The sequence below is a fragment of the Pseudonaja textilis genome, chromosome 11 (assembly GCF_049901715.1).
Source record: "Pseudonaja textilis isolate UNSWEBS1 chromosome 11, rPseTex1.2, whole genome shotgun sequence".
Classification (NCBI taxonomy): domain Eukaryota; kingdom Metazoa; phylum Chordata; class Lepidosauria; order Squamata; family Elapidae; genus Pseudonaja; species Pseudonaja textilis.
The window spans coordinates 19,080,696-19,141,643 of record NC_142000.1 but is presented as its reverse complement, the minus strand read 5'-3'; the positions used below and the strand labels follow the sequence as shown (position 1 = coordinate 19,141,643).

Here is a 60,948-nt window from a genome sequence, read left to right as displayed (position 1 = left end):
TGTATGTATGTGTGTGTGTGTATATATGTAGATGTACACACACACACACACACAGAGAGAGAGAGAGAGAGAGAGAGAGAGAGACTGATGATCCAGCTTTCGAAGGTGAGCTAAACCCTATGTTCCATGTATAACTTTTTTTTTCCAACAACAACAAAAAAAAAATAGGGAATTCTTTCCACCTTTGGGACATTTCAGAATTGTGCTCAGATCTTAAGAAAGCCACCACAATAAACGAAGGGATAAATTGTCACCCATTGTAGTTAATTGCCTTGAACGATATCTCATTGCTTTTTTTTTTTTTTTTTTTTGAGGACAGGATGGGTTAAAATAATTTTTGCTTTTAGTTCAAAGTTTGGAATATTCTATCTTCCATTTCTGTTAGGTTATCAGTCACCTTCCCTTTTTTTCTGGAGTTCCTCGTCACCTAGAAATAGAGTGGCCAGCCTTGGAAACCCTGTTTCACTTAGAAGCTTTGAGGTTGCCACATTTAGTGCCTGGGAATTTAGGAGGGGGGATTTCATAGAGAGGTGGAAGGTTAGACTCAATAACATTCTTTCTCAGAAAGTCAAGGACATGTGGCCCTGCACCTGGAGAGGAGGGTCTGAGAATGTCTCCAGTTGGGATGGTGTTTGATTGGACCATGTGATGGACTGGTGGACTTCAGGGGATGAATCTTTGAATTTCTTTTGGGAAGGGAAACCCCAGAACTCTCCGATTCAGGTTTTCCCAGATGTGCCAATATGACAACTCTAATAAAATGGAATTTTGAGAAGATGCTTGTCTCGGAGGTGGAATTTGTTAGTTGGAACGCTATCCAGAGTGGTCATTACAAAAACAGATTTCCTCAAATACAAGGCAAATTTTTTAAAAAGGAAAACAACAGCACAGTGATAAACAGCTAACTGTCTTCTCTCCCCTTTGAGATTAGAAAAGCAACTCAGGATGTCCATTCAGGTCTGAATTTATTTCTGTCCAGCTGTGCTGGTAAGACGACCACGATACCACTTTTTTTTTTTTCATTCTATAATATTTAGCTTATATTCTAGCTTCCTTTTTTTCCCCCTGATTTGCATCTTGTTTTTATACTGAAATGCTTTTGTCCGTTCGGTTCAAAGTCTGTTCGGTTCAAAGGGTTCTGATCAAATTTACAAATAAATAATAACCACATCCAGGATCATCCTTGGCAAAGTTCTCAATCAGGGCAGAGTAACATCTACGGCAAATGGGATTGACTGGGGAAATCTTGTCCATCTCTGGACAAAGCCAACTTTTCATGGATTACTTGAGGACCAGGCTCTCTCCTGGATGCACCAATTAATTTGGACCAAGTTCATTAGCAGCTCTTCTTGAATAAGAAGAAGCTCAAGTCAGCCGTCCCAGAAATTCCACCCAGATGAGATATGTTCCCCGCAAGGCCATGGAGACGATTTTATTCCTCTTTGCATTCTCTATGTGTAATGAAGTGTGCAAATGAGATACTCTACATCTGAATTCTATTTGCATAACGTGTGTGTGTGTGTGTGTGTTTAACTCAGTTGGCATCCATCTGAGTTTCTCATTTCTTCTCATCTCATGAGTTTCAGAAAAAAAAGGATGAAGGGTGGAGGAAGCAACAGGTGGAAACAATTTGGAAGGAAGCAGCCACATGTTTGCTCATGGAGAAACAATGTACTCCGATAACCCCATAAATCTCTAAATTTCCATCTAATCGTGAAGTTCTTCTTACTCCCTGCTTCCCCCAAAGACAGAAGATCTACATCCGGATGTGGGGAGCTAGATTGATAAGGTCCCTTCCCGGAAGATAATGTTCCCAGCAAAGAGAAAAAACTTCTGTTTTCCTATCTTAAAAAAATAACAAAATGGAACAATATAGTGACGTCTTTAAGTCTCCAGGACTGATTTGGCTCCGCGCGTTGGATGAGACATGTCTGACTTTTCAGAATGGGATGAAAACCCAACCACCATATTCAGTATCAGCCTAGTTTTGAGAGTAGGCTATTTCACTCAAGGTTTGGCCAAGTGATCCTTGATAGTGATTAAGAGGGACTGTGGGCTATTTGTTGTGGGAATTAATTCCAGTAACCCTGTGGTTTTGAAGAGAGCCTGTTATTTTTTAAGTTCAATGAAAGATTTGGTTCTAGACTCTGAAAGCGGAAATCCTTAAGTTTACTTACTTCCAATAATTGTTTTAATGTCTGCTGGTAATACTTCCTTTCTCAGACAGATTGATTGCTTAATTGATTGATGATTAATGTATATCCCGTCGTTATTGTTTTTACAAATAAAAATAACTCAAGGCAGTAAACATATCCAACATACCTTCATCCTTTAATTTGCTCCACAGCAACCCTGGAACGTAGGTTGGGCTGAGAGAGAGGGATTGGCTGAAGGTCACCTAGTGGCTTTCATGCCTAAGGTGGGACTACAATTCACAGTCGCCTGGTGATTGGTCCAAAATCACACAGTTGGCTTTCATGCCTAAGGCAGGACTAGAATTCACAATCTCCTGGTGGTTGGCCCAAAATCACACAGTTGGCCTTCATGCCTAAGGTGAGACTACAATTCACAGTCTCCTGGTGGTTGGCCCAAAATCACACAGTTGGCTTTCATGCCTAAGGCAGGGACTCACAATCTCCCACTTTCTAGCCTGGTGTCTCAACCACAAGATCAAACTGCTAAGGTCAGACTATAGAAAATCAACGAGACAGGTCTACCAAAATCTACTTTGGAATATTTTCTCTTGGAGATGCACCAAAGTCTATGATCTTCTGGAACATGTTCATTCAGGCTGACTTTGATTTCAGAATTAGCCCGAGCTGAAATAAGATGAGTTTTGTCTGAGAGGAACAAAATCAAAGGAAGATGAAGTCTGCTGTTTTTGTTTTTTTGTCAGAATAGAGAAATTCTGCTTACGATAGCATGATATAATACCCTTAGCTCTAAACCATTGCTCAGCTACAGTGACCACCATCAATCCATTGCTACTTTTGCAAAGTTCCCAGCGCTAATAGTGAAAACGTCAAAGAACAAAGCTTCAAACTAAACCTCTAATTGCTCTCAAGCCTAATATTTAAGTGTGCAACTTAAGAAGGAAGGAAGTCTTGATTAGCTGTAGATGAAAAGTCAATTATTTCAGAACATGTAAGATGGAATTTATGTCTTCTCTAATGAACTGCTCTTATAGCCTTAAATCTTTAAAACGGAGGATGGTAGAACTCAAACCCAACTGATTTAGTTTTCCGGGCTATTTTTCTTCTTCTATGTTGATATAGTTAAGAGGTTTTTTTTTTTTTTTTAATGGAATTGGGCTTCCTTTCTACTGTTGAGAGGGGGGGAAATTAGTGTCAAGTGTAGTTCTAAAGTTAATTTCATGGAAATGCCCTGATTGTTTCATTAACAACCCCAGGCAACAGCAGCTCACAACCCAGAAAACCAGATTGGAGTAGACATTTCTACAATGTCTCAATGGCTGATCATCTCATGTTAGTTATTGCTAGCTTTCTGGTGGTTTATATTTTTGGAAACCAATGATACTTGCCAAAATATTGGTTATTATTCTTATTTTTCTGCATAGCTTATGTATGGTAGCTATAGTTAGATTCGCACTCTAAGTCTGGTGGAAACATAATACAGATAGCCCCCAGCTTAGGATCATAATTGAACCCCAACATTTTGGTTGCTAAGCGACACGTTGGTTAAGTGAATTTTCCACCATTTTACAGTCTTTCCTGCCAAGTTTGTTAAGTGAATCACCACAGTTGTTAAGTTAGCAACATGGTGGCTAAGTGAATATGGCTTTCCCATTGACTTTGCTTGTGACGAGTGGTTCAATGGCCTAGAGGTGGAGTTCTCACCTCACAATCAGGAGCCTGTGAGTTCGATTCTAAGTAGAGGCAGATATTTCTCTTTCTGGGCACAATGAGAATATGAACAAAACTCTGCACTGGCAACAGGAGGGGCATCCGGCCAGTAAACACTCTGCTAGCTCCATTCACTTGCCCGGACTCTACCCCACAAGGGATTATGTGGTCGTTGAAATAAAATGATGATTGACTTTGCTTGTTAGAAGGTTGCAGAAGGGGATCACTTGACTGCCAGATATTACAACCGTCATAAATATGAACGGGTCAAATTGTTCTCCAAAGCACCCGAAGGCAAGACAAGAAACTAGTGGATGGAGACTAATCAAAGAGAGAAGCAACCTGGAATTAAGGAGAAACATCCTAACAGTGAGGACAATTAACCAGAGGAACAACTGGACTCCAGAAATCATGGGTTCTCCATCACTGGAGGTTTTTAAGAAGAGACTGGACAGTCACTTGTCTGAGATTGTATAAGTTCTCCTGCTTGAGCAGGGGGCTGGACTGGAAGACCTCCAAGGTCCCTTCCAGCTCTATTCTATTCTAATTCTAATTCAGTTCTCAAGTATCTGAATTTTGATCATGTGACCATGGGGATGCTGCAAAGATTGTAAGCATGAAAAATGGACGTACATCACTTTTTCGGTGCCATTGTAACTTTGAATGGTCACTATTTTTAAGCCGAGGACCATGTATATTGAAGTCCTAATCAAAGACCTCAGTATGATTCAGGGGACATCTAAGAAGGTAGGCCATTCCAAGCATTATGTAGAGCTCTATAAAAGTCTCATCCCTGCCACACAACATAAATTTTCTTCTGAGAACCAAATCCCATGTCTCAAACATAATTTTGGAGCAAGCAATCCCTGTAGGACCAAACAAGCTTGAGAAAGTTAGAAAAATCTATCCACTTCTCTTCCCTGTTTGCATCTCAAAATCTGCTCTGTAATAAAGACCTTCCAACAGATTTTAATCATTGGGTTTAATGAATGCATGGAGGGTTGCTTTCTGTTTTTTTTTTTTTTTTACAAGAGCAAGCTGGCTGAACCTATTAGTTTATTTTGATTATTAAATACAGAAGGCGTCTGCTCACCGCGCCTCCAGTCTTTTTCATATTAGTTCCAAAATCAGTCCTAGCTCTGATTTTCTTTTTCTTTTTAATCAAAACAGTATTCAGAATATGATTCCAAAAGATTATATGTTGAGAGATTTGTGATACATATCTTGCTGGGATGACAGATTGCAGGGAAATTGGACATAGCCGGATAATCTGTAGCAAGGCCTGTTTGACCTTTAATAAGAAGAGAAGAGGAGGAAAGGGAACAAAAGCACATCTTAAAAGACCCCTGATTGGTCATCTTAGTTGTTGATTCACCAGACCTCACTGGTTGTAATGTGAAGGGTGACCTTTAATCGATACTTCTTGAATTTTGTAAGGAACATCAGAAGTGTTGGGAATTCTACCAAGAACAATGACCGGAAATGGTTGGCGTGTTGGCTAAAGATTTGGGTGGGCTGGGAGTTAAGTGTATGTAGACTTCCCATGTTCTCGTGTAAGTAGGAGGGACACGGTGGCTCATTGGGTAAGATGCTGAGCTTGTCGATCAGAAAAGTTGACCGTTCGGCAGTTCGAATCTCTAGTGCCGTGTAATGGAGTGAGCTCCTGTTACTTGTCCCAGCTTCTGCCAACCTAGCAGTTCGAAAGCATGTAAAAAATGCAAGTAGAAAAATAGGGACCACTTTGGTGGGAAGGTAACGGCGTTCTGTGCACCTTCAGCATTTAGTCATGCTGGTCATATGAGCACGGAGACATTTTTGGACAGTGCTGGCTCTTTGGCTTTGTAATGGAGATGAGCACCTAGCACATATGTGCTATAGGAACCTTTACCTTTAGGCTTCCCATGTTTACATGTAAGTAGGAGGTGCCATTTCTAGTTGCTTCCATAACTGAGGTTCAGTTTCCTCTTCTAGACATCAAACCTCAAAAGATCAAAGCCATTGATCCATAGTCCACGTTTCTTCAAGATAGTGTCAACCCTGAAGCCATTTTTCCCCTGGCACTTTCTGGGCTGCCACAACGGAGATGAGTCCAGCTGTGGGAACAGGAGGTGGGAGGTAGAGATTAGCTGGGGGACTGTAGCCAAAATAAATGTCAGCCTTAGAAGCCATATTTTACTTGAAAGCTTTGAGGCTGCCACATTTAGTGCCTGGGAATTTGGGAGGGGGGATTTCTTAGTGAGTAGAAGATTAGACTCAACAACATTCTTTCTCAGAAAGTCAAGGACAAGTTACCCTTCACCTGGAGAGGAGGGTCTGGAGGAATGGCTCCAGTGGGACAACGTTTGATTGGGCCATGTGATGGACTGATGGGTACAGGGGGTGGGTCTTTGAATTTCTCTTGGGGAAGAGAAAACCTGGAACTTTCGGATTCGGGTTTTCCCAGATGTGCCAGTATGACAACTCTAATAAATTCATACTTGGAGGAAGTTTGTTTCTAAGCGCTGAATGAATATGGGGAGTTTCATTGGAACACTGACAATAAAATTCTTTCCTCTGAGAACCAAGGACATTTCCACCAGATGCAAGGAGGTGGGATCTGGGATGAACTGGCACCTGATGGATTGCATGGACAGAGGTGTTAGGTGTGTTAACTGGAACCCTGAGAGGTAGCCTGCCTGTGTGCATTCTCTTTATCCTTAGGACAACAATGACCAAAACTGCTGATGTGTTTTGTATTACATTAGCTGATGGTAATCTTGGGCTTTCAATAGCTGGACCCACTGGTATTTGTTTCTAGATTTCACGGCACGAAAGACATGATGGATTCATGTGGTTGAATATCAAGGTATACCTGGTGTACGTACCTCTTGAGAAAGAATGGGAGGGAGGAAAAATCAAGAGGTCTGACTTCCAAAAGCCTCTGAATGGGGCTAATACTCTAATACAAGCACTAATCCTTTAAATCTGACTTGAAAAAAATGTTTATCTTTCTATGGCTTAATTTCTGTGCCTGCGTACTGCAGGTCAGTCTTCAGCTTGGGTTGTTTCTCTTTTGATTTCCTGCCCTCTCCCAAAAGAAGGATGTCAGAAAGGAGATGCGTAAGGATGAATAGATTGTGTCTAGGTACCTGAATGACAATGTATGAAGTTGGATAGAGTTAGACCTAAATTAAGAATGAAGGGTTTGTATATATGTACACAAATATCATTGAACAGTCCCTAGCTTGAAGTGTTTGCATGAACAATCATTCTTTAAATATTACTCTGTTCTGGAATGGAAGGGCAGTTCACAAACGCCTGTAGATAAACTTCCAAATGTACCACTGTCAACTCAAGAAAGTTTTCAATGCCATGGTTGTGTTCTAACTTCAGACATTATCAAAACCATGCCACTGAGGATTGATAGTCCATCATGTCTCTTTTCTTTGCCAAGGTCCAAGAGAAACTCAGCAAACCCACAGAACATAAATATTTCTGCTTGTTGTTTTACTTATCTGGTAAATGCATTAAAATGTAGATGTATCTACGTGTGTTCCAGGATGCACTTTCAAAACAGCTGACAACTATATGGAAAAAAAATTACAGCCACCATTGAAATAATCTATAAAACAGACATTATTCGGGGAGTCAGGGTCCAATTTCAATTACAGATAGTCCTTGAGTTACAATTTATTTAATGACCATTCAAAGAATATTATAAAAGACAAAGGAAACTCTTGAATGGAGGTTGGCTGTTTGGATTAACTCACCCTCAGGTGTATCACTTTTAATTTTTGCTGAATTACATGTAGCTCTCTTTTGGCAAATTGGATCAAGGATTCTGTCCGAAAAGTGCTTTTTCAAAAGGCAACTGGACTTTCCTTGTTTTTCCTTGAAGACATTTCACTTCTCACCCAAGAAGCATCTCCAGTTCTTCCTTCAGAGCTGAAGAAGCTTCTTGGACGAGAAGCGAAACACCTTCAAGGAAAAACAAAGAAAGTCCAGTTGCCTTTTGAAAAAGCACCTTAAAAAAGCACCATGACCTGGATATACTTAGAATCTCCATAAATAGTGAGGACTCTGGTACAAAGGTTAGTACTCAAAATATCCTCATTCCCATTTCAAATAATGCAGCCATGTTTGATCAGCCATTTCAACCTCTCTCCATACAAAATGTGTCTTGTGGAAAAGCTTCGTTCACAGGGCTATAAATTATCCTGGATGTGGAAATCGAATGCACACACACTTAAGAATCTTCCTTTAATATTTGGATGCCGCTAACCTGAAGGTGTAGACTTTTAACCGCTCTCCAATCCTGGTATTTCTTCCACTATTCCACTTTTTCCTCTCCTGCTCCTTTCCTGATCCATGTATCAGTCTCTACTCAATAACCAAGATCCATCCTGCTGATTTATGAAAGCAGGATCCATTGGATAATATTGATCACAAATGACACATGGGCACAATGTTGACCTCGGTGAACTTGGGGGAAAGTTAGTTGTGGGTTGATCTGCAGATGACCTCTTAATTAGCACAGTGATTAAATTATGGGCCTTGCTTGCAATGAGTCCAGGAACAAAGGCTTCATTCTTCTCTGGGTTTAAGCTCTGTTTATTTGTCTGCCCAAAGAGTGCTTGGTGACACTTTTAATTAAGGAGAAAGAATGCCGAGTGATAGACTCCTTTCTGTCTCAACTTTGTCAGAGGCAATAATGCCCTTTTAACTAAACTGGGATGATGACCTACTAAGAATGTCCTACTTTATCCCTTCCTCGCCTTAAAGGAAATGTTGTTGCTCTGTTAACTAGCCAAGCAGATACTCACAGAACAAACTTTCATGCCAATTGGGAAGAGTTATCCATAGAGAATGCACTGAGACTGGTTGAATAAGAGATCCAGTCCAGAAAGTGTAAGGTTGTGAGACTGTCATGCCACGATTCCCAATCTACTTGAGAGCAACTTTACTCACCACCATTTGTCTTTAGACCCTTTCTAGAGTCTAGACCTTTATTGGAGCAGGTTGATGACTTTGGAGCTGTCCATGGTATCCAAGTCAGTCTTATGTCTTTTTTTTTTTAACTCTGGCCTCAACGTTATAAGGTTTAGAAGGATGTAAAACTCCAAAAAGAGCACCAAACTATTGAAATCAATTAAGTGGAATCCAGATTTGTGATGGGCGGCTAACCATGGGTTGCTCCAGTCCTTGGATAAATTCTGGAAGTCTCTATCATGGCTAGGGAGGAAAAAAGAAGAATGGACAGATGGATGGACAGATAGAAAGGCAGACAGATAGATGGATGGACAGTGGGACAGCCAGAGAGACAAACAGAGGAACTTAACTTAGCAGAATGTGTGAACCCAGCCACAATAAGAAAGCCTGTTTTCTGACGCAAGTTCAATATACAAGCTGGATTTACCTGACACAATAACTATGAGTGTACAATAAATATGATAGAGCCATGTGAACAGATAGTAGGAAAATATATCAATAGGGAAATTTCCCAAAACTGGATTTTAAAATATTATATAAGAAACAAACTAAGAGAATTCAATCAGTATTGACACAGTAATGAATCTCAATGAGTACTGTTTGTCTCCCTTCCTCCCTCCTCACTTTCTCTCTCACACATACACACATTCTCTCTTCCTGTCTCTTAAATTTCATATTTTTCTTTGACAGCATTCGATGGTTGGATTTTTAATTCGAGAGTTTTAAAAAATACTTCCTGTGATATCTTTGTACAAGGCAATAGTAAGCAAATGTGCAGGTTGAACTAGAAAAGGACTTTCTTGAAGAAGCATGACACACAACACACTTAATTTAAAGATGGGGGAAAATAAGTATTCCTCCCCCCCCAAAAAAAGTCTGAAGACCTGATGGAAGGATGTTAACTCCCACACATCCTGTACATATTTGGGATATGAAAAAGAAGAAAAAAGAAAGAAAGAGGTTGATTCAATAACCACATTGTTAGTTTCCATTATACAGAGAACAACACAGATCTACAATAGAAGCCAAAGTCTCTCCAAAATCCAAAATACATCGGCAGAAGTTTACCAGAGAGTCATAGTTCAATTAATGTAGTTTGATGACAAACTTAGTGCATGAGAGATGCTCATATAACATAGCAAAAATGTCCCAATGTATGTTTTCTGATCGGCCTTGTGATAGTAAAAGTTGTGTTTCATAAGATTATCTCTTCCCTTCCTCTGACATGAGAAGCTGTAACAGTCATTCATGCTCTGAAGAGCACCGAGAAAGAGAAAAACAAAGAGAGGATTCACATTGGAGATAATGGGTGTCTTCCCTGGAATCCTGATGATTCCATAACTTCTTGAGAACTTCAAGTAACCTGGTGGTTTTCAATAACCTGAAAGAGAGAATTTCAGAATCTCATTAGCCAAAGTAAAAGCCTGGTAAAGTGTCTCTGATAAAGTATCCCCCATCTGGATCATTTAGTAAAGAAACTATCAGGACCAATCTACTGGTAGACAACAGACGGTCTTCTTAAATGTATTGATAGGAAGGCAGACAGAGCTGAATTTGGATTTTGAACAAATGTGATGTTCAAATACCAGGTTGTTACTGGTATGACTTCCACTACATTAATTTTTGCATGACAATTACAGACAATGCCAGTTGATTGAAATTTGGCTTCATTTTGTTTTTTCGTGTTAAAATACAAGGAACAATGTGAAGCATTCTGTTAGATTATCCGAAATGTCTCTTCTTAAATTTCAGTTGCTTCTCTGGTCATTTATGAATTAAGCAAAACCACTACAGAAGAATAGACTAAACAAAAAAAAAATGTAGACTTTGCCTGGGTACTGGATTAGACTGTTATAAATGTTCCTATCGCTTGCTAATGTCCATTTTTAGACCCTTGAATGTTCTTTTAAAGAAAAAACACTTTGTTGAAAGAAATAACAGATTGAATCCCGTCATTTGCTTTTTGATTCCTGTACTCTTTTCTTGGTTAAGTTGACTTGGTTTCTCTTTCCTGTTTTTTTCATGATTTCATGAAATCTTCCCCAAACCCTCAATTTTAGGATGAGAATGAGCCCACTAATAGCATTTTCTGACCAAAATAAAGACAGAGGGAAAGCACAAATTACAAACATATTTCCCTTTATTAAAATAGCAACTCATAACAAAACAGCTCCACAGCATATGGGATGCTGGATGCTCCAGACTTGGATGAAGAATTCGTTCAGACTCCAAATGTTGCTGCCAACACAGACAGTGATCAAGGATGTTGGGAACTGGTTCAACCTCTGGTACTTCACAAGTCATTTCTCCATACAACACAACAGCATAATGACTCACTTTTTTCACCTCTTCAGCACTGGCCTGAAAGCTGTTCGGAGTTTCTCTTTATGTTGGCTGAGACAAACATCAGTCAAGTCTAGAGAACTTTGAGCAGCCCGTATGCTTCTCCGAAATCCTGTCATAAGAGAGAAACGAAAACTTCTTTCACCTTTGGATGAAAATGGCTCACACAAAAAAATCCTAGGCTATGCTCAAAGCCGCTTTGGCTTACAGAGCCCATCCTTGAACAGAAGAACCTCGAATTCACACAAATATGTAGTAATTAGATTAATTAGAGACGCGGTGGCTCAGCGGCTAAGACGCTGAGCTTGTCGATCAGAAAGGTCGGCAATTTGAGGGTTCGAATCCCTAGAGCTGCGTCATGGAGTGAGCTCCCGTTCCTTGTCCCAGCTTCTGCCAACCTAGCAGAAGCTAGGTTGAAAGCATGTTAAAAAAAAACGAAACTAGAAAAATAGGGACCCCTTTGGTGGGAAGGGAACAGTGTTCCATGAGCCTTTAGCATTTAGTCCTACCAGTCACATGGAACCTTCCCACCAAAGGGGTCCCTATTTTTTTACTTGCAGATAATTCCAAGCAGAGGGAAGCTTTGAGACAAGGCAAAGAAGATTGGTCAGTTTCTATCCATTTCTCTATAAGGCAATTTTCTGCTAGCAGTGAAGGTCTGATGAGACCTTTGGAACCAACTCATCTCAGTTTTGTCTGAGTGAATATTTCCCTTGTTGCATTCTACTATTAAAACCAGCCATAATGAAACATAAGTAATTATTTTTATGAACTTCCTCTTGGATAGCCCAAAGGTGTTCTTTCAAGAGGCAGCTGGGCTTTCTGGTTTTTCTTTAAAGCTTCTCATCTGAGAAGCTTCTTCAGCTCTTAAAGTTGAAGGAGCTTGTTGGATGAGAAGCGAAATGTCTTTAAAAAAACCAAGAAAGTCCAGTTGCCTCTTGAAAAAGCACCTTTAGGACAACCATGACCTGAATGATGGAGCATCACCATAGACATTTGTTCTTGGATATACTTCCTACTGCATCTCTAAACAATTTCCTCAAGAAGATCGCATCTGTATATTGACTTGGTCATTCCATCACTCTAGAAACAGAGACCAAGTCTTTGGCCAAGACTCTCAACGAAGATCCACCATCGTATACCAGTATGATTGACTTCCCAGCCAAACAAGGTGATTCAGGATGGAATGCAAAAAATAAATAAATAAACAGTGCATTTTTAAAAACGTACTTCAAAAATGGTGTCATGGTAGGAACAACTCAATGGAAGAATAAAAATAACAACAGAGATATCAGTACAATGTTGAATTAATTCCAATAAATTATACCCTATTACTCCAAGGTTTCTTTTAAAGTCTTAAAAGACTTTAAAAAAACCAAATACTTATTTGTTTTTGGTTTCATTGCCTTTTAGATAAATATACAAAAGATTTCTGAATAAGTATTTAAGCATTTTTTGCTACTTTTTTTTTTTTTTCTGGGCAAGATACAATAATATTACTGTTAATATTACAACAACAGCAAGTTGTTATCTTTTTTTAAAAAAATAAATAAAAGGCACATCAGTTGCTTGCCCGATTTAAGAGGTGACATAATTGATTTGCTAATTATAAGCTGAAGCTTGTTCTTCCCACATCTGTCAACAGATTTAGTCAGATTTAACTTCGTGCAAGCCATCACATTACTCATGTACATTAGCCAATTTCACTGGAATTGTGGGTAAAGATAACACATTTCTGGATTAGACCCTAAGTGGGAGGTTTCTTCTCACCCATGATATTCCTCTATGCCAGGAATCTTCAAACTTGACAGCTTTGTGGACTTCAACTCCCAGAATTCTTCCTCCAGTCATATTAGATTAGGAATTCTGGGAGTTGAAGTCCACAAGTCTTGAACTTGCCAAGTTTGAAGACCTTTGCTCTATGCAATTCCAAAGTTCACCTACAAAGCTTAAATCCTTGAGCCCCACTTTCCAACTAAGCAGGATGGCCTATTTCCTTCATGCTGCCAAAATTGAGAAGAGAATGCTAAACCCATAACTACTTCAGAGAATAGCTACATATGTGCTCCTGAGTTTAAGCATCTGTATTTAAAGACAGTCTGAAAATAAAACAAGATGTAAAGGCCAACCTTCTGTTCCTGTTGCGTGCTGACATGTCTCCCCTAGCACAGGGTATGAAGCATAATTTAGTGCAATGGACTGTAGGTTAAAGGTTGAACTCTTAAAGATCTTAGCTGGAGGTGGCAGCTCTTCCAAGGCCTTGTCATGAATGGGTTGTGTTCTCACAAGTTTGCTCAGTGGCCTCGCTTCGCTGCAATGTCCATCAGTCCCTGAGCACCTTCCCCTGAGCACCAAACAATCGGGACTCTCTGTCCTTTGAGTAGGATAGCTGGTGGACCCCACAACCATGTTGGCTCCTGCTGTATGAGCTAGGGACCAGATGCGTGGCTTTTCTATAGTTTCATAGAGTTGGCCTTGAGTTGCAAGACTTCCTGCTACGTTATTCTCCTTGTGGCCAAGAAAGTCCCCTATAATTGGTGAATGTTGCTTGGCGCATGAAAAAGCATGAAAATGACTAGATGAGCTCCCAGTACAGCTGTTCTTCTCAGACTCAGTCAATGCCCTGCCAATTAGGGGACCATCCTGATGCAGGTGCTTCAGCTCATCTCCAACCTTCATGTCTAGTTCCTCCTCATCCAAGTCTTCCAGATCACTCAGCTGCAGCTCCTTCTCTTCTTTGCAGATTTTGGGGTCTATGGTTCGAAATAAAAGGAATAAAGAACAGAAAAGAGTCATCTTAAAGAGTTCATTAAGAGCAAGCCAAGTTGGTTTTATGTAGAGATGTCAGTAATTTGTTTTATTGGGAACTACCTCAAAATAATCTAAATGAAGTTGACATATTATCCTAAGTACTAATGTAGCTCAGGTACAACATCCCACCAAGAGGACAGGATAGGTTTTTACCCATAGAGGTGGGAAACTGAGTCACAATACTTAAAAACAAAGGCTTACAATCATATGAAGGTGACCGCAATTCAGGGTTGAAGGTAGATACCAGAGTGAAGGGCAAGCAGAGAAATAAGAGATTTTCTTTAAAAATAACCCAGGATGGGAGTTCTAAGTCAAGGCTGGGAACATGTGCCTTCCAGATGTTGGACAGCAAAGTCCATCATCCTTAAGGGGCTGTTCTGGCAAGGCCTGATGGGAGTTGAAATACACACAATTTAGGATATTCCACATTGCTTAACTATGAATTAACATAAGGACATCTGAATGTGGGAAAAGTCACAACTTCAGAGCTCTTGGAAAATTGTTGACCGCAGCCATTCTTCTCTAGAACTTACAAAGCCATCTCCTTGGCTAGTGTAGAGTATAAAGGGCTGTACCTAAAGGACTTTAGGATGAGGCATCTCTTATATTATGTAATGAAAGATTATCTCCCATTTCTAAAAACGATACTGCCTTTCCATTCTTACCATGGTCTTCATTATCACTGCCACAGTCTTCCCCGTTCCTTTTACTTCCCTCCCTCTGCTCATCTCCTGTTTTAGTTTTAGGAGACCAGGTCATCTTATTCTCCTTCTTGAGTCGCCGCCGGGCATTGGCGAACCAGGTGGAGACCTGGGTGAGGGTCATTTTAGTGATGATGGCCAGCATGATCTTCTCACCCTTAGTTGGGTAAGGATTTTTTCGATGTTCATATAACCATGCCTTGAGGGTGCTGGTCGTTTCTCGGGTGGCATTCTTGCGTCTGGATGAGTTGCTAAAGTCCACTGTTCCATACCTATCAGGTAGAAGAAAATGAGCTGAGATGACTTCTTCCAAGGCCAAAGCCACAAAGCTTCACAGACTATCCATAGAAACAAGGAAACTGTCAGGGGTGGGTTTCTACCTCTGCAGAACTGGTAGAGCAGCAGACATAGAACTGGTTCTATGACTGCTGATGTTTTTGCCCCCAGCCCAGGCTCTTACCTGATCTTTATTTCCTGATTTTTCAACTTTAGCCGCCAAACAAGGCACAGCTGTAGTTTAAAAAGCAGGAGAAGAGGGCTGTTTCAAAGGCTGCTACTCTGCACCCAGCGTGCTGATGACGATTTACAGGCTCGTGGCTCCCAGTGTGCAGGGAAGCTCATAAATCCTGAACCGGTAGTTAACCCTGTCGTATCCCACTCCTGGAAACTGACCCAAGTAATACAAGTCCTACAAAAGAAAGGGGTTTGCTTTCTGTTTATGTATTAGTTTCCTAACATCCTAATCAAGGAACGATCAAGAACGCTCCCACCAATATTGACAGGGCAAGCCACAAGTGTAAAACAGAGAGCAAACTCTACCACTGATGATGTTACGTCATTGGGTAATGAAACATCTGTAAGAAAACAACCAAGTTCAGAGAGTATCAAGGACCCCTTACTTTTCCTCCTCCCCCCCCTCCTCCTCCTCTTCAAACCTTTTAGCATTGATGATGTTACCTAGTTGGGTAAACATCTGCAAGAAAACAGATAGTAGTCCTCCTCCTCCTCCTTCCTCTCCCTCTCCCTCTCCCTCTCCCTCTCCTTCTCCTTCTCCTTCTCCTTCTCCTTCTTCTTCTTCTTCTCCTTCTCCTTCTTCTTCTTCTCCCTCTTCCTCCTCCTTCTCCTCCCTGCAAACCTCCCTCCCTTCTAACCCTGATGATGTTACCTAGCTGGGTAGTGAAACGTCTGCAAGAAAGCAACCAAGCTCAGAGAGCACCAAGGACCCAAAGCACAGACTTGTGAAGTAGGACCTGAACAGTGATATTGTGCAGGCTCGAAGTGCAGAACCACTTACCTGTCATACTGCCCAAAGGAATGGTCATAAGAATAGTAGGCTGCTGCTGTTGGTTGAGCAATGCCTGCATGTAAAGCTGGTGAGCTGTCCTTCAAGTCATACTGAGAATTCTAGAAGGAGGGAAAACTAGGTCAAAGGCTAAAAGTGGGCATCCACCTCTTTTGTACTCCTGTCCACAAATTTCCACTTTAAAAAGCAGGTTCATATGTTGCACTGAGCTAGTTTGTGGGTTGTTTCATTTTTGGCTCCATGCCTAGCATGGAGGCAACAGTCATGGATTCTCAATTATTTAGGGTCCTGCAAATCTATTAAAACTTATTCAACTCATATTAAGCAAACCACGACTGAAGGTCATGGTAAAGTGAATCATGGTTTAACATAACATAGATCATAATTGGACAGGGAGTTGGACTGGAAGACCTTCAATGTCCCTTCTGTGAATCTGTCAAGTATTACATGAGGACATGATGTCATAAGTCTTCTCTCTATATCCCAGAATCTGGAGCTGCCATGTCTAATCACTTACTATAAAGGGTTGGTATCCCACTGAATTTAATGGGTCTTGAAAGGTTGCTTAGAATTGGGCCTTTGGAATAGGCAGGTGACTCAGGGCAGAGAGAGAGGGAGAGAGAGGGAGAGGGAGAGAGAGATGTTCTAGTTTTTTTTTTCCTTCTCCTCCTTCTCCTTCCCCACTTCCTTTCTATTAGTTTGCAATGGGACATTATTCTCTTTTTGTTATTTTTATTTGAACTCTCTGGAACTGATTTTAAAAAGACATGGAGGAGGAGGAGGGGAAGGGGAAGAAGAGGAAGAAGAAGAAGAAGAAGAAGAAGAGGAAGAAGAAGAAGAGGAGGAGGAGGAGGAGGAGGAGGAGGAGGAGGAGGAGGAGGAGGAGGAGGAGGGGGGGAGGGGAAGGGGAAGAAGAGGAAGAAGAGGAAGAGGAGGAGGAGGAGGAGGAGGAGGAGGAGAAGAAGAAGAAGAAGAAGAAGAAGAAGAAGAAGAAGAAGAAGAAGAAGAAGAAGAAGAAGAAGAAGAAGAAGAAGAAGAAGAAGAAGAAGAAGAAGAAGTAGTAGTAGTAGTAGTAGTAGTAGTAGTTGTTGTTGTTGTATAGGCCCTGCCTCCAAGCCACTTACAATCCACAGTTATTAATAAAACTAGCAGGTCACCTTAACTTCCCTAGATATCTGCAATATCACCTTCCATTCTTTGGGGTCTCTTTTTTTTTCTCCTCCAGGACTCAATAGATTTCCCTGAAGATAAATGTGGGGTGAGACTGAAGCACCCTCGGGGTAAATAGATCTGATCCCTGTTTATTTGCCAGAAGGTCCCCCCCTCCCCCCACGAAGGCAAATCCACCCTGAACCTCCAGGTCCCAAACTGGGCTGGGAGAAAGTTGAACGTGACTTCCGAATCAAGGGCTATCAAAGGGGCAGCCAGGACTCTGTAGGCGATCCTCCGGATTTCAGTGAAACCTCTTCTCTTAAGATCCGCCCTCCAAATTCTCGATTCCCCATAAATAATACCTGGCCTCTGAGCTGAGTCGTTTCACGAGAGAAGGCAGCCCCGAATCTCCCGAGACATCAATGCGGTGGAAACTAAAACACGGCTTGTTTTTAAGCAAACACCCATTTGGGAATCTTCCAAGTGGGAATCTAACTTTTCTAACCTCTTGGATTGAAGGGATCTCACACGACTGGACGCCTCCCCGGTCAACAGGGACTAGCGCCTTTCTTCTTCTCGCTAGCGACTCTTTGGCAGCGGGAAGGTCACTCACCAGCGCGGTGTAGAAGCCGGAGGGGTCGGCGTTGTAAGGCAGGTAGTTGGCGTAGCCCGCGTTGGCCCCAGCGGCTGCGTAGGGCGAGCCGTAGATCCCCAGCGCCGCGTTGAGCTCCGTTCTGGATCCGGCCAGCAGCCGATTCTCGTAAGAAGAGCAACCGAGGGTCGCCGCCGTCTGGGAAGAGCCCGAGGAAACGTCGGAGGCGGTTCGGGAACCCGAGGTACAGCAAGTGGCGTTGGACGTGGCCGAGACGAAAATCTGCATGAGAAAGAGAGGAAGGAAAAAGAAGAAAAAGAAAAAGAATGGGGGGCGAGAGGGAGAGGGAGAGAGAGAGAAAGGAAAAGAGGGAAAGAAGGAAAGATCGACAAGAAAGAAGGGAGGGAGGGAGAGAACACAAGAGAGAAGTAAGGAGAGAGAAAGCAAGAGAGAAAGAAGGAAGGAAAGGAAGGAAGGAGAGAAGGGCGGGAGGGAGGAGAGGAGAGAGAGAAAGAGAGAAAGAAGGAAGGAAGGAAGGAAGGAGAGAAGGAAGGAGGAGGGGAGGGAGGGAAAGAGAGAGAAAGGAAAAGAGAGAAAGAAGGAAGGGAAGGAAAGGGGGAAGGAAGGAAGGAGACAAGGAAGGGCGAGGGAGGGGGAGAAAGGAAAAGGAAAAGAGGGAAAGAAGGAAAGATTGACAAGAAAGAAGGGAGGGAGGGAGAGAAGGGAGGAAGGAAGGAGAGAGAGAACACAAGAGAGAAGTAAGGAGAGAGAAAGCAAGAGAAAAAGAAGGAAGGGAAGGAAGGAGAGAAGGGAGGGAGGGAGGAGAAGAGAGAGAGAAAGAGAGAAAGAAGGAAGGGAAGGAAGAAAGGGGGAGGGGGAGGGACGGAAAGAGAGAGAAAGGAAAAGAGGGAAAAAAGGAAAGATAGATAAGAAAGAAGGGAGAGAGGGGGGGAAAGGAGGAAGGAATGGGAGCGAGAGAAAGAACAAGAGAGAAGGAAGGAAAGGAAGGAAGGGAGGGAGGAAGGGGGAGAGAGAGAGAGAGAGAGAGAGAAAGAAAGAAAGAAAGAAAGAAAGAAAGAAAGAAAGAAAGAAAGAAAGAAAGAAGGAAGGAAGGAAGGAAAGAAAGAAAGAAAGAATTAAGTTTGGGATTAATTACAAAGACTTCGATGCTGGGACCCCTGATATCACCCTCACCCCCGACACAGGAAAACAAATCAAAACAAAACGTCCTTCCAAATCAACGCAGAGCGATCCAGTTGGCCCCGAGAGCCTGCGAAGGGCGTGGGAACAAAAACAGCAAAAGAAGGAGGGAGAGAGGGGGAAAAAAAAACACCCGGGTAAACCCGAAGTCGACCCACCAACCCCTCATTCCAAGAATTCCTACTCGCTGCCCTGAATTACTCAGCGCTCCCAGCGCCCGGGCGGACTTGCCGCCTTCGCCCAGCTGAAGGGAGACACTTCGAAGACGCCACCCCTCCCCCTCCCTCCCTCCCTCCCACCCATTCCGCGAATTATCATGCCAAACTCGGGGAGAGGGAGGGGGGGGGGAAACCGGTAGGTTTACTCCGCGGAGGAACTTCTGGGAACCAGGCAGAGTAAGGCTGGGTGGAAGAGAGAGGAAGGTTGCTTCAAATGGCAGAAGGGTGTAGAAAGGGATTAGAAAGGAAGAAAAAAGGGGGAAAGACCAGCATCAACCAAGAAGAAAAGAAAAAGAAAAGAAAGAAAAGAAAAAAGGGGGGAAATTGCTGTAGACTCAGCTGTGCAAATTTGCCTATTTGCGTTATTATATTTTTGGGGAATCTCGCTCTCCTAAGAAATCCACCAGGCTCTCAGATTCTGGCCAGTTATCCAGGAATAGAGTCCTGTCCCCCCCCCCCCCGGAGTCCTGGGAAATGTCCTGTTAATCTAGATTGGCGAGAGACCTCCGCTGATCCCCGAAGGACTCCGGTTTCAGATCCGGAGTGACTCCGGGGCGAGCCGGAAAACTCGTTCCTAAAGTCACGCAACCCGCTCTCATCTTTCCGGCCAAATTTCTCAGTTCGCCCCCTTCGCGAAAGGTTTTTCCTGATTTCTAAATTCGTCCCTCCGACGCCCTGCATAAAATCGCCAAACTTCCCCTTTCCCAACCAACTGAAGGGGAGAAAGTGACCGATCCTTGATCTCTTTGGGCACTGTCCGGTTTCGCTCTCCGGCTGATAAGGGGGTTTAAAGGGGGCGACAGCCCGTCCTTTCCCTGAGCCCCGTTTCCCAAATGGGGCAGCTCGGCTTTTCCTTCATCGGGACAGGGAATCACCGAGATGGGGAAGGGTGGGGAAGCGGCGGGGGGGGAGAGAGGGCTGTGGATCCCAGTCCTATTGAAAGCAACGGAACCGGAGCAGGAGAAATGAACAAAAAGGGGGGAGGGGGAAGGGAGTCTCATGTCCCAAAGCCTTCGGGGATAAAGAGACATTGGGGTCCGGGGCGCACTTCCTCCACCCCCGTCCCCCAGTTCGGTCTCTGATCCATGGTCCGGAAATGAAGGATTAAGTTATGGGGAAGGAAGGAAGGAAGGATGAAGTTTGAAGGAAGGAAGGAAGGAAGGAAGGAAGGAAGGAAGGAAGGAAGGAAGGAAGGAAGGAAGGAAGGAAGGAAGGAAGTGGGAGGGAAGGAAGGAAGAATTGAGTTATGGGGAAGGAAGGAAGAAAGAAAGGGGGGGAGAAGGAAGGATTAAGTTATGAGGGAGGGAGAGAGGGAGGGAGGAAGGAAGGAAGGGGGAGGGAAGGAAGGATTAAGTTATGGGGAAGGAAGGAAGGAAGGAAGGAAGGAAGGAAGGAAGGAAGAGGGAGGGAAGGAAGGAAGGAAGGATTAAGTTATGAGGGAGGGTGGGAGGAAGGAAGGAAGGGGGAGGGAAGGAAGAAGTAAGTTATGAGGAAGGAAGGAAGGAAGGAAGGAAGGAAGGGGGAGGGAAGGAAAGATTAAGTTATAAGGAAGGAAGGAAGGAAGGAAGGAAGGAAGGAAGGAAGGAAGGAAGGAAGAGAGTTATCAGGAGACTGGAGCCTCTTCCTTGCAGTCTCTCGGAGTAGCTAACCGAAAAAAGCAAAATATGGACCTTAAAAAGAAAAAAGACCCTTCCCCTTCAAAAGGTAAACGCTGGGTTCTAGAACCTGTAGCCCAAGAGGGGGACGGTTCCCCCCACATCCCCCCTCCCTCCCTCTTTCCCTCCCCGCCAAAGCGCCGGACTCACCTGAGAAGAAGCGCTGTAGGAATAACCAAACTGGGGGAAAGACATCGCGGCTGGCCGAGTTGGAGGCGCGTGTGCGCGCGCGGGTGACCAAATCCTGGCGTTTGGACCCGGAGTGAGACGGAGGAGCGGGAGGAGGAGGAGGAGGAGGAGGGTTGCCCACCTCCACACTCCCGGATTTCTCCCCTTTCCTTCCCCTTCCCCAAATCCTCCGGTCCTCCCTTTTCTCCTCCTGCCCCACCTTTCCACCCACCCACCCCCCACCCTCGTTCCATCCACTGCGCCTCTTAATGGGGAGGGGGGAGAGAGAGAGAGAGAGAGAGATTTACGCTCCTTCGCTACACTTCGCTGCTCCGGATTATTGCAGGCTTCCCCCTCCCCCACCCGCGCGTCGGTGGCATCTGCGGGAAGGGGGGGAGGGGGCTTCCCAGCCGGCCCCCGAGGTGTTCCCCCGGCCCCCCCCCTCTGCCCCCCCCTCCTCGCTACGTCTATGCAGAAATAGAGGTGGGGGAGGCAGGAAGGAGAGGTTGAGGGGTGGGAAGAGAGAAGGGGAAAGGGGATAAAATAAAGCAAGCGGCGGCTACACACACACACGCACACACACACACACGGCGCGGGGCAAAAGAGTTTGAGGAGGGTGAGAGGGAGGCGATGCAGGGGGTTTGCTGGGAAGCGAACTGGGGGGGGGGGGGGGGGGGGGGGGGGGGCAACCCGTCCGTTGGCCCGGCGCAGGAGGAGAAAAGCGCAACCCGTTTGGCTGGACGAGACGGAGCTGGGGGAGCCGCGTGACGTCAGGAGAAAATCCCCAATCTTATTTTTATTTTGCCCCGGAATATTTCAAGTTTAAGGACTGAAGGAGAAAGGAAAGAGGGAGGGAGGAGGGAGGGAGGGAGGAGAGGGGCAGAGAGCTAAGCTGGCTCCCACGCGGATGGGCTCTCGTTTGCTTTGCCGCCGGGGCTGCGTGGGTGGGTGGGTGGATGAAGCTCCCCCTCCTTTCTCCCTCCCTCCTTCCTTCCCTCCAAGAAACCCTCGTGGGAACGGAGTTGGTTTGTACCTGAACAGAATCCAGATTTATGCGTCTCCAACCGAGGGTAGCCGGGCAATGTTAAGCAGCAATTCAGCAGTTAGAGGCAAGCGGGGTATTTGGAACTTTTTGGTTTTCTACCTTTCTTCCTCCCGTCTTCTTTCCTTCCTTCTCCCCTTTCTTATTCTATTCCTCCCTCCTTATCTTCCTCCTTTCCTTTCTTCCTCCCGCCTTCCCTTCTTTCCTTCCTGCCTCCTTCCTTCTTTCCTTCCCGTCACCTTCTTCTTCCCTCCCTTCATCCCTCTCTCCATTCCTCCTCCCTTCCTCCCTTCCACTCACCCTATCTTTCTTCCTTCCTTGCTCCCTCCATTCCGCCTCCCTTCTTCCCTCCCCTTCCTTCCTTCCCTCCTCCCTTCCACCCACCCTAACTCCCTCCCTCCCTCCATCCCTCCCTCTCTCTCCCTCTCCCTCTCCCTTCCTTTCTTCCTTCTACAGAAGCAGTGGCTCAAATCTGACCCGAAGAACCAGCAAGTGGTAAAAAAAGAAAAAAAGAAAGAAAAATAAGCTAGTGAAGCAAAATGAATAAATCACAATTGGCTGCGTTCCCCCGACTCGCTGGACCAGGTTTACCAGCCACAATTGCGAGGGTCTCCGCAACAAGCTTAAACAGCCCCCAAAGACCTCGGTGGAATTCAAGAGGATGCAGGCGGCTCTTCCCAGTTTTCCACGGGAAGAGCCGCGCGTGTCCCCTTCGGCTCTTTTCAGGAGCTTTGGATCTCTTCTAGATCCTGGGGAGAGTTTTACCCTACAGCCCTACCCCCAACCCTCTAGAGACACAAGATCCCAATCCACGGAGCGCCTCGACCATCAGCCGTGTTTCTGCTCTATTGCCAGCATGCCTGGCTGGGGAATTCTGGGAGTTGAAGTCCCACAGGTCTTAAAAGTTGTCAAGGTTGGATACTCCCGATCTAAAGGGACTCCGAAAGTGGAATGACACCTGTATCATCTTGATGTTTTCTTCCTGCATCTCAAAGGTAGATCCAGACAATGGAGATCACCCCAAAAGTTTGGGGTGACAGGCACCTTTGGGTATTCAAAAGTGCTACCAAGGACGGTGGCAGAAGGGACATTGCTGACTTTGCGGCCCAGGACACCTGGATTTTAAGTCCCACGTTTTCGTGTTCTCCTTCAGGGCTGGCATAGGATTGAACTGCGAACCACACACGCTCCGATCAACTCAGAGTGTGTTGGGTTACGAAACCCTTTATATGACCAACTGAGAATAGTAGGGTCTTGAAGATGCCATCCAAGCTTAATCCCAACTAATATGCTTCTACCTTGCCTGGACTCTATCTGGAGATCAAACAATGATTGCTTTGCAATCAATATTATTGAGAAATATTATGAGTGCTTGGTGTTACTGATCAGATTTACAAAATTGAAACTGATCGGAACTGGTCTTTTATGGGATCGCCCAAGATTTACGGCTGGCCACAGTTGGTGTAAGCTCATGGAGGTGGGGATCTATTAAATCTATCTTACACATCACACAGGTTTGGTTACGGATTACAGAGACACGTGTATGCCTTATCTCTACACGCAAGGGTGATATCTTGGTGGTTTGTGGTTCTTGGTTAGAACTCAAGTCAACTGCAAAATATCCAGTCTCAAGAGTTAAATCCTCGTCTTTGAAATCTGCCCACTGCTTGTGGGCGCCCCCTCCTCGTTTTCATTCTTCACCTTCAACACGATCGATTCGATGGCAGAAATCCGAAATTGGTCCGGATCTGATCTGAGAAGGTTCCGAACTGTCCCCGAAGGCAGAGGAGGGGGAGGTTTCCTTCTGGGCCGGCCCAGGCCTGGAGGGGTGACTCGGCCTCCAAGGGACAGAGCCCCTTCGAATTTGGCCTGGGTACGATCGGCGGGGGATCGAAGCGCTGCAGCGGGAATCCGAAGTTGAGATACCCAGAGCAGGGGTCTCCAACCTTGGCAGCTTTAAGCCTGGAGGACTTCAACTCCCAGAATTCCCCAGCCAGCTGGCTGGCTGGGGAATTCTGGGAGTTGAAGTCCTCCAGGCTTAAAGCTGCCTAGGTTGGAGACCCCTGGCCCAGAGGGCGGATGATCAGTTGAACTTCTCCCGCGGAAAGACGCTCGGGAAAATGCCAAGCCAACTTCCCGAGCCATTCCGAGGGGCCATCGTTTCCTGACTCCGAGAGCTATTAAAAGAAACCGAAGTGACTCCGGAGCAGTGGGTCGGTGTGTGCGCCTATAAAGCCAACCCAAAAGGCCTTAATTCTGCCGATTTCCCCCCTGAAACGCTGCAGGGCTGAACGCGGGATAAAAAAAAAAAACCAGGCGCGCCGTCCGTCCCCACGACCAATCCTTCCCACGCGTCTTTCTTCAGCTTTCTGACTCTTTTCCAATTCGGGTTGGGCGTCCCGGGTGTGGAGTGGGGGAAGAGTCTCGGTCATCCGAGTGTCTTCTCTCCCCCCACCCCCGCCAGGGCTGTGAACTGGGCTCTTGAAACCGGGCTGTGCCCCCCACCATCCCACCCCCGTGCCCCCCAGAATCTCCCAAGGAGGGTTTACACGGCAGACTTTGAGTCGGAGATCGTTCTCTTCTATTCCACCGCTCTTTCGGCAGCAACGGCGGCTTGGATCGCCTAAATAAGCAAGCAGGAAAGCAAATAAATACATTGGATCTCATTCCTGTAGCTTGGGGGGGAGAGAGAGAGAGAGAGAGAGAGATGGAAAGAGTGAAAAGAAAGAGAAAAGGGAGAAAAAGAGAGAGGAGAAAAAGAGAGAGAAAAAGAAAGAGAAGGAAGAGAGAAGGAAAAGGAAGGAAGGAAGGAAGGAAGGGAAGGAAGGAAGGAAGAAGAAGAAAGAAAGAAAGAAAGAAAGAAAGAAAGAAGAAAGAAAGAAAGCTTTCAAACTCCATCTAGTGTTGCATTTGCAAGATGGATGGTCAGATAAATCAAGGAAGGAAAGGAAAGGAAAGGAAAGGAAAGGAAAGGATCAGATGTAGTTCTCCGCATCCTCTAGGGGTGGCGCTAGAAAGCTGCGCATAGAGAGGAAAACCTGATCAAAGACCCAGAGTGCAAATGGGAGATTCTCCCTTCTCCCCTCACCTTCTCCCAGCAAAGAGGATTAAACAACCTGTCAACCTGTTACAGTAGGGAATGTGGTACCATCTGCCTTGTCAGGTTAAAATTTCTCCCTCACTAAAATTTCATTGCAAACTTTTATAACCCGCTTCCTCTCCTTGTTCTAGTGGGTTCATGGAATCTCCCTGGAGCGCTTCCTTGATTCTCCCCTTGTGCTTCTCTATCGAAAGAGATTAGGCCGCAGAACAGTCATCCTTTCTAAAGGCAAACCTAATTTTTGAGCTTTTCTATTTTTAAGCACCCCCCAGGTGTGGTCAACCCCAATTCGCTTTGTTCTGCTTGGAAGCAATGTGCGGAAAAGCATTCATTGCATCTGGAGGGCTCCGTCCAGAGAAGGCTGCCTCATTCCAACAGCAACCATAATACTGATAAAAGGAAGTGTTAGTTTTTAGGGCAACTAATGGGTTTAGAGAGAGATTTGTTGTTGTTAGTTGTGAAGTTGTGTCCGACCCATTACAACCCCATGGACCACGTTCCTCAGGCCTTCCTGTCCTCTACCATCTTCTGGAGTCCATTTAAGCTCACGCCGACTGCTTCAGTGACTCCATCCAGCCATCTCATTCTCTGTCATCCCCTTCTTCTTCTTTTGCCCTTAATTATTCTAATGAGAGAGATTACTGGACTACAACTCCCAGATGGCCTCTGGCAGAAAGGTTAGTAGTGAAAAATGCTGGGAGTTATTGCTCGGGCACCTATAGGTGGATAGATATACCTTAACTTTGGTCTAGATAAGGGGTCTCCAACCTTGGCTAATTTAAGCCTGGAGGACTCCCAGAATTCCTCAGCTGGTCGGGGAATTCTGGGAATTGAAGTCCTCCAGGCTTAAAGTAGCCAAGGTTGGAGACCCCTGGTCTAGGGCAACTTTATGACCTGTAGACTTCAACTCCCAGAATTCCATGCTAGCTATCTTCTGTTGGCCAGCTTTAGCCCCAGTTCCATCTCTTGCTCATTGTATCAGTCAGAGGACATCTAAACTCCTTAAGAACAAAGGATGAGTTTGATAGCATCTTTTCCAACCAGTTACAGATTTCGGGAATGGTGCCACAGACAGACTTCTGACCCAAAGGTGCTTTTTCAAGTGGACTTTCTGGTTTTTCTTTGAAGAAGTTTCTCTTCTCAAGAAGCTTCTTCAGTGCTGAGAGTCTTCAAAGTAAAACCAGAAAGTCCAGTTGCCTCTTGAAAAAGCACCTTTGGGACAACCATGATCTGGGATGACTGAGAGTCTCCATTAGACATTTACACACTTCTGAATTTTGGCTACCCTAGCTCTCCTTCAATGTCTAAACTTCCAATTAATTCATCTCCACAACAGGTAAGGTATACAAACTCTCGTTAAGAAGATCCTTTGGTGAGATTGTGGCCACTTATTCAACTGCATAAATTCCTAAATAAATTGCATCAATTATAAGGGACTAAAATGACTTGTTTCTTTTAATTATTTGGCTCTACGTACATGTTCAGAATTTGAGAATGGATTTCCTGTATGTTGTGCCTTGTATGTTTGTGTTGCGATGCACACACCGTGGGAGAAAACAGATATATTGATGCCTAAAGTATGTATCTATGTATTTACATTGTTTGCTATTCTCTTCTAACATAAAATATAGGAGTTGCATTTTTGACAGGTTCTGCATGTGAGATCTTTATTTTGATGTCTTTTTTTGGTAAATTCAATATATCTTTATCTTCCTGGCTCTGATTTTTACAAGCTAATCAGTATCCTGAAACTGTGTTCTACAGTTGTGGGTGAAGGGGGGAAAAAAATCAATTTTTGTGATTTCGATAATGTAAATCACTACGTTCATTCATTAAAAAGTAAAGGAAAAAAGGATTAATTGCCTGTAAGATATCTGGCAGCTGAGAGTAATTTTGTCAGGCATTGCAATTAAATTATTTTACTACCCTTTGGCAATTTTTATCTTTGCTGTAATCTATGTGTATGTGGATGACACATAACACACACTTACAGGTAAATGAGTTTGGTACTATTTGATCACTTTAAATTATCCATTGCATTTTTTGCAGCGGGTTCCTAAATCTGTCACAACTTTTAACTCTCCTCACCAACTAACTACCTGATATATTTCTGAGAGGTTTCAAAAATCATGTTTTCTTTTTTGTAGCTTAGTTGTTCTCGTGCTGGTGAAACATAATTTTTCTTCTGCAGGCTGAGAAAATGATTGGTTAAATATTATGAAATCTTGTAAATCATGGCATGAACCCATCATTAAGCCATTTTTGTATTCCAGTCTTGCTTTCCTGGGGAAGGGGGAAGTTATTTTGGGATGTTTTTAAACCATATGAACTGAGGGTGGAATCACTGTTGATTTGAACAGGATAATTTAACACTGAATTGTAAAGATGACTAAGGTTTGATATGCATATGTCAAAAAGCAAAGACTCTTTATTTTTCAATAAATCTGGGTCAACCAGCATGAGTTTTAAGTCTAAGTTCCTTAACAGTAGGGTGAATAAAACAATAGGTGAACTATAGGTAGTAATAATAATGTGACAATATTATTAATAATTGGAATTATACTATTGGCAAATTTTGTGGGAGATTGGGTATTATATTTATAATATTATTCAGTGCCTGGGCTTCCCATTTGAGCCTATATTGCTGGATGAAGGAAGAGAAGATGCTTCTGGTCGATGCATGAATAAACAAGTATATTTGGACAGACTTAATACATAATTTATACTGATCAGTCACATTCAATCTAGTTGAATGAAACTCAAATGAACGTTATTTTTTTTGACAAACTGGAGTACAGGCAGGCTTAGTTGTGGAACAGCTGTGATTGTTGCTGACTTATTTTAAGAGCAATCACTCAATGGAGTTATAATGATCTGTTTGTTTGTTATATTGGTAACTCTGCACAGTCTCTCAAAAGCCAGCCTGCCTTTGTTACCTGTAGTAGAAAGGCACAGAAGGTCTGAGAGATAAAGACATAGATAGAGGGATAAAGAAATGGGAAAACAGGGATGGATGGATGAAGAGGAATAGATCGATAGATGAATGGATGAGGATGGATGGAAGGAGAGGGATAGATGGATGATAGATGGATAGATGGATGGGTGGAGAGGTGGATGGGATGGATGGAGAGGGATGGATGGATAGATGGATGGATAGAGAGATGGATGGACGGATGGATGAAAGATCCATCAGACAAAATGGTGTTCACAATAGCTTTAATACTATTTTAGAAGTGAGAAGACCAGTCGTATGGAACCCCATGAAATTTAGTAGTAAATTCTAATGCAGATCTTGAAGATGATGGTGATTGGATGATGATCATGATGAAGGGAGTGTCTCTAAATCCCTTCTTTTGACCTCAAGGATTCTATTCTAAGCTTGATTATCAGTGTTTCTTTCCATAAATATCCTTTATTGTTATTGTTGTTTCCTCCCTTTTTTTCAGCCAACATATATGTTACATGGACGTTCCTGGGGTACTGTTATAACCTTCTATTCTTGGGATTCTGAGACCAATTCTGTTGCCACATCCAAGCAGCTCTAATCTACGGTAAAATTTGACAAATCCATAGAGTGAAGGGTGGAGATGGGTAAGAAGATCTCATATGTATATATATCATTTTTAATGGAAGAGAAAAACCTCATAAGAATGTAGCCATTAGAGGAGACCCTCTTCCATACCTGTGTCTCCTTGCAATTACAATTAAAAGCACCCAGACAATAAATCAAGTGACAATTGTCTTTAAAGGCTTTTAACTTTTCCACAAAGTTCAACCTGGCGATGCCCAAAAAAATGTGCCAAGTCACATTCACAGTATATTTTTATAGACTCATAAATAAATGCAACAATTTATCCGAGCAGTATTTCTTTCATATTTGATGACAATGTATTATGACATTCCCTTACTTGGTTCTTAAAAAAAAATAAATCAAAACCCTAATGTACTTAAAATCTGATTTCAAACTCGGGGTTTTATGGGGAAAATTATTCTATTGATCATCCATTCAGAAACACCTTAAGGGTGATTCATATTGAGCTGTTTAACAAAAGAAAGATAGTGAAGAAAGAGTGCCAGAGTGCACTGAAGAAGATTTGCTTCTGAATATTCAAAGGAAGGTGTAAGAAAATGCAATTTTGCACCTTGGTTTTATATTTATGACTTCAGGTGTTTTCCTCCATTCTCTTCTGTTTCAACATAGAGGAGAAACTATCTCTTTATTGAGAGATTAACTAAAAGTCTTGTACCGTTAGAAAGACTAAATGTAATTCTAGCAGTGTGCTTTCAGTGTTCTGATCTAGACTTCACAAAATCACGAAGCAGATTCCTTGTTCCGACAAAGCCCTTTTTTGTTAGGCTAATGTCAATTCCTATCATTCACATCCAGCAAAGTCCTGGCAAACAGCCTTTCAAGAGTGATTTACAACCACAGACCTTATCAGGCTTGGAGAGCTGCCAGGCCGATAGCTTCCAAGCACAATGCTGTACGACTTCAGCAACAGAGTGGTCAATGTCTGGAATACTCTGCCTGACTCTGTGGTTTCTTCCCCAAACCCCCAAAACTTTAACCTTAGATTGTCTACTATTGGCCTCACCTCTTTCCTAAGAGGTCTGTAGGGGGCGTGCATAAATGTGCCTACCATCCCTGTCCTATTGTTTCTTTCTTTTTTTCTTATATGTATCCATGTATTCATAACTATGTTTTTACTTATACCTATTATCTTGTAAACAATTGAAAATAAATAAATAAAATAAAAATAAATAAAACAAGGAAATGCTTGGCAAGGAGTCTCTGAGAGTCACGAACAAATCTTCCCACTAATTAAACGAACTAATTGTCTCCTGCAAACACCATTCCCTTTCCACTCTTTATTCCCTATCCACCTGTGCCTTTACTTCCAAGTTGATCCTTGTTCCTTAACTGTTCCCTTCTCCCGGAATCTCTGCAAATGCGCACATTGGGAACAGGCTCCAAATGTTCTTCTGACTGATCTCTGACTCTGAAGGCAGCTGACAACTGTCGGACAGCCCTGGCCTCATCTCTTCCTTCAATGCAGAGCACTCATCAGAACTTTCCCCAGACTCCAGGACTGACCCATGTTCTTCCCCAACCTCTTCACTGTCCGAGTCTACCACCAGCTCAACTGACTTCTGGAGGCCACAACATTCAGTGGCAGACAATTCTTGAGATGAGACAACTTCAGGGGTAGATAGTCGTGGAGAAAAATCCATCTATGTGGTCGCTAAGAGTTGACACTGGCTTGACGGTGCACAATCAATATATTGATTCAGCACTAAACATCTTATTGTTTGCGAAGTTGTTATCTTGTGTTACGGCTTCATGCTAATGGAAAAGTCCATTCTGGATAAATCATTGCAGAAGTGCAACTTTATTTTGAGTCAGGGAAGTTCATTGCAGACAAAGGGTCTCTTCTGCATTCTCCATCTGAAGGTTCCTTGACTTGAGAAGAGAAAACGAAGGTTTCACACACTTGTTGAGAGCAGAAAAGTGTGACAATTTGTTTAAGCTTTTGTGTCAACATTGGATCTTCTTGGCTAAATGGGACCTAGATGCAGTCTCCTACTCTGTGAAGCTCTTCTAGGCCCAATCCTCCTAACTCCATTACTTTATGGTCAGTCAAGGAATTCTGGCTGGCAAAGGAAAAGGGTCTTCTTTGCCATGGTGCCCTGGAATATTGTGACTCCCATAGTGAGAAGGACATTTGCACTTTGATCTTCCAGAAGAGCTTGAAGCCTGGATCATGAAGAGGCATCCGAGGAACCATCTCACCTCAGTGGGACTCCACCAATGCTGGGAGTATGGGCATGCTGCAGACCCTGTCAGTCATGGACTTCTCGTTGCTGTTGTGTCCACTCTCTGGAACATTGTGACTCACAAAGTGAGATCCATATCCACATTTCAATATTACCCAATACAACAAAATAGGAAGGGAGGGGAGAAGTGAGGAAAGGAGAGGAAAGAAGGAAAGGAGAAGAAGAGAGGAAAGAAGGAGAGGAGAAGAAAGAAGGAGAGGAGAGGAGAGGAAAAAAGAGGAAAGGAGAGCAAAGAAGGAAAGGAGAAGGACAGGAGAGCTAAGAGATTAAACAATCCAGAAGACCCTCTTAAGTTTTGCAAGCAAGAGTTGCAAACAAAGTGATACCAATCGCCACTCCAATGGAAATTATGTCACATTTCATCAAGGTAACTTGACTGTGCTTCGTGCAGGTCTATAAAATTATTAATATCATCTCCTGCTGAAATATGTGACGGGAGGATGAAGGGCTTTGCTGAGCAGACACAGATCGCAGTTCCTTCTCCACTGAAGGAGCAGCTTTTCCTCATATATCTCAGATAAAGACCCTGCGTGCATTTCTTGGCCCCGTTCCAGACAGTTTAATGGGTTTCTCCCAAGTACAAAAATCGCCATTCACTTCTGCTGAAAATTCACTGTTGAACGGCGGACTCTCTCCGAAGAGACCAAAGGCATCAATCTGCATTTAAGTCATCCACCATTCATAATATTCATTTATTTAGTATTAGTATTTAGGAATTCCTAAATTTAGGAATTAAAAATGGTTCTGTATCAAAATAGGTTCCCCTAGAAATTTCTACAGAGACATTTTTAAAGCGCCGTCTCTGGAATCACAACATGCACTTAATCATCCTGATTGCTCTTCTCTGCATTCTTTCTAGAGTCTCAACATCTTTTTATAGTGTGGTGACCAAAACTGGATGCAGTACTCTAGATATGGTCTCACTAAAGCTTTATAGAGATGCAGAAGGAACCCAATTTACTTGGTTGATAGGATAGAATAGAATGGAATGGAATGGAATGGAATGGAATGGAATGGAATGGAATAGAATAGAATAGAATAGAATAGAATAGAATAGAATAGAATAGAATAGAATAGAATAGAATAGAATAGAATAGAATAGAATACTTTATTGGCCAAGTGTGATTGGACACACAAGGAATTTGTCCTGGTGCAAATGCTCTCAGTGTACATAAAAGAAAAGATACATTCATTAAGAATCAAGAATCATAATGTACAACACTTAATGATAGTCATAGGGTACAATCAACAATCAAATCATACTAGGAAACAGTCAAGTGGGAGGGGATGGGTGATAGGGAGTGATGAGAAGATTAACAGAAATAGTAGTGTACACATTGTAAATAGTTGAATAGTGTTGAGGGAATTGTTTGTTTAGCAGAGTGATGGCTTTCGGGGGGAAAAAACTGTCCTTGTGTCTAGTTGTTCTGGTGCGCAGTGCTCGATCGCATCGTTTTGAGGGAAGGAGTTGAAACAGTTTATGTCCGGGATGTGTGGGGTCTGTAAATATTTTCACAGCCCTCTTTTTGACTCATCCAGTATACAGGTCCTCCATGGAAGGAAGGTTGGTAGTAATTGTTTTTTCTACAGTCCTAATTATCCTCTGAAGTCTGTGTCTGTCCTGTATCCAGCGGACCTGGGTAATGAAACATCTGCAAGAAAAACAACCAAACCAAGGGTCTCACCTTTCAACCCTGCGCTACAAACATTCTCTTTTATTGAAGGTGATTTATCCCTTATGGAGGAGTTGCTAGAGAAAACAAGCCACAGGTACGTCGTTTGCATGGAGAACTTTCTTTTCAACATGGGGATCTTTTAAAAGTCACTTCTATGATGCATACAGTGTCTTTGATATTGCCCTAATTGGGTTTCATTGTGCATATTACAAAGGAAGTTAATGTCACATTTCATTATCCTGTTTACTGATCCATTTGCTTAAGAGCGGCCATTACTGCACCATGGAGGCACGACACCTTCCCTTTTCATATTATGAATGCAAAGAAGGCAAGGGTCTCTTTTGGGAAAAAATAAAAGCAGTTGTGAACTCAGATGACTTAAGATTGAACTGAGCAGATATGAAGATGCAATGATCAGAGCTGGGCTAGAAGGAAGTGGTTTTCTGTTGTCAAGATGGATGAGCGTGGAAATGTTTTGCAACAGGGGTGAGCATCTGCTTTGATGCTTGGAGATCATGCCTAACATTTTTGGGAGAAGACAGAAGTAATCATGGATAGGCAAATGAGGCAAAGTAGAAGGGGCAAATTGATATACACAATATATATATATAGAGAGAGAGAAGCCTGTAGAAGCCCGATGATGGCAGATGAGATTCTGCTGAAACGTTGCTACAACTTTAAAAGCACAACTACAATGATGTGGGAAAATACCTGAACAAAGCTGAATGCCATACATGTAAGTACCCGCTATAAAACTTAAAATATATATATATATATATATATACACATACATATACATACACACACAGACATATATATATATATATATATATATATATATATATAATAATACATACATACATACATACATACATACACATACATATATGGTAAAGGTGGGAATTGTCTTCTTTTTCTTCTTTTTTTCCCAAGAAAGAAAAGATAGATCAGTCTTGTTGTCAGATTTAGTGCAGTTTCTGCCTCTAAAATGATGGAATACTTGCTGGTGGTTATTGATAGTCATCAATGGTGTGTGTAGAATTACCTTCAAAAGTAAATATAGATAGTATGTTCAACGCATGAGACCACCTTCTTCTTCCTCCTCCTCCACTCCCCCTCCCCTCTTCTTCTTCTTCTTCTTCTTCTTCTTCTTCTTCTTCTTCTTCTTCTTCTTCTTCTTCTTCTTCTTCTTCTTCTTCTTCTTCTTCTTCTTCTTCTTCTTCTTCTTCTTCTTCTTCTTCTTCTTCTCCTTCTCCTCCTCCTCCTCCTCCTTGTTCTTCTTGTTTTTTTCTTCTCCTCCTCCTCCTCCTCCATCATCATCATCATCATCATCATCATCATCATCAAAGAAAAAGAAGGTGAGGAACACAATCCAGATGACTTATTCAACCTCTTTCTGGCTTCACATTTCCAATACCAAGTAAAAAGGCCCCATATCTCATCAAGATTCTTTCCTCTTGACAATCTCATTTTCTATATTTTTTTGGAAAGTTGTTACATGGAAGTACCTACAGTTGTATGAAGTCCTGGCCCGCAATATAAAGTGGAACAATCTGAAAAGAGGTTGAGCATCTCACCTGTTGTTTTATTGGCAATGGACCAGTAGAAAGCTGAGTTACAGAAGTTCGTTTCTATGGGTCAGTCTACCTGACTCTAGCTGGAGGATCAGAGGATCAGCACTTAATTTTCATTCCTTGAAAACACACACACGCACACACACACACCCCTTTTCCCCACAACATGGATATAAAAGAATGCGAAAGGTTAAACCAATATGGAGCTCTGCACTGCTGAAAGGGCATTTGCATCACAGCTGCTGTGAATGCAATTCGCTTGTTTAATGAATTTTTTATGCTTCTTTAATGAATTTCGCAAAGGTTTGGTATTTCCCCCTACCCCCCCTTTCATAAAATGGATAAGGACTTTCCAGGGTCTCTTTTTTATATAAAATAATAATAATAAAAAAAAATGAAACCGAAGTTATGAAATGATCAATCTCATTAGTTTGGTAAGATACAGTGATATGAAAGCTGGGCTGGTTCTGCGTTATTACAACCGATGCATTGTTCAAATTGTAACTTGTTGAAGTGGTATTGCAAATATACTTTAGTTAAGGTACCCCAAAGAGCCAATAGCTAGAAATTACATTTCTTTTTTGTTAAAAAAAGAGAGAAGAACAATAGAATTAAGATGTACTGTGTGATTGTAAGTGCACATTTTTTTCTGAAAAATATTCAAAATAAGAGCTGTGCATTTTTACAAGAGATGTTCTGTGAAATAAGTAAATAGATAGATAGATAGATAGATAGATAGATAGATAGATAGATAGATAGATATAGATAGATATATATATATATAGAGAGAGAGATACACACACACACCAGGTAGGTTGCCTCAAATTTATATGTAATTAATATCCAACATGGTCATTTTCTCCAGCCTCAAATCTGGTCATACCAGAGGCTCAAAGCAAAGGTGATATTCAGCAGATTCTGACCAGTTCTGGAGAACCAGTACGGAAATTTTGAGTAGTTTGGAGAACCAGCAAATCCCACCTCTGACTGGCCCCACCAACCCCATCTATTCTCTGTTTCCCATTGAGTCCCAGTTGATCGGCTGGGTCTTCTTTGGTTGCCCTGCCCAGGAGAACGGAGCTGGAAAGGAGGTTAGTGGGGTGGTGAGGGAATGGGGATTTTGCAGTAACCTTCCCCTGCCACACCCACCAAGCAACGCCACCAGGTCAAGCCACACCTACCAAGCCACACCCACAGAACCGGTAGTAAAAATAATTTGAATCCCACCACTGGCCCAAAGGATATGAGTGCTAATCATCACATTAAAGAAACAGTACTCACCAAAATTTAATCTACAACTGAAAGATTTTACTTGAAGTCTGTGATAAACATGATTAAATCCAATACATTTTCATTTTATTTCCAAAACTAAATACGACATTCTAAAAGGGGGAAAAAAGAAAAACAAAACAAACAAGTGCATAAGAACAAAAGAACAAACATTCACAGAGATTTAAACACTATTAAATCAATAATTTAAAATATCTTTTTTTTTCTTTCTCTTTCTCTCTCTTTGCCCCCATCTCAGATTTCAGCTGTCACAGTTATACATTGTTCCTGAAAAAGTTTGCTTGAACGATTTAGTGAAACATTCTTATCCTTCTTAAATTTATCTACACGTGTCATGGTTTTAATTCCTCGTGGTTAATCTTCCTTTACTTTTCCAGCTCTTATTAATTCTTTTACCCTCTTATGTTTAAAAAAAAAAAAAATCTCATACCTAACTGATCCAACTATTGCTATAAATCCCCCCCACCAATAATTTAAGGTATTTTGACACATCAGTCTCCTAAAGAGCAGTTTTTAAAATAAAAATCTCCGTATGCAAAACTGTTTCTAAAAGTGCAACAACCATAATGTGTGTACAACTTTGGGAGTAGAAAAAAACTCCCCTTTTCCTGCAGAAAACTATTGGCCTTTATTCTCATGTAGTGATCCTGCTTCAACTAGACTCCCAGTGGAATCTGAGGTCGAATTGTATTACATCCCTAATCACCAGATGTCACCATACAGCTTTATACTAAGAATATTTGAAATATTGAAGGAGGAGGGAACGCAATAATAATAGGGCCCATAAAAGGATCTCAGTGTGCTGACTTTGGTTTTTTCTCTATCGGTGTATGAGGTGAGCAGTGCTCTATCAGCAAAATAAGATAGAAACCTTTTGCAATTAATGATCTTGACTCATTGAAGATCTACCAACTATCAACTAACCTTGGTCAAGATACTTTAGATCAGGGGTGTTAAACTCGATTTCATTGAGAGCCAAATTGGGGTTGTGTTTGACTTTGGTGGGGCATGGCTGGGGGGCGTGGCCAGCTTGATGTCACTCATGTCGAGCGCACCTGTGGTGGCCCGAGCAATATATAAGACTAAATGCTATTGCTATCATCTATGCTAGCATGTGTTAACACTAGCACTGATGATGGTACCTAGTTGGGTCATGAAACGTCTGCAAGAAAAACAGCCAAGCTCAGAGAGCACCAAGGACCCCACTGTCCTTCTCTTCCTCCTCTCTGCAAACCCCCCTCCCCCCGCAAAGCACTGCTGATGTTACCTCGTTGGGTCACGAAACGTGTGCAAGAAAACGACCAAGCTCAGAGAACATCGAGGACCCTGCAGTTCAAATATTCTGAGCTCCAAATATTTTCTTTTCCCACCCAGAAAAGTATGTTCTTTGCCTCGATTATTCAATCCAAGACTAACCATCATTTGTCAGATGTGACAGTAGGATTCTTTCTGATGACTCAACCATCATTTTTTCATTTCTTACCATTTTCATCTGACTAACTGGATCTATCGGATAGGAGTCGAAGCTTTTTTTTCAGTAAGGAACGAGTACTTTTTTTTCTCCTTCATCCCATTCCCATATTTACTTAATATCTGATGTACGGGACATGTTTCAGGCAACCCAGGAATTTTTATTTTCTTTTTATTTATTTATTTTGGTTTGCAAAAAGGGATTTTGAAGGGCAAGGCAAATTTCTCTGAACCGAAATAAAAATGCTTTCTTTTCAACACAGTCTACAAATGCAAATGGCTTGCTCCCTCTCTGACAGCACCCAGGCTCCCCCTGGTTAAGTGCTGGGAAGAAATGGTGTGATGCAAAAATAAAATAAAAATAGGAAGTGATGGAAAGAAAAACACGCTGAATAAGAAATTAGACCGGTTAACTGGAGAAGGTTAATGGGTGCATGGAAAGAAAACAGCTTCCTGGGTTGGTGTTACTAAAAGAGAGTGACCCTTTTCCTCCCCTTTTAAAATGAAATAAGTCATAAGCTCCACATATGGGAAATGTTCAGTTTCTATATTATTATTATTATTATTATTATTAAAAAAAGAAAAATGCCCCCAGGGAATACAGTATTTCCAATTTTAAAAGCCATATTAAGCTTTCTTTGAACGGCTGGTTTTGTTCTGATACTGCCCTCTAAAATATTTTTTTTTTTTAAAAAAAAGAACAAATGGGCAAAAAATCAGCTTGGCATTTCAGGGGCTGCTGCCACAAAGAAGAGAGGGTCAACTTATTTTCCAAAACACCTGAGGGAAGGACAAGAAGCAATGAGTGGAAACTAATCAAGGAGAGAAGCAACCTAGAACTAAGGAGACATTTGCTGACAATTAGAACAATTAATCAATGGAACAATTTGCCTCCAGAAGTTGTAAATGCTCCAAAACTGGAAATTTTAAAGAAGAGATTGGATAACCATTTGCCAAAAGTGGTGTAGCCTAAGCAGGGTGTTGGACTTGAAGACCTCCAAAGTCCCTTCCAACTCTGTTTTTCTATTCTATTCTATTCTATTCTATTCTATTCTATTCTATTCTATTCTATTCCATTCCATTCCATTCCATTCCATTCCATTCCATTCTATTCTATTCTATTCTATTCTATTCTATATTCTGGTCTGGTCTGGCCTAGTCTAGTCTAGTCTAGTCTCTATTCTGGATTGACTCATTTCTTTCCGGTTCGGGGGAATTGCTCAAGGTGAGTCAAAAAAGGCAACATGGCAGTTAAACATGGTGACTAGTTGAAGCTCCGCCTCTTCTTGAACATGTGAGGAAAAGGGGGCGGGGCATCCCTTCGGCGGGGACATCTCTCTTTTACTAGTTGGGTAATGAAATGTCTGCAAGAAAACAACCCAGCTCAGAGAAGCACCAAGGACCCTTCAGTTCAGAGAGCTGCATAAACGGTGATCAGTCATCTTCTGATCTCTTTGTATACAACCCTTTTAATTCAAATCATTTTTCAACAGACCCACAAAGCCTACATTTTAGCAAGAGCCTTTTCTGAAACCAACCACCCAACCTGTAAATCTCTCCAGTTCCTTCTTAGTCCTTGTTCCAATATTCCTCATAAACAACGGGCCTTGTGAATTGCTTTGGGCAACAATGATCCAGTTGTCCCTTCCTTATTTTCTAGAGCAAATAATAATAATAATAATAATAATAATAATAATAATAATAATAATAATAATAATAATAATAATAATAATAATAATAAGAAAGAAGCACAAGAAATTTCTCTCTACGATTGCTACTCATCATTTCTTAGCAGTGGCAGTTCTCTGGCTTTAAGTGAATTGACCTGCCGTTCTTTCATCTTCAGATAATATGGCCGAGACGGTCTAATTCAGACCAGCAGCATATGGAGTTTTCCTAAAGAGGCTCAAGCTTTGGTTTTACAATGCCAGTTAAAGCATTCGTGCTGATGACAGTTAAATTGTTGGGGGCTCTGTTCCTCATTTACATCACAGGCATTTGAGGTCCTCCGACGACCCCTTCAAAATGGAAGCCAGATGTTATCTGGGCATGTTGGTGGGGTGCTCTCCTTTATTCCAAACACTTCTCCTTCATTTCAATTCAAACCTTCTGTCTCCTCTGTCCTCTTCTGGTGTTTAATGATGTTTTATTGTAGGCATTCACAAAGCCTTGGAGTTTTTTTCCCCCGTTGTCCTAAGGTAATGGACTGGATCTGTAGCCATTTGCTAAGACAAGGTCTTTTTTAGTATGTAGCAGATCTATTAAACATAAATCAAAGTTTCTGATAAAATATGAGATTTCCTCCATGGTTAACACAAAAGGGGCAGGCTGCTTTATTTTAAAAACATAAAAATAAATAATAATAATAAAAGACATGAAAGTTAAGAGAGGAAGTCTAGCCAGATATTGTATCCTTGAATCAGCTGCTTGCAAAGAAATTTATAACATTCTCTGCTTAGTCACGCTGTACAAGTTCATCATCATGAGTTGAATCTTGTTTCTTTCTTTAAACTCTATAAAACAAAAACCTCAGCGCTTGTATTAGAAGGTTGAGCCTTATCTTTCATTGGCTGGTCAAAAATAGGGCCTACCAATAATGCCCAATCAGGGTTTTTTTGTTTTTTTTGCAGCCCAAATATTGTAGTGAGGAAGAATATTAACATGTTCCTTGCAAGAAGATTGTCATGGAATTCTTTGGAGGAACATCTGGTCCATGAATCTGAAAAAGATTTTTATTTATTTATTTATATATATTTGTCAAGCATGTATTAGAACATGATTATGATAACATGAAATGGGTACAAATAAAAGGGAGACATTAGGACAGGGTCAGTAGGCACATTATGCACGCGCTTTACAGTTCTCTTAGGAATGGGGTGAGGTCAACAGTAGACAGTCTAAGATAGATAATAACAATAACAATTGCACTTAGACTTATATACTGCTTTATAGTGCTTTACAGCCTCTCTAAGCAATTTACAGAGTCAGCCTCTTGCCCCCAACAATCTGGATCCTCATTTTACCCACCTCGGAAGGATGGGAGGCTGAGTCAACCTTGAGTCTGGTGAGATTCGATCTGTTAAATTGCAGTCAGCCGGCAGTTGGCAGAAGTAGCCTGCAGTACTGCACTCTAACCACTGCGCCACCAAGGCTCTTAATGCCTAGCACGTACTGTATATCAGGGGTATCAAACTCATGGCTCGCATGGTGGATATGTCACGTGCTGACCTCTCCCCCACCCAGTTTAGCAAAGTCTGAAAAAAAGTCCTGATACGTCACGGGACACAGGAAGGGAAGAGAAGAGAAGAGAGAAGAGGGAAGGAAGGGGAAGGGAAGGGAAGGGAGGAGAGGAGAGGAGAGGAAGAGGAAGGGAAGGAAAAGGAGGGGAGGAGAAGAGAATGTTACTAACTTAAAAACTGTGATTCACAATGATGATTGCAGTGATTCACTCAACTGTGGCAAAGAAGGCTGTAAAATGGGGCAAAACTCACTTAACAACCATCTAGCTTAGCAACAGAAATCTTGGGCTCAATTGTGGTCTTAAAAGTTGTGGACTACCTACCTATAATAGCATCTCTTGAATTCTCCAGTCCCTAAGATTGTCCATTGTCACAACCAGAAAATTCATATCACATGCATACTATTAACTCTAGAGAAATTCCAAACCCAGCAATCAGCGAAGATGGGATCCTGAGGTCAGATTAAAACAAACAGCAGCAACAACAACAACAAAACCCACTCTGAACATGAACATTTCCTCGCAATGTGATTTGTGTTCGGTTGCAGCAGATGCTTGTAAATTATCTCAAAGGAAACCGACGGGCACTTGGAAATAGTTTTCCCTGGTGCTTTGGGATGAAAAAAAAAAAAGAGAGAGAGAGAGCCACAGAAGGGAAGCTATTTCCAACAAAAGCCATGTTAATTGTCAAGTGGCTCATACTGTAGATTATCATGTGAAATGTGATGCTATCCAAACACGTGAGACATGTCGGCCAGGATCGGGGAAGAAAGAGGCTATATTTGTTAATCAGCAGTTACAAATGGTATGTATTTCACACATTTCCTCCTCTATAAAGAGAAACACATCGAGGCTTAAGTAGGAAACCACTTGATGTAACATCACTGGAAATGTGATATTTTGAAAGAGAAAATGTCTTGCATCCCACACTTCCATTAACACTGGGCAGATCCTTCTTGTTTGGCTTCGACCAGCAATTTGGTTGCAAAAGCAGTTTTGGTGTATAGATTTCTGAGCTACTACTAGGAAGAAACATGTTGCATCCATGTTAAAGTCACCTTAAAAAATAACTGTAGGTACTACATTCAGTGAATGAATCTTAATCTTCTTCTTCTTCTTCTTCTTCTTCTTCTTCTTCTTCTTCTTCTTCTTCTTCTTCTTCTTCTTCTTCTTCTTCTTCTTCTTCTTCTTCTTCTTCTTCTTCTTCTTCTTCTTCTTCTTCTTCCCCTTCCTCCTCCTCAAGCTATAGATTTATCTAATTTAACAAACTCCTTGCTGTAAAAATCACTTTCCTTTGATTTATTACCTTTAATTTAAGTTGAGAGTTCAGTGTATAAAAGTTCCCAACTTGTAACCATTAACCAAATTACCTACTTCCATTTTCCATAACACTGGAACCTGAGCTGGCTTAATGAAATGGTCTCACAGTAGACAACTAGGAAGATAAACTTTTTGCCGCACAATATGTATCATCTAATTGAAGCTACTGTTTTCTACTAATTAGCCACTAACTAGGATAGCTTTTCATTTAGGGAAAATCGAGGAGGTGGGAGTATCTTATATATTAGTTGGAAAATCATTTCCCTCGGTAAGCTGTATGGTGCCATCCATTGCTGAGAGGATTTTTTCAAAGTTGGAGAATGGGAAGGTTGAGTAAAAATAAATAAGTATAATCCAACAACAGACATTAATAACAGAACATTATGTTTGATAGAACATAAATAACAGAGAACCTATAGGAAGCAAGAAATATCTGCCACATAATATAATTTAGGAAATATTTAACTCACTGTCAAATGTATTAAAGGAAAGTTTAATTAGTTTTAGCACAGAGATTATTGTGACGTTTGTCTGTATGGATCTTTGTCTTTTGAGTTTGTATATTTGTATATTTTAATTTTTTGTATTCAATAAAGTTTGTTTTAAAATTAAAAGAAAAAGAAAGGGACATCAAACTTCATAGAGAGGAGACATCAACCAATTTTCCAAAGCACCTGAAGGCCAGACAAGGAACAATGGATGGAAACTGAACAAGGAGAGATTCAACCTGGAAATAAGGAGGAATTTTCTGACAGGGAGAACAATCAACCCATGGAACAGATGTTGCCTTCAGAAGTTGTAGGAGCTTCATCCCTGGAAGCTTCTAAAGAAGAGACTGGACTGCCATCTGTCAGAAATGGTGTAGGGTCTCCTGCTTGGACAGAGGGTTCGACTAGATGACCTGCAAGGTCCCTTCCAAGTCTGTTATTCTGTTCGGTTACCTCTGGAAGTCCTTGTAGCATCTCTCCTTGCTCTTTGTCTCATTACTAGAGTGATGGGGACTCCAATGACCCCTAATCTCCTGCATCTCCTTAGGTGGACCTCCAGCCGATGAAGCCCCTCACTTCCTTGCTGTTCTTTGAATGCACTGTCCCTCCCTCTGGAGCCCATTTTGACAATCATCCACTTGAACCGTCCCAAATTTCCACTGGATGTCAGTATTCCACAGAAATGCAGTCATTTAACCGACAGGTTTTTTTTTTTTTAAAAAAAAATTTGCTCCTCTTAAGTAAAGCTGTTCAAAAAAAAAAAAAAGGACAGTTCTTTCCCAGTTCAAATCCATCTTAATTATAACGCGGGCCCTCTCCGAAAGATTGTGTTTACAATAAAAGACATCTAAACCGACTTCTACCTTGCCGTGCCAAAAGGAAGAAGAAAGGAAGGAGAAGTTGGGTTTAGTTTCAGAGAAAACAAATGAACATTTCCCCTCCTCTTCCCACCGTCTTGATATGTTGATGCGCTGTTGAAAGAGAGGAAAGCGAGGTGTTAGTGGGGAGGTTTGGGCTCTTCCCTGTCTTGACATTTCCTCTTCTCAACCCTGCTTTTTCAAAAGCTTTTCTTATTTAAAAAGAAAAAAAAGAAAGAAAGAAAGAAACACGAGAACTACAAATATACACGGATTTTTTTTTATTCCTCCTTCTCAAAATGGCAAAAGCCGAACAGTGTCAGAAAATGATTGATGGCTTGCGGGTTTCAGCCTCTGATAAGTCAGCTTAACTCCATGTCTCCTCCTTGCTACTGAACAAGATTTAGGGGCCAAGTGAAGAAAAAGGAAAGAAGAAAGAAGAAGGGAGGGAAGGAGGAAAGAAGGACAGGAGGGAGGGAGGGGAGGAAGGAAGGAAGGAAGGAAGGAAGGAAGGAAGGAAGGAAGGAAGGAAGGAAGGAAGGAAGGAAGGAAGGAAGGAAGGGGAGGAGGAGGGAAGGAAGGAAGGAAAGGACGGAAGAAGAGGGAGGAAGAAAGGAAGGAAGGAGGAAGGAAGGAAGGAAGAGGAGGAGGGAGGGAAGGAAGGAAAGGACGGAAGAAGAGGAAGAAGGAAGGAAGGAAGGAAGGAAGGAAGGAAGGAAGGAAGGAAGGGGGAAGGAAGGGGAGGAAGAAAGGAAGGAAGGAGGGAGGGAAGGAGGAAAGAAGGACAGGAGGGAGGGAGGGAGGGAGGAAGGAAGGAAGAGGAGGAGGAGGGAGGGAAGGAAGGAAGGAAAGGACGGAAGAAGAGGGAGGGAGGAAGGAAGGGGGAAGGAAGGGGAGGAAGAAAGGAAAGAAGGAGGGAGGGAGGAAGGAAAGAAGGAAGGAAGAGGAGGAGGGAAGGAAGGAGAGGAGGGAGGGAGGAAGGAAGGAAGGAAGGAAGGAAGGAAAGGAGGGAGGGAGGGAGGAAGGAAGGAAGGAAGGAAGGAAAGAAAATAAGGAGTAATAAAATAAAATATAGTGCAATATATAATGTAACACAATATAACGTAATGTAATATAATATAATAAAATGGTGAAATGAAAGGTGTGTATAAATGTGCCTGGGAAGACCTTTGTGTATTTCGCTTCCCTTCTCTGACTCCAGATTAAGCCCTTCAAGATATCTCCACTCTGCTTTCTGTCAGCGTTTCCTTTCTACAGGAACTCTAGGAGAAGATTTGGTGGGAATCCGGTGATAAAAAGATGCAAAAACCCGAAGCTCCTTTTTCACTCCCTGAAAGGAAAACAAAGCAAACAGAAGACATGACGTTTCCTGCAAGCCTTCAGTTAAGTCGATAAGCTTAATTGGCTAAGCCTGTCTCCTGTACATTGATTGCACCTTCTAATAAAAGAGCTATTGATTGGCAAGTTATAGAACAGTAGCTTGTATGGACTATAGTTCTTCTAATGTTATTACTACACCAACCTTTTTCCTGTTACTTCCTCCTTGGCAGGATAAGTTATATCAGATGCCAAAAAACTCTCCTCACCCTCCCTTCCTCTAAGCTGGAGATTTCAGAATAGTTTTTCTCTTATTCATTTTTTAAAAAAATCTTCTTGTCTCCAAGCAAGTCCTCCTGACGTGAAATCGTCCAAAGAGGCCGAGCTTATAGTTTATGTTTTAATTGGCCTCCCCCAAAATCCAATCAATGGAAATGCCCCCGTCATTGCTTTAACGTGGCTGTGATTAGTGGGCCTCAACTCCGCCTTCTCCTTTGGGAAGCTCCCAGCGCCCTTGTTGATCTTGCTAGCCTTGGTAGAGGTCAGTGCAACGATGGCCATCTCGTCTGTGCATATGGTGTGCAAAGTAAGATTAACAAACTGCCACGGTTCAGCTTATGAACTTTCTAGGAGCAGCAATCTGGTCGGCCGCTTGGAAAGGAGATGAGGAATTGATTGAACTCAGCAAGAGTCAAGCTCTTCCATAATATACTCAACAGTAGGGATGTTCAAGCTTGTTCAACTTGAAGTCTTGTGGAGTTCAACTCCCAGAATTCCCCAGCCAGCCACGGTGTCCAACCTTGGCAACTTTTAAGACCTGTGGACTTCAACGTGGCAGGACATCCAGAGAATTCTGGAAGTCAAAGCTCACTAGTCTTTAAGTTGCTATGGTTGAACAACCATGCTACAGCTTCATCTAAGGAGAACCAGATTTGGCACGTTCTAAGGAGACCTTCTGTAAAGTCTGTGATGGCATCCTTGACTTCCATTCTGGGACAGAGGTTCATCTATCAAACCAAGCTGATATATTTTACATTGAGAACAATTAGAGTTACCCTGTCATGCCCCTGTCAGAGTCTGAATCCAAGGAGGAAGCCAAACAGCTGACAGGGAATGGGAGTGTGGCTCCATTGCTGTGGAAGAGGCTGGGGAAGGGCAGAGCAGGAGAGAGGTAGAACAAGGAAGAGGGAGTTCAGAGGAAGACCACCCCCTCTTCATCCTAGGGTTTGCAGGGAGGAACGGAGAAGAGACCAACGTGGGTTGCATGGCTTACGGGGGAGGAAAGAGCCCCGATTCCCTTCATTAGCCACACCTGGGAAGATGGTTGATAAGAAAGACGGGCTGTGTGCAGCAGGTTGCTGGAAGCAAATGTGAGTTTATCTTGTGTTGTTGTGGCTTATCTGTGTTCCTGGCGTCTTCCCAACCGTGTTGAGTTTTGCCATGCTTTCAAGTCTGAAATTCTTGCTCCTGCCATGCCAAGCTAATTACTTCAGTTTGGCTGGATTGGATTTTAAGTTACAGTTTGTGTTGACCATGTTTTGGACTTAATTTTGTGCAGTCAAAGGCTGTTTCTGGGAGAGTTTTTCTGCAGCCAAAATGTAACCTTGACACTGGGGGCAAAATTGGAGATAATAAGGGGGCTCTTATTGATTATCTGACTGTGTTGCCTTTGTGCCACGCCCCGGGTCATCATATACCCAATCGGACAGGAAGAGGCTTCCCTATGCTTGGGAAGGAGGGAACATCACAACAAATTCCAGCAGAAGTTAGTGAGCATCATCAATTCTTTGCTACCTATAGATGAGACCATGGTGACTTTATTTATTCATTTATTTAATGGCTGGATGATAACAGATACTAATTCCCAACCACCCATTTATTTTTCCCCAGTACAAAATCCCAGGTTCAGCATGGTTCTAGGGCATCGTGGGACAACTTTTTTTTTTAATAAAGGCTGCTGAGGAAAGTAGGTGTGATCAGATTGAACTGAGGTAACACACAGGATATCGCTAATCCTTTCTCCCAAGTTTACATGGAATTAAGGAGAAACTTCCTAACAGTGAGAACAATTAACCAGTGGAAGAGCTGGCCTCCAGAAGTTGTGGGTGCTTCATCACTGGAGGTTTTTAAGAAGAGACTGGAGAGTCCCTATCCTATCCTATCCAATCTTATCCTATCCTATGTAGATGATAGATAGATAAGACAGAGGGAGAGGAGGGGAGAGGAGGAGAGAGAGAGAAAGAGAGAGAGAGGGGGGGAGGGAGAGGGGAAGTGAGGGGAGAGCGAGGGAGAGAGAGAGAGAGACAGAGACAGAGACAGACAGACAGACAGATTTACAAACTGACAGATATGATAAGAGTGGTAGAGATGATTTTAAGTTAGTTTTTCAACTGTATTTCTTTTTAAAAAGCCTAGTTTTTTTCTTCCTTTAATGCTGGGCACGGTTGAATTTCTGCATCCCACTCTTGTATTTAACTTCACGACACCTCTGTCTATAAAACAAAACCTATCATAATTACCTAACTTTTTAAAAAAGAAATCACAAAGAGTCTGGCATCTGATGATAATGCGGTCAAGAGGCTGTAATGCAAATGTAGGTACTTTATTGCATGTATTGTTTAAATAATAGAAGAGTGGGTGTAGAGGAAGGAAGAGTAATTAAAGATTTAAATATCCTCTCTATACTGTTCAGTTTGGAATGCACCTTTTATTACATATTCTCTTCCCTCTCCTTCCAAAGGCAGAATAATGTGCTGTTTGAATGATAGTTACACCCCCATATGTATATGCCATTCTGTGTGTCTTTTACTCTCTCTCTCTCTCTCTCCCTCCCTCCCTCCCTCCGTCCCTCCCTCCCTCCCTTTCTCTCCCTTTCTCTCTCTCTCTCTCTCTCTCTCTCTCTCACACACACACACACACACACACACACACACACACACACACACACACACACACACACACACACACCTATCCGCATCCCATATGGAAAGAAAGGAGAAAGAACATTTTTATTTTTACCTTTCCAATGATCCTGACTGAAGAAACCTTCAGGAAAGACATTTTCTTGCAGGCATTACTAGGGGAAGAAGGAATCACACACACACACACACACACACACGCACACACACACACGCACGCACACACTGGAAGCAAGCAACATTATTGCTTCATTTAGTGGCCCCATCTTGTAGTCATCAGTTGCTGCAAAATTCAGAAAATAAATAGACTTTGCTTCCAGAATGGAATGGAGGAAAAATAGTGAATAGAAGGTAGAAGATGGAGTGGAATAGAGGAAAAATTATAATAGGGTACAATATAGAGTAGAAACTCGTCTCTAACGATCTAAGTGCTGGAGCCCACTGTAACTACATAGCCAAAAAGGCATTAAGAGTTGTTAACCTAATCCTACGTAGCTTTTTCTCTGGTAATAGCACACTACTAACTAGAGCATACAAAACATTTGCTAGACCAATACTTGAATACAGCTCATCGGTCTGGAACCCACATTACGTATCTGATATTAGCACAGTTGAGAAAGTCCAGAAATATTTCACAAGAAGAGTTCTCCTCTCCTCTACTTGTTGTAGAATACCTTATGTCACCAGACTTGAAATTCTAGACCTAGAAAACCTTGAATTACGCCGTCTTCGGTCTGATCTAAATCTGGTATATAAAATCATACATTGCAATGTCCTACCTGTCAATGAATACTTCGGCTTCAACCATAACAACACAAGAGCAAACAATAGATACAAACTCAAGGTAAACCACACCAAACTTGATTTCAGGAAATACGACTTCAGCCACAGAGTGGTCAATGTCTGGAATACTCTACCTGACTCTGTGGTTTCTTCCCCAAACCCCAAAAACGTTAACTTTAGACTGTCTACTATTGACCTCACCCCTTTCCTAAGAGGTCTGTAGGGGGCGTGCATAAGCGCACCAAGGTGCCTACCGTCCCTGTCCTATTGTTTCTTTTATTTTTCTTATATGTACCCATTTCATGTATTCATAACTATGTATATACTTATGCCTATTATCTTGTAAGCGATTGACAAATCAAATCAAATCAAATAAACAAATAAAATAAAATAAAGTAGAGTAGAGTACAGCAGGGTAGGATGGAAGATGGAGGGTAGAAGGTATAATAAATTTCTTTGGCCAAGCGTGATTAGACACACAAGAAATTTGTCTCTGGTGTAGAATCTCTCAGTGGGCATGCAAAATAGAATCATAATAATCACAACAATGATACCAATAAGGGAGGTCCAAATACAAAATTATAGAACGAAACAAAGAAATTCCTTTTTGGAACTTGGTTAGGGAGTCCAGAAACTACCTTTGAACCCACATCGCATCACCTCCACTGCAAAGAATGGGGAGGGCAGGTTTTAATATTTTTATCTTTTTTAACCACCCCATCATGTCTCATAAAAGTGTTCCCGTGTGAGCCGCTAAAACAAACAAACACACAACTAACTCTTTTTTTTTTTTTTTGCTTTCCCATGTAAATTACCCATCGGGAATAGTCAGATTTGATTTACCCGTCTTCCCCTGGGCTGCCGCGAAGGCTAATGCATCCAAGTGGCATAGGGCATAAACCCACTCCTCTAAATCAAAAAAAGGGGAGAGGGGGGGAAACAAGGACATTTGCCAAAAATTGATTAAATCAGACAGTGGGGAAAGAAGTAGCCAGCACCCAGCATTTAAAACTGCATTGATTTCCCGTGATGCTCTGCGTCGGTTAATTAATTGATTGTTTAATTAAAAACAGTGACTCAGAGCGTGGCTTGAAAGCCCTAAAAGCAATGCGTGGAAGCGTTTGTGTATAGTTGTGTAGTTGTGTATGTGCGTGCATATAGTTGTGTGTGTGTATAGTTGTGCCCACCTGCCATTCAACTTCCTTTTTCCCCCCAAGGGATGTAAGGCATCCTATACACAGGATCCTATACACCCCGCGCACCTGAATGGAGCTCTGCGTGCGCTAAGTGCAGCTGTGGCATTTCACAAGTTTCTTCTCTTTTCTTTCTTGTTCAGAATGAGACCCATGTAGGGGAAAGGCGAGGAAGGAAGGAAGGAAGGAAGGAAGGAAGGAAGGAAGGAAGGAAGGAAGGAAGGAAGGAAGGAAGGAAAACAAAGAGAAAGAAGGAGAGGGGAAAGTGGAGAGAGGAAGAAGGAAGGAAAACAGAGGGAGGGAAGGAAGGAGGGGAAAGTAGAGAGAGGAAAGAAGGAAGGAAAACAGGGAGGAAGGGAAGGAAGGAGAGGGGAAGGTGGAGAGAGGAAGGAAAGGAAGGAGAGGAGAAGGTGGAGAGAGGAAGGAAAGGAAGGAGAGGAGAAGGTGGAGAGAGGAAGGAAAAGGAAGGAGAGGAGAAGGTGGAGAAGAGAAGAAGAAAAGAAGGTATATGGCTTTCCTCTCTCATTAACTTTGCGGGCAAAAGTTCTTCTACTGTAGCCTGAATGAACATCTCCCTCAATATATGTTTATGTTGGCTTTCCTCGTTTTTTTGTAAACATGTAGGAACCCTACCCCTTGTGTACCCAGGCTGTGTGAAACAAGACTTCAGTTGTTTTGAACCTCTCTGAAAGCTTTGTTTCAAAGCTTTGTTTGTTGTTTGCGTTGCCCATTTGATGAAGTTTCGTCCTCTACGGCTGCCTTCCTTTCATTATTTCCTTTTCTTCCTTTATTTATTTTTACATTTCTTTTAAAAGCCAGACAACGTTGTGTTCAAAGCTGCTGTGAATTCCAATCCCTGGATCACCGCTTTAGAAAAGGAAATGCATAACTCAATGAACGGCAGACACATTAAGCACATCGTTAAACTGTCAGAAGCTGATGATTAATTAATCTATTGACCACTGCTATCAGCAATGTATTTTCCCTAATCAATATTTTTGTTTAAAAAAAAGAAAATCTCTTAATTGAAATGTTAAGACACCCTGGCAATGGCCTTGGTTCAGAAGTTTTCACCACAGGATACCACCACTTCTGCAGAACGAATATTAGAAATTATTTAGAGGTAGCCAGCAAGGAGTTGAGTTTTATTTTTCTTTGATAATATCCACTTCATTGACAGGGAGTGTGGAAGGCTCCATCTGGATAGTGAAGACATTCTTCAACATTCCTAACTGTCACATTCAGAGTATAGGAAACAGCTGGATTTTTAATTTCCTGATGCATAAAATGGAGCCGTCTCAAGTAAGGCAGCTGAACCTTCAGACCTTTCTGCACTAGGAGACTAAGATATGACACAGATTTGTGTGACAAAACAGCCATGGCTGAGTGGAGGTGTTCAGTCCAACTTTAGATGTTCAAAAAATCACAATCTCAGGGTCTACGGTGCTCTCTGAGCTTGGTCATTTTCTTGCAGATGTTTCATTACCCAACTAGGTAACAGCATCCGGGCTAGAAGGGAGGGGGATTTGGGAGGAGGAGGACGGTGGGGTCCTTGGTGCTCTCTGAGCTTGGTGGCCTACATGAAATGAGGGGTGTTGATTATCCTCTTCATATACATGTTTGTGGGTACAATCAGAAAAATAAGCTATTTTTTGAGTATGTAGAAGGCCTCGGTTACTTTGCCAGATCTGTCATGCGGTGGGGTAAATAAGATGGTGTCTACGTTTTTCAAGGGATGTGGCGGCTCAGGGGCTAAGACGCTGAGCTTATCAATCAGTCTGGCAGTTCAAATCCCTAGCACCGTGTAACGGAGTGAGCTCCCGTTACTGGTCCCAGCTTCTGCCAACCTAGCAGTTTGAAAGCACGTTAAAAAAATGCAAGTAGAAAAATAAGCACCACTTTGGTGGGAAGGTAACAGCGTTCCATGCACCTTAGGCATTTAGTCCTGCCAGCCACATGACCACGGAGGCGTCTTCAGATGGCGCTGGCTCTTCGGCTTTGGAACGGAGATGAGTACTGCCCCCTAGAGCCGGAAACAACTAGCACGTATGTGCGAGAAGAGCCTTTGCCTTACCTGGAACAAAGTGGCAAGCATTTTTCCTTCCTTTAGCCTCTTTCTTCCTTAGTGCAAACCGTAAAAGGAGCCGGTTGGTACCCGTGTGTGTGTGTGTGTGTGTGTGTGTGTCTGTGTGTGTGTGTGTTTCCTTCCTTGGAGGGGAGTGCTTTTGTGTTCAGCAGATTTTTAAGCAGAAAATATAAATATGCATTTCCCCTTAATTCATCGCCTATAAAGAATTCATGTTTGCACACGAAATAGGGCATCTTGTTTGTCATGCTCTATTCTCTGTGCCACCCTTGTTTCCCCCTGCCCTCCTCATACCCAGATTGCTTCCTGTGATGACCCGGGGTGTGGCACAAAGACAACACACTCAGATAAGCAATAAGAGTCCTTTTATTATCTCCAACTTTTTCCCCGACTTTTTCCCTTGGTTGCCTTCTGGGCTGGAGAAGAACCCTCCCAGGAACAGCCTTTCACTGTAGAAAATTCAGTCCAAAGCAAGGTACACACAAACTGTAACTTAAAATCCAAACAAACCGAACTGAAGTAATTAGATTGGCAGGGCAGGAGCAGGAATTTCAGATTTGAAGGCATGGCAACTCACACGGTTGGGAAGACACCAGGAACACAGACAAGCCACGACCATACAAGATAAAGTCATGTTTGCTCCCAACACACAGCTTGCCTTTTTTATACACTGTGTTCCCAGCTGCAGCTAACAAAGGGAATCAGGACCTTTTCCTCCCCTGTAAGCCATGCAACCCACGTTGCTCTCTTCTCCGTTCCTCTCTGCGCGACCTAGGATGAAGAGGGGGTGGGCCTGGGTCTTCCTCTGAACTCCCTGTCCCTTGTTCTACCTCTCTCCTGCTCTGCCCAGTCAGACTTTGCCCTTCCCCAGTTTCTTCCACAGCCAATGGAGCCACACTCCCATTCCCTGTCAACTGTTCAGCTTCCTCCTTCGAGTCAGATTCCGACAGGGACATGACACTTCCCTTGTGCTGGGATTCCTCAGGAAGAACGAGTGTGTTGCTGTATTTGTAGGGGTGTGCATGTGTTTCAGCTGTGTGTGTGGGGAAGATAATAAAAATACCACCTCTCACCTCTGTAAATTGCAAACGATTCTCCTCAAAGACTGTGATTCTTCGTTGACCTGGACGGTGTCCAAAAGTTTTGGCCAACGGTTTTCTGTAACACGCAAAGCAAATGTTTTGGGTGGGGATTTGGGGATTCAGAGAGTGAAGAAGGCCAAGGCACTTGCCTCTCTTTTAATTATTTATAAAACGCTTGAGTGGGCAATCCAGAAAGAAGCTCTAAGGTGCTTTTTTTTTTTTTTCCCACACCCCAAAGGTGCTTTTTTTTCAAGAGGCAACTGGACTTTCAGGTTTTTCTGTGAAGACATTTTGCTTCTCCTCCAAGAAGCTTCTTCATCTCTGACTGGATGATCATGGGGAAGGGAAGGATTTATATTCCTCGTAGACAACTGGTCCTTTGCATTCTTTTACTGAGTCATTAAGGCCACTGTTCTGACTTCCTGAGACTGTAATTAAGCACACGCTTAGTCTAAACAACTCTTGTTTTATTTCAACACTGGAAATTATTTTCATTCCCAGCCCGTAATGAGTCCCAAACAGTCCCTCGAGATAAGCACCCACCTTTCTCTCCTTTGAATTGTTGCCAACAACTAAAGTGCCAAATGAACTGCAAAAAACCAAATGAAGTACAAAGTCCACACAGAGCTTCAAGGTTTAATCAGAACAGAGTGAACGACTTTGCTTCCTGCAAAGGTTTCTCTATTTTTGCACCTCCTTTTATCCTTTATGGGAGGGGCAATCACCTCCCAGCCTTACTCCCAAGTCCCCCCCTTTGTCTCAGCTGCTCTTGCCTTCTAGCAGCTCTGTGCACATGTGACTGGGAACAGGCTCCCCTTGTTCCTCTGCCTTGCTGCTGCCAGATTCTAGAGGCTCTGGAGTCAGCACCCCACTCCCAGATGGTCCTGGCCCCATCTCTGCATTGGATGCAGGACCTTCATCTGAGTCCTCTCCAGACTCCTGGACTGGTCCCCGTTTTCCCCCACTGTCCGATTCCACTGCCGTCTGCACAGGCTGCCAGCGAACCACAACAGCCACTTGGAGGTTTATCTGTGTTGGAGAGATACAACATCATTGATCTCCTGTCTACAACACAGTCCTTTCAGCAGTTCCAAGAAGGCTCCACATCCATTTGCATGGTGAGCTTGAGGACAGAGGTAAATTTTCCAGTGTCCTCAAGGACTCTCTAAAAGAATGCAGCATTCCTTGCAGCTGTCTGCAAGGAATGTAAATCTTCCCATTCTCCACCCATCCAGTCAGAGCTGAAGAAGCTTCTTGGATGAGAAGAGAAACATCTTCAAACAAAAACCAGAAAGTCCAGTTGCCCCTTGAAAAAAAAGAACACCTTTGGGACAACCAAGACTTGGGATGACTGAGGTTCTCCATAGACATTTTTTTTCACGTGCTGTTAGCTCTTGGAAACCAGTTGTGGTTGAAGAAAGTACAAGCGAAGAGGAAGAGGCACAAAGGATAGGAAGATGATGACTGAACCCTCATATTTTCTTTGTTTGTAATAAAAGTGTTTTTTTTTTCTGAAAAAAAATAACAAAGGAAAAGTCATGTAAGAGAACAGATACTGGTGCAGATGTGTAGGAGGGCTACTTGTGTTTCAAACGTTCCTCAATTCCTCGAGGAACTGACCCATTTGCTGATATTTCAATCGGAAGGAAAATAACCAGCGTAGCAATGAATATCTTGAGTTTTTGGGGATGTTTTCAAACTCTCTTTCTGCAAAATAAGAAGAGAAACAAACTTCTTTGCAGACGAAGAATCCAGTGGAAGCAAGCAACCAGGTTGGGAAATAGAACAAGTTTTGGGTGGACAACATGAATATTATGGCAGAAAATTAAGGGAAGCAATGAAAGAGAAATTTGAGCCGTTTTCCTAGGAGATCAACATGAGCCAGATGACGGCTGGAATTTTATGGCAGAAGTCTCACCCCTTTGGTTTGTGGGTCAAAAACATGTGGGGCTTGAAGCTTGCTGTTCTACAGTTTCCCCCTCTTGTGAATGGTCCTCCCTTCCTCTCTTGACCCCACTGAAGGGGGTCACCGAGGACCAAAATAATCAAAGAAAAGCATACTGATGGAAGATCAGCCTATCCTCCCCATTTCCCCATAATGGTCTCTTTATTTTCCTACTTTCAAATAAAGGATCCCACAGACATCACTGAAAGTTTTTTTTTAAGAAGATTGGACATCCCTTAGGAATGGAGAATGGAATAGGGTCTCCTAGCCGAGCAGGGGTTTGGACTAGAAGACCTCCAAGGTCCCTTCCAACCCTGTGATTCTATGTTTCATGTTCTATGTTCTAACACAGAAATAGCACTTAGACTTATATATTGCTTCACAGTGCTTTTACAGTCCTCTTTAAGCAGTTTACAGAGTCAGCTTATTGCCCTCAACAATCTGTGTCCTCATTTTACCCACCTCGGAAGGATGGAAGGCTGAGCCAACCTTGAGTAGATCAGGATCGAACTCCTGGCTGTGTGCAGACCTAGCCTGCAGTATGGCATTCTAACCACTGTGCCACCACAGGAAGGAAGGAAGGAAGGAAGGAAGGAAGGAAGGAAGGAAGGAGGGAGGGAGGGAGGGAGGGAGGGAGGGAAGGAAGGAAGGAAGGAAGGAAGGAAGAATAGCAATAGCACTTAGACTTATATGATGCTTCCCAGTACTTTACAGCCCTCTCTAAATGGTTTACAGAGTCAGCCTAATTGCCCCCAACAATCTGGGTCCTCATTTTACCCACCTTAGACAGATGGCTGAGTCAACCTTGAGCCTGGTGAGGTTCGATCTGCCGAATTGCAAGCAGCCGGCAGTCAGCAGAAGTAGCCTGCAGTACTGCACTCTAACCACTGCACCACTGCGGCTCTTATAGCAATAGCAATAACCAATTATATACCACTTTATAGTGCTTTACAGCCCTTTCAACAATTTAGATCCTTATTTTACTCACCTCGGAAAGATGGAAGGCTGAGTCCAACCTTGAGCCTGGTGGGATTCAATCTGGCAAATTGCAGTAGGAGTAGCTTGCAATACTGCACTCTAACCACTGCGCCATCAAGGCTCTATCTTATGTTGGCCATAATCTGAATTAAACATTCTGGGAGTGGTCTGAAAACATTCCCTCCTGCCATGTCATTCCCTTGAGCGTATGAATCCTTGCTGAACTTCCAGTTTGTCATTAGAAAGGATTTAACTTAGACATGTTTGATGACAGACTCCCCAGCACTAACCGATATTTGATCTGACTCCTCTGTGCAATCTTGGGAGGGATTTGGACACAGAACAAAAATGGTGGATGGGTTGATCTGCCAAGTCGCAACCTCCAGACTACTGCGGTTAAGTTTTTTTTTTTTTTAAATACCCATGGCGATAATTTTCAATGATGATCTTCTTAAGCCTCCATGTAAAGGAAGAGAAAAATGATTAAATCCCTGGCATTGTATTAATGGCAATTAACCTGATTTCATCTAATTTACAAGTCTGACTGTTGTCATAAAAAATGTTACTTATCCCTGTTCGTGATGAATGATGAAATCTTTGGCCTACAAAATAGACGTTGCATTTTTCTGCATACTACGCTTTATGCATGTTTTCTCTGGTTGGTCATCCTGGCTTCTTATAAACACCAGGGGGAGAGAGTAGGAAGGAATCCATCCCATGGACCTTTCAAAATCAGAAAATTAGGGGCAATTAGGGAGGTTGCAGAGAAATGGAGGAAGGGTAGAAAAACAGAAGCCTCTTTTGCAGGAGAAAAGAAAAAAATATCGTTGGAAAAGGAAGAGAGATGTTAGCTGACAATTAGCTCGGCTCTGTTTGGCTACCCACCATCACTTAATTCACTCATCTGGCTTGCTTTTCCTGTGGTTGTGGGTGCTCCAACCCTGGAGGTTTTCAAAAATAGACTGCAGAACTATTGGACTGGGGTGGTATGAGATGTCTGCCTTGAGCAGACAGGTTGGATTAGAAGACCTCTGGGTTCCAGCCCTAGGATTCTACATTCTGTCTCTGAAGAGCAATACCAATAGCCCTTAGACTTATACACCACTTCACAGTGCTTTACAGCCTGCTCTAAGCAGTTTACAGAGTCAGCCTCTTGCCCCCAACAATCTGGGTTCCCATTTTACCCACCTCGGAAGGATGGAAGGCTGAGTCGACCTTGAATAGAGCAATGGCCTATGCCTTATGCATGTAAGCTGCTCCGAATCACATGAAAGCATGAGAGGGATGGCAAATAAATTTGATAGGTAAATAAAACAAATGCAAAGTGTCGTAGAGACACCAGAGAGAGAGAATCATATTGATATTACAAACCAGATGCCCTTCCTATGCATATTTAAAGGTAAAGGTTTCCCCTGTTCAGTTATGTCTCACTCTAGGGCAGGGGTCGGCAACCTTAAACACTCATATCCACAAAGGTCCTAACCAGAATCCCCCTGTTCAATTCTGGAGCCAATCAAACGTCTGGTTCCCCCACCATAGAGTCTCCTTCTAGTGCTGTGTCCTTTTTCCTTTTTTGGACCAGTGACGGAGCCACAGCAGAGAGATGAAAGAGCCACATGTGGCTCCAGAGCTGTAGGTTGCCAACCCCTGCTCTAGGGAATGGTGCTCATCTCCATTTCTTAGCTGAAGGAGCCAGCATTGTCCAAAGACATGGTCTATGGTCACATGGCCAGCATGATTATGCACCAAGGCCGCACAGAACGCTCTTAACTTCCCAGTGAAGTGGTACCTATTTATCTACTCACACTTGCATGCTTTTTGAGCTTCTAGGTAGGCAGGAGCTGGGACAAGTGGTGGGAGCTCACCCCGTCACACAGCGCTTGGGTCTCAACCCCAGGCTTTCAGGTTTCCAGCTGACAAATTCAGTGTCTTTCACTGCTGAGCCATCGTGCCCCCCCTCCCCTGCATATTACAGTAATGTAAATATTCAACACTGGGACAGGTGAATAGAAAGGGATATGGATGCCAGCATTTTAATGAACTCATGTTGACTTGAAGGTTTGGACTGTCCAAGGTTTCAGAGACATGGAATATGTGGGTCTGAGATACCTATATGTGCCTTATATAAAGCCAGGCCTAGCAAAACCCACTTTGCGTGCCTGATCAAGCCCATGTGGAAATTTGCATGTTAATAGAAGACCGAGACGGGGGCCACTGCCCTTTGTCAATTGATTGTATAAATATTTTATCAAATGTAATATTAGGAAAAGGGCAGGTTGGAAGCATTTGGCAGCTCAACTCTCTCTCTTTCTTTTTAATTCGTTTCTTTTTCGGGAGGAAGAAATTAGGACATTATTGTTGAAGAAATAATATAAAATGGGGAGCTACATGCTCTTGATCTAAAGTGTAAAAACCACTCATGCACTCTGGCAGAGGGAACAGATTAAATTCATAATGAAATGGGTAACTTTAAGTCTGCATAAATTTCCCGACCTGGCTCAATTTCTCGGGAATCTCTCTCTCTCTCTCTCTCTCTCCCTTTCTTTCTCTCCTGGCTAGATTAATGGCCAGCAGCCTGCCACATAATGAACTAGTTTTCATTGGCAGGGTGCTCATGAATTTATTATGGTGTCCACCAGTGTGTATGCAGCCTAGACATCTTTATAAATCCTGGATTTAGAATTGCCATGATGAGCTATTTCAGCCCTAATGGTGAGGCTGATTTATTATCCGGCGTTGTCTCACTCCAGCTCCCCGTTTTCTCTGACAGTTATAAAAAGGCGAATGGCGGGGCCATATCACGGATGCAAACCCAATCTGAAGGTAATTAGATCATGCCAAATGTGGATGGGAAAGGGGACAGTGTTGAAATGTTAAATATGTCGGTAATTTCCCCCCCACCTCCCCTCGGAGCAATTATATCAGGTTGATTTAGTATTATTTTTTACAGTTGATAATCACTTAACTACCTGTGGCTGATTTTTACCAGATCCTGGGCCTATCATGATGGAAAAGGAGGGTTTTCCCCCTCCCACCACAGTAATTGTTTATTGTAAATTCATTTATCTCTAAATACCTCATTTATTATGCAATTTATACACATCACGCCTTGTTGAGGAGGGGGAATAAGGATCACCTCATTTGGTTTTTCTTGTAACCTCCTTTTCTGGGTGGCTTTGAGAAAGGATTGGCTGTCAGAAGTGCAAAAATTTACATGATCTATACATTTTAATGCATTAAAATAGAGAGGGAAAGATATTTGTCTGTCTGTCTGTCTGTCTGTCTATCTATCTATCTATCTATCTATCTATCTATCTATCTATCTATCTAGGTAGGTACCTACCTATCTATCTAATCTCATCGATCTCCAAACTATGCTGTGCTGGCTGAAGAATTCTGGGAGTTGAAGTCCACAAGTCTTAAAGTTGCCAAGTTTGGAGACCCCTGATCTATCTAATCCAGCTCTCCCAACCTATTTGTAAAAACCCATTCCAGTTTATTGAAGTAGGTAGGAATCAGTTGTGCTTTAAAGGAGAGATAGGCAGATTAGGTAGATAGGTTGGTGCTAAAATAGAAAAGAGAGAGAGAGAGAGAGAGACTAGGTAGATATGATAGAATAGATTGAGATTAGGAAGAGATTAAAGAGATAGAGAAACAGAGAAACTATAGACAGTAGGTGGAAGAGAAGAATAATATAGATAGATACAATGTTAAGACAATAATTAGTAATATATGTTGTTTTCTGTGTACAATATTCAGCAAACTTGATTCAGAAAAATTCTTAATTTTTGCCTTTTCAAATCAGTCATTCCTTAGTCTGCATTTAGAATAGATTTGAAGTGAGCTATATTTTATTCCTGTATCACAATAAGAAATCTGAGATAAACTTTTCTTCATATTGCAAAATAACTCTTATGCTGGGATTTTTATTCTTTTTTATTTTTATTTTTTTAAACACTGGACTTTTTATGCTAACATTATATCAGGCTCATATAAAGTTATTGCTATTCCCCTTCCCGGAAAGGCTTGAAATTTGCCTGAAATCATATTTTCAAAGCACCAGCTTCACTTTTCTTAAAATATTAGTTTATTAGAAAGATGGGTTGTTGTTATTTTTTGGGTTCTTGTTTGGTTTTGAGAGAGATTTTTCTGAGAGATGCAGCGGAAATTAGATTCTTTTAACTTTTAACTTTTCTTTAAAAAAAAAAAGTTTAAAAGGCACCTTTTCAGACATGAGTGGGGCAATTGCTTGAATGCATGAAGGTTTTTTCCTTCTTTTCACCCTTTTAATAAAGAACTTGAGGTTTTGTTGTGTAAATGAGCCACACGCCCTATCTTTGCATTAAACTGTCAACACCAAGAATGGCTTTTTCCTGTGCGTTTTTAATGTAATTTTGATAATGATGCATATCTGATAAAAAAAAATGTCTTTTCAAACTTGCCAAAAAGTCATCTGGCGTCTCTTTGAAGATGAGTTCCATTGTCTTCCTGCTGTATTTTGTTCTTCGTTTCAAGCCTTTCACTTTGCCCCACCTATCTGGATGATCTCTTTTCCTGGCAGGGCTTGCTTGGTAGGATTAAGGCATTGTCACTGAAAACTCCACAACTTCAGCATTTCTATCCCACGTTATTGTCAACCCTGAAGCTGACCTCCCTGGGGCCATTTGGGGACTTCAGTGCTGCCACAACTGGAGCTGTGGGAAAGCGAGGGGAGAAGTAGAGATAGCTGAGGTGCTGTAGCCAGAATAAAATGCTTTCCCTTGGGAACCAAGGACATTCCCACCAGGTGTCCAGAAGGAGGGGACTGGAGTCACCCAGCAACTGGACTGTATCCTGATTGGACCATGGGACTGATGAAAGAGCTTTTGCCTTTGATTAGGTGACAAACTGCGGGAACATTTAGAGTCGGTTTTCACCAGTTCTTGCCAATATGACATATCCATAAATCTATTCTTTGGGGAATTCAACTGCCTCGGAGTGTGTTGCTTGGAACCCTGACAGTTATATGTTCATGGCGTGGCTTTATACCATGGTACACGTCCCATACTTTGGGAGAACCTAAGAGACTAGGAATCCATCTTGGGAGGTTCTTGACTATCAGCCACCAAATGGAAGAAAAAAAGAGTTGAATTTTCTGTACAGGTAGGCCTTGACTTACAAACGTTGGCTTAGCCACTGTTTGAGGTTACAGCCCACTGAGGAAAAAAAGTTACTTACAACAGATCCTCCACTTATGACTGTCCCAGCAGCCACACAGTCATATGGTCAGAATTTGGGCATTTGGCAACCGACATGTAGAGCCATGGTGACTCAGTGGTTAGAAGGTAGCACTGCAGGCTAATTCTGCCAACTGTTTGCAGTTCAATCCTGACCAGTTCAAGGTTGACTCAGCCTTCCCTCCTTCCAAGGTCAGTAAAATGAGGAGCCAGATTGTTGAGGACGATAGGCTGATTCTGTAATCTGCTGTAAAGCACTGTAAAGTGGTCAAAGTGCTATTTACATGGGTTGTAACATCCCAGGCTCATGTCATCTCCATTTGCAACCTTGTGTTCTGACCCGTGCCCTTTTCCGACAAATCAAACACAATTCAAAAAGAACAGAAACTTTGTAATACTTTTGCAAAATAATTAGCTGTGATAAGCACATGCCTTGCCAAACTGTGTGAGACTTGCCAAAAGATAACAGACAAGAAATAATTTGCAAAATAAGAATCTTCAAATACAAACTCAGGATACTAGAATGTTCACGAGGCTGGAGTTTTAAAAGATCTTTGCCTTCTGCA

At 42.5% G+C, this 60,948-nt stretch overlaps 1 protein-coding gene across 1 annotated transcript; it reads right to left on the bottom strand.

Moving 5' to 3' along the window:
• Positions 1–8,078: 8,078 nt before the first annotated feature.
• Positions 8,079–21,110, bottom strand: IRX6 (iroquois homeobox 6). The gene is made up of 7 exons (XM_087940700.1): positions 20,957–21,110; positions 17,755–18,015; positions 15,981–16,090; positions 14,651–14,958; positions 13,304–13,927; positions 11,169–11,286; positions 8,079–10,212 (listed from the first exon to the last, which is right to left on the bottom strand). The coding sequence occupies exons 1-6, from the start codon at positions 20,999–21,001 to the stop codon at positions 11,174–11,176; spliced, it is 1,461 nt and encodes a 486-aa protein (XP_087796826.1). The 5' UTR covers positions 21,002–21,110; the 3' UTR covers positions 8,079–10,212; positions 11,169–11,173.
• Positions 21,111–60,948: the final 39,838 nt, after the last annotated feature.

What these genes read in the sequence shown, in the direction of transcription:
- IRX6 (XM_087940700.1), bottom strand. Translation starts at nt 21,001, where the DNA reads ATGTCTTTCCCCCAGTTTGGTTATTCCTACAGCGCTTCTTCTCAG. An exon ending in CCTACAGCGCTTCTTCTCAG is followed by an intron (nt 18,016 to 20,956) that starts GTGAGTCCGGCG and finishes TTTCTCATGCAG; the next exon opens with ATTTTCGTCTCGGCCACGTC. An exon ending in GCACGCAACAGGAACAGAAG is followed by an intron (nt 11,287 to 13,303) that starts GTTGGCCTTTAC and finishes CTCTTATGACAG; the next exon opens with GATTTCGGAGAAGCATACGG.